This window comes from Pinus tabuliformis, chromosome 5_1, assembly GCF_031772625.1.
Source record: "Pinus tabuliformis cultivar Carrire ecotype Pingquan chromosome 5_1, CPIR1, whole genome shotgun sequence".
In the NCBI taxonomy this organism is placed as follows: Eukaryota; Viridiplantae; Streptophyta; class Pinopsida; order Pinales; family Pinaceae; genus Pinus; species Pinus tabuliformis.
Genome location: NC_142305.1, coordinates 585,783,653 through 585,855,741, shown reverse-complemented (window position 1 = coordinate 585,855,741; position 72,089 = coordinate 585,783,653). Strand labels below are relative to the sequence as shown.

At 38.4% G+C, this 72,089-nt stretch overlaps 2 protein-coding genes and 1 long non-coding RNA gene across 5 annotated transcripts; 2 read left to right on the top strand and 1 right to left on the bottom strand.

Moving 5' to 3' along the window:
• Nucleotides 1–47,674: 47,674 nt before the first annotated feature.
• LOC149166198 (uncharacterized) lies at nt 47,675–54,173 on the top strand. Its single transcript, XM_089432489.1, has 2 exons — nt 47,675–49,427; nt 52,289–54,173. Exons 1-2 carry the CDS (start codon nt 47,926–47,928, stop codon nt 53,658–53,660), a joined length of 2,874 nt encoding a protein of 957 aa, XP_089288615.1. The 5' UTR covers nt 47,675–47,925; the 3' UTR covers nt 53,661–54,173.
• On the top strand, nt 49,451–52,235 carry LOC149166199 (uncharacterized). Of its 3 annotated transcripts, XM_089432488.1 has the most exons (3): nt 49,451–50,579; nt 50,935–51,018; nt 51,706–52,235. In XM_089432488.1, exons 2-3 carry the CDS (start codon nt 50,994–50,996, stop codon nt 52,017–52,019), a joined length of 339 nt encoding a protein of 112 aa, XP_089288614.1. In that variant the 5' UTR covers nt 49,451–50,579; nt 50,935–50,993; the 3' UTR covers nt 52,020–52,235. The 3 variants fall into 3 exon arrangements, with proteins under 3 accessions (XP_089288614.1, XP_089288611.1, XP_089288612.1); XM_089432485.1 differs by having other exon boundaries at nt 50,935–52,235; XM_089432486.1 differs by having other exon boundaries at nt 49,451–51,018.
• A 4,120-nt stretch (nt 54,174–58,293) lies between the features above and the next one.
• On the bottom strand, nt 58,294–59,135 carry LOC149166197 (uncharacterized). Its single transcript, XR_016260404.1, has 3 exons — nt 58,949–59,135; nt 58,782–58,859; nt 58,294–58,657 (listed from the first exon to the last, which is right to left on the bottom strand). It is a non-coding gene; the product is annotated as an uncharacterized LOC149166197 (long non-coding RNA).
• Nucleotides 59,136–72,089: the final 12,954 nt, after the last annotated feature.

Genomic DNA, 72,089 nt, shown 5'->3' with positions numbered 1-72,089 from the left:
ATTTGTGGGCTGAGGCATGCAACACAATAGTTTATTTGCATAACCAGGGTCCTCATCGTATTTTGGGCTTGCTTACACCGACAGAGGCTTTCTTAGGGATAAAGCCATATGTGTCACACTTCAGGATTTTTGGAGCCTCTATTTACTGCCATGTCTCCAAAGAATCAAGGAAGAAGCTAGAGCTCACAACAAAATTGGGGGTATTTGTGGGTTACACAAAAATTCCCCACAACTACCGTGTGTACTTGTCATCCCTCAAGATGACAGTTGTGCAAAGGATTGTAAAATTTGATAAAGACAAAACCATTTAGTTCTCTCTTGAGAGGGAGCTTAAGATCCCACCAAAAGAGGTCCAACTTTTAGCTCCAAAGGAGTGTAACACCCTCCTCCCACATCTACCCAAGTAATAGGCCAACCGGCGTTAACATGCAATGAGAGGCCACTATGATATGATTCGACCTCCTAATTTACATTAAGGAAGTGGAATCGATGGAAACACACCATATAGACCTTCAACATAAGCATTAGGACCCTCAAGAACCATCCCAAACTTTCTGCCAACCAGCCCCCGGGTCCCATTGAGATTTTGGACCACTTGAGCCCCGGACGCTCCTATGCTATAGGCCTTCTAGCGTCCAGGAGGTTATGGATGCTCTCATGACAAGGCATGCCAGTGTCCAGTGACTATTTTACTTAGTTTTGTGCCAACTTCCTTGAGATTTGAACCACTTTTTCAGACCCAGGGCCCAAGTCACTGCCCAAAATTGAATGACACCTTAAAAACGGTAAGATAACTAGAAAATGATAGTACAAATACAATTACTTGAACAAGACCTTGACTAGACCCCTACTAGCCATGATAGGAATTTTGTCAAACATATCACAAATATGTAATCTACAGGAGTAAGTAAAAAATATAATTATAGGGGTCTCATACTTAGCTGAGAAGCATTGATGCGTCAACATATTAACTTCCATTTCATCCATTAGGTCATAGATACATTATTCATTCATTTACAAGTAGAAACATGATGAGATCCATACATAGCTACTGTCATAAAACATATACATAACCATCATGATAGCAACAGAAATACCAAGGAAATCATAGCCATATAATCAACACATAAACTAGTATAATACTCATATAAATACAAGGAGAAATAACCTCATATTGATGATGAAAAATCCAAAACTGGGATGGGACTTCCACGTTCTACCCAACCATAGAATGGCTGAGCAAAATCTCTCTTCAGCCATTCACCCTTGTGCCATATTCCAAGCATGAATGTGGGATCTCATAGAAAACATCAGTCCAAAACCATCTAGGGCTTCCAAAGGCCATCCACCTCAACCCATCAAACAGTGATTCCACCTCATGGTCAGACATCAAAAAACCATCATCATATTGGTCTCTATCCAAGCCCTCTAGGGCTCTAGAGCGTTTGTCCAACAAAGGCTTCCAGGACTAGTAACTCAACCCACAGCTTATTCCGGGCTTCCAGAGCGTTTGTCCAACAAGGGATTCCAAGACTAGTAAATCAACCCACCAAGGGCTTCCAGAGTGTTTGTCCAACCAAGGATTCCAAGACTAGTATCTCAACCCAAGTTGTTACAGGGCTTCCAGAGCGTTTGTCCAACCAGGGATTCCAGGACTAGTAACTCAACCCAAGCTAAGGAAACATGAGAACCAACAAAAACAAAATAAGGAAATAAATCCACAATCACCATGGTTATCCAAGAAATGACAAGGCTAGGAAAATACACTATCAATCCAGGCCATCCTCCATGCCAATGACAGATCATGACCAATAAACCACAGGCATATGCCATGCATGCCAAAACTAGTGAGGAAAACATACATGCAACTCAATACCTGCAAGAAAAAAAAGATGTAGTTTCTAATCCTGATGTCCTCTTGCACTTTCCTACTCTTCCTTTGCCTTTTTGCTCCAAAAATAAAAGTGTGGCACACCCTCCAAGAGGGCTCCAAGAAAACTCTAAGTATCCAAGAGTATGAGAGAGAGAGAAAATAATGAGAGATCTCTAAAACTAAATTGACAAAACTTCGTGTACTGATCCTCATAAGCCTTTTTATGAATGAGGCCTCTATTTTCTTTCATTTTCCTCCTCACATGCAACCTGTGACCTTTCACCTCCCTTTTCTCCTAATTTCCATTATTTTCATAAATAAATGTGCCAAGATGCCATTTTTCCTTTCCAAAGCCTTAGCCATTGCCTTTTCCAATTTTCTTAGCCATTAATAACCAAATGAACACCCAAACTAGGATGTCTTTCTCGACATTCAACTTGGAATAAGTGTCCCATCAACCGTAGTTATTATTTTCATTTATTAACTTTTATTACATGGAAATTTCACTAGGGTTTTTACGAGGAGGAAGCTCAAGAAGTTGTGGAGCAACTGAAAATTGAGGAGTAGAGAGTGGAGACAACCACTAAACCAGGACCATCCAAACAAGGTAGGAAAAGGACTAGGGAAGCTGAGATACTTGTGTAGGATGCGAGGGAGAATGTGTGTGCTCCTTCAAATCAGCGCAGGCAGAGAAGGCCACTAGATCAGTACATTGGCTACATGGCTCTAATGATTGAGCTTGTAGAGACTGAGCCATCCTCTTTCAAGGAAGAAATAGAGAAACCTATGTGGGTTGATGCAATGGTGGAGGACTACGAATCCATTGTAAACAAAATTGTTTGGGAAGTGGTCCTAAGACCAACAGATAACTCGGTAGTGGGTTCGAGATGGATCTTCAAGGTAAAGCATGAAGCAGACGAAAGCATAGAAAAGTACAAGGCTAGATTGTGGCTAAGGGGTACTCTCGAGTTGAGGGGATTGACTATTAGGAGACCTCTTCTCCTGTAGCAAGGTACTCATCCATCAGATCAATCCTTGCTATGACAACACATATGGGGTGGAAGATCCACCAGATGGATGTGAAAACAACATTCCTCAATGGATTTATTAAGGAGGAGGTGTTTATTGAGCAACCAAAAGGCTTCGAGACGTTTGATCAGGAGTCTCATGTGTGCAAACTCAAGCGAGAGTTGTAGAGTCTCAAGCAAGCACCCTGTGCTTGGTACATCAGGATCGATAGCTATCTCATCGGTTTGGGCTCCACCAAAAGTTAAGCGGATGCAAACCTCCATCATATTTTGGTAGAAGGTAAATTGTTGATTATTGTCTTATATGTTGATGACTTGGTTTTAACTGGCGATGAGCAATTGATCAGATCTTTCAAGAAATACCTTGCAAGAGAGTTTGAAATGAAGGACATGGGTCTCATGCACTACTTCCTCAAGTTGTAAGTATGGAAAGGTTATGGGGAACTATTTGTCTCTCAGAGTAAGTATGCCAACGCGATACTTCATAGGTTATGCATGGACAGGTGCAAACCCATGGAGACACCTATAGCGACCAACTGGAGGAAAAAGGATGCCACGTTGTATGAGGAAGTGGATGCTATTATTTACTGAAAGTTGGTAGCTTCACTAATGTATCTTGTGAACACAAGACAAGATATGTGCTATGTAGTCAACCAGCTAAGCCAAGCTATAGTTAGGCCAACCAAACTATTTTGGAGGGAAACTAAGCATGTTCTACGGTACCTCAAAGGCACTTCCCAGTTTGGACTTTGGTAAATATGGATAAAGGGAGTGAAGTTGTGTGGCTTCACATATGCAGATTGGGCAGGAAGTCCATCAAAACGAAAGAGTACATTAAGTTGAATTTTCATTGTTAGTTATGCAGTGGTTTCTCCGTACAATAGGAAGCAAATATCTGTGGCACCCAACTCAACAAAAGCATAGTACATGGCTACTAGTCAAGAAACATGTGAGGCAATCTAGATGAGAAAGATACTTGTTGGATTGTTTGGTCAGATGATGGATCCAATTGTGATCTACTCTAATAATCAGATTTGCATCAAGCTCTCTGAAAATCATATTTTTCACGATCAATCCAAGCATATAGATATCTAGTATCACCATTTATGGGACTGTGTGCAGAGGCAGATAATGTTGTTGTAGTACATTCCAATAGAGGAACAAGATTCTGACATTTTGACAAAGGCCTTGCTAAGAGGGAAGTTCTAGTTCCACAGGTGCATGATAGGGGTGGTTGATAATCCCTTTCTTGCTGAGACAGAGTGTTGAAAATGAAACAAGAAAATCTCAAATTGACTTTTCCTTGGTCAAACTAGAGAAAAATCAAATTTCTATTTCAGCAGAAATCTTGGAGGTAGTTAACTAAGGTGACATGGAACTTGTCACTCAATTAACTCAGTTAATTCGAATTGGGGAAGCTTGAGTTCAGTTCAATATGATTGATTGCTAATTTGTAGCAATTTGTTTTAGTTAAATTTAGTTATGGTCAGTTAAACTAGTCCTAACTATTAGAGGAACTAGTGGACGTCAAGTTGTGGAAGTAGAAATTCAACAACACTCAATGATCAACTAGTTAACTAATCAATCAACCCAAAATAACTGATACATGAAGAGAATTTGACTTACCCAGTTGAGATGGAGATTCCAAGGCATTGTGCTATTAATTGTAGACTATTCCAATGTGTATAGGTGGTACATGTAGTCAGAGGAAGAACCTAGAGGAATTGCACAATCCAAATGAGGGAATTTCCTAAATAAGGGGGGTTAATTTCCTCAAGGAGCAATGCAAGGAAAGATGAGTTCGAAGGGATTGAAAATTGGCTAAGTGTTGGCCAGAGTCTATCAGTCAAGCAAATGGATAGACTATACATTTGCAGGTTGTGCTCAAGCTTGAGAAATCATATGTATTTCATCTGTATTCTTTGATTAAGGCAATATAGATAGGAAGGGGTTTTGAGCAGTTTCTTTCCCCTAGATAAATATATGTGCATGTGTGGTATTTCCTTTTGCATGTCTATGATTTGTGTTTTAGATTGTGAATTTATTTCCGCACATAAGTAGAGTAGCTTCGAGTCTTGTGATTTAGAAAATTTCATGAGCAGTTTCAAATCTACACATTAATTTCTACACTCATAAGCATTAGTCTGTAACTATGCACACTATGTATTATTAGTAAAAATTTCCTTTTTATTTCCCAACAAAAGTAAGAAAAAAAATTAATTGTCTATTTATTGTGCTTCAAATTGTCTCGAAATTACTGGGAAGAATGTAGTTAAAGTTGGAGTACACAACAACAAAACAAGCCATTAGTTCCTAAAATAGCACCATAAATTAGTGTATTTGATCATGCGAATTAGGTTCAATTGGCAGTGCAAAACCCAACGCTACAATGCATTTTCATTGGAGTAAGTGCCATTTGTTTTTAAGACATATAAAATGCCCATCATTAAGTTTAACTCATAGGTTTTCCTTTTCAATGCTTAACTTAGGATAGTTTCTTGTACTTCCAATACCTAACAATGACATAGGATAATCTAATGTCACAATTCCAATGAAACTGATAATTTGTCCAATTGGGCCTTAGTTTCCCAGTTATGGCGAGTTTCAACTCGCTTCCCAACTTCATTCAAGGACACATGGAAAATTTAAAGAGGGGCATAAAAATAAAACCAAGCAATGGAATTGAGTTCCATCATCTCTCGCAGGCATGTTTAGTCAAGGGCAAGCTGGCTACAGTGCCTAGACCATCGTTTGGCACAATTACAAAGATCTAAGCATATAATGTAGAAATTACATTGCATGCTAATGAGTGAAACCCTAGTTGCGAAAACCATCTATGTAGACAACGATCGATCCATGAAGTCACTAGAGAGTGGTGTCCCTAGTGATAATATGATGTCATGATTCCAATAGAACTAACAATTTTTCCAACTAGGACTTGGATTTCCAGTTATGGTGAGTTTTAACTCGCTTCCCAATGCCATTCAAGGACACAAGACAAATTTCAACCAAGGGCATAAAAACCAAACCAAGCAATGGAATTGAGATTCCATCAGACATTGTAAGCATGTTTGGTCAAGGGCGAGCTAGTCATGGTGCCTAGACCCTTGTTCAACACAATTCTGACGACACAAGTGAATTATGGAATATTGTAAATTGAATTAAGGCATATTGTATAATTCTATTTGATTGTAGATTTATATGCAAAGTTAATTTTGACATACAAAATACTTTATATATTGACAGGAGAGGGTTGGCACTTAAGGTTATGTAATATAATTTACAGTTGATAGTTAATTTGCATATAAAAAAATTTATGATCTTATTAATGTTTATTAGAATTGTTGCATGTTTTACATCATTGGAATGACATATTAGTTGTAACTTAATTGGAATTTTATTATGGTATATATGTGCACTTTGATATGATGTAATATGATTATGGTTCCATTTCATATGTTGTAATATTAGAAATATATCAGAAATATTAAATATTACATGAAATAAATAATAACTTTTCATTTGAATTGTTTTTTTTGCAGAACATAGGTCTTCCAAATGATCCAGTTGATCCTTAGATCGATCTAGATTATGTTGGGTCTAGTTTAGACATTTGAGACAATCATGATGAGGTAGATGGAGAGGACACTGAGGAAGATGTCTACGATGATAAAATTGATGATGATCATGATAGAATATAGGTTTTAACCCCGTACAGAAATTACCTGCATACGAATTATAAAACACATAAAATAAACAATGCGAGATCATAACACATAAAACACATATATACAAAGATTTTCCCCTAGATCCCAAAACCGGGACTACCAGCTTGATTTTTCATTATGTTCCTTTCAATGTTATAATACATATTTATACATTCTGAAGCATCCAATACCATGGATTGAAAACCATCGCATCCAATACCATGGACTAAAAACCATCTCGTCCAAGAACATGTGCGAAAATCATGCACAAAACCATAGGTTGGTCCACCCAACCTAACATAGGTTCCAAAACCAAAATTTTCTGGGGAACTGCCCCAAACCCCATAGAATGGGGTTACCTGCACCCCTCAAACCCCCAGTGACCCCCCCGCTATGCAATCAGCGCAACGAAGGGGGGGGCTCTGCCCCCCCTCTAGCCCCCTTATTAACTACGTGGGCTAGTCGTGGAAAGAATATAACACAACCCAACATTCTCCCACTTGTTGTTTTCTTTCCACAGGGGGCCAAAATAGATCTTAGTCATTTATCTAGCCCTACAACACCCATTGTTTCTCTACACCAAGAGAACTTCTCAGAGCTCACAGATTTTGTCAATGCATCTGCAATATTCTTCAAAGTGTCCACCTTTACCAGCAACACATTTTTGTCTTCTATCATATCCCTCACAAAGTGATATTGAACATCGATGTGCTTTGTCTTTGAATGATATGAGGGGTTTTTTGCTAAGAAAATTGCACTTTGGTTGTCACAATCTATCCTTATAGCTCCCTATACTAACCCCATACTTGAACACAATCTCTGCAACTAAACTTCTTCCTTGATTGCATGAGTGGCTGCCATGTATCCTGCCTCTGTAGTTGATAGTGCCACTACAGATTGTTTCTTACTCATCCAACTGACTGCACCTCAAAATAGGTTAAACACATACCCACTTGTAGATCTTCTCTGATCTAGATCTCCAGCCCAGTCTGCATCAACAAAGCCATGAATATCCAACACTCAGTCCAATCCTGGTCTTCTTTGGTAGCACAAACCATAATCACTAGTGCCACACAAATACCTGAAAACCTGCTTCATTGTTGTCCAATGCTCCTTTCCTGGTTTTGACATAAACCTACTCAATAATCCCACTGCATGTGCAATGTCAGGTCTAGTACAGACCATTGCATACATCAGGCTACCGACTGCACTTGCATATGGAACACGAGACATGTCCTCTTCCTCTTCTTGTGTCTTGGGACATTGTTCAGCAGATAACTTTACACCTACAAGAATAGGAACCTTCACCGATTTACTATCTTGCATATTAAATCTCTGCAATATTGTCTTGACATACTTCCTCTGGTTTAACCAAAGCTTCCTTTTTGCTCGATCTCTTTTAATTTCCATGCCCAAAATATAGTTTGCAGCACCAAGATCTTTCATGTCGAATTTGGAGGACAATTGGGTCTTCAAATCCTAGATAATTTGTTTCTCATTTCCAACTAGCAACATATCATCCACATACAAGACCAAATAAATAGAACAATCACCAATTAATTTAAAATACACACAGTGATCTGCTTTGCTTCTGGTGAAGCCAAGTCCCCGTATAAATGTATCAAATTTCTGATAGCACATCCTTGGTGACTGTTTTAACCCATACAAAGACTTATTTAACTTGCATACCAGTTCTTTCTTACCCTTCACCGCAAAGCCTTCAAGTTGCTTCATGTAGATTTCCTCTTCCTGATCCCCATGAAGAAATGTTGTCTTCACAACCATCTATTCTACCTCAAAATCAAAAGCAGTAGCAATAGATAAAAGTAATCTAATAGAAGTTACCTTGGCAATAAGAGAAAAAATATCACCAAAATCAATTCCCAACACCTAGGAATAACCTTTTTCTACCGACCAAGCTTTGTATTTCTCCATCTTTCCTTCTGCATTTTTCTTCTTCTTGGACACCCATTTGCTGCCAATGGGTTTCCTTCCAGTTGGTAACTCCACCAGATCCCAAGCCTCATTTTTGTGCAAAGATGCCATTTCATCAACCATGGAATCTTTCCAGAGCTTTCCATCCTCTGAATTTACTTCCTCCTTCACAGTTCTGGGATCATCATCAGTAATAGATAAAGAAAAATTTGAATAGAAAGCAAATGGACTATACCTTTCTCGTTGCCTTCTTTCTCGAACTGATCTTCTCACACCCGGATTTTGTGGCTCTTCATCTTCTGATTCCTCCTCCACTGTAGAGTCTGATTCTTCCTCCTTTAGCTCAAACTCTATCTTCTCAAGTTCCTTTGGTTGGACTTCATGTTTGATAACATCTTTCACCTCTCTAAACACCACATCTCGGTTGTACAAAACCTTCCTTGTTACTGGGTTCCAAAACATATAACCCTTTAAACCATCCTTATACCCAATAAATATGCACTTTTTAGATTTACTATCCAACTTGGTTAATTTCTCATTTGGAACATGTACATATGCATCACATCAAAATACCCTCAGATGTGAAAGAGAGGGTTTCTTACTAGTCCATACCTCTTGTGGAGTTTTATCCTCCAACGCTGATGAAGGTGATATGTTGACCAGGTAACATGCTGTCTCCACCACCTCTGCCCAGAATTCCTGTCCTAACCCAGCACCACTGAGCATGCTTCTTGCCCTTTCCATCAATGTCTTGTTCATTCTTTTTGCAACTCCATTTTGCTAAGGTGTATATGGATTATTCTTCTGCCGTGCTCTACCACACTTCTTACAGAATTCTTCAAATTCCTTACTGCAAAACTCTCCATCGTTATCTATCCTCAGCACCTTTATCTTCTTCTATGTCTAGTTTTCCACCAGAGCCTTGAATTCTTTAAACCTATCAAAGACTTCAAATTTATTCTTAAGGAAATATATCCATGTATTCCTTGAGAAGTCATCTATAAATGATACATAGTACACAGACTTACCCAGTGATGGAGCCTTCACAGGTCCAAACACATCACTATGCACAAGCTCTAATATATGTTTCGCCCTCTTACCACCAGAGGGGACACTCACCAGATTCTGCTTCCCATATACAAAATTTTCACAAAAATCAAAATCCAGAGAGCTATTACTCGTACCTTCTACCATACCTTTACCATGAAGTATTCGAAGGCCCTTCTCTCCAATATGTCCAATCCTTTGATGCCACAGCATGGACTTCTCTCCAGAGACCACTAGATTTTCTGCTCCACTTTCAGGAACCATAGAACCATTTCACCCATCAACAACCGTGCTACCTTGCAGCTTGTACAGAGTTCCAATCCGAACTCCCCACATCAATACTAATGCTTCCCAAACCATCTTGCAGGTATCCTTCTTGAACACTGTTTTTACACCTGCATCATCCAACTTGCTTACAAGAATCAGATTTATGGCCAATACAGGAATATGCAGAACAACTAGAAGTGTTCTAACCCTTCCACCTTGCAACTTCAACTTTACTTTTCCGCAACCAACGATTCTAGCCTTCCTATCATCCCCTAAGAAGACATCACCACCATTGTATTTCTCATACTCGCAGAACCACTCTCTATGGGGAATGAAGTGAAAGGATGCACTTGAGTCAATCAACCATGCCTCATGATCTACATGTGTACTTGAAGAAGCCAAGTACACATCCCCACCTTCATTTGAGGTGGTTTTCAACTCTATAGAAGGAACATCATCAGATCCCTTTCTTTTATCAGAAGCTTTAGATTTACAGTTCCTTTTGTAGTGCCCTTCCTTTCTGCATTTCCATCACACCACTTTTATAGGTTTTCTTTGAGATTTAGATCTCCCACTCGATGACTTATTTTTGTTTATGTTCTGTGAACGTCCTTGTACAGACAAGGCATCACCATTTTGGCTCTCCATATTTTTCCTCCTCATCTCCTCCGTCAGCAAGGATGAGACTATTTCATCAAACTGCAAGGCAGTTGCATTACTACCTATTGCAATAACCAGACTATCCCACGAATCTGGTAGAGAACACAACAAACTGATGCACTTATCTTCATCTGAAATTTTAATATCAACAGATTCTAACTGACTTACCACAATATTAAATGCATTCAAATGTTGTGTCACCAAGTCTCCATCTTTCATCCTTAGGTTATACAGCTTTTTCCGTAGGAACAGTTTATTCACCAGAGACATAGATTTGTACAAAGTCCCTAACTTGTCCCACAAATCCTTCACTGTAGCTTCCCTGATACATTCAGCAATATTGAATCTGAGACACCCTAACTTGTCCCACAAATCCTTCTCCGTAGCTTCCCCTAATACATTCAACAATACTGAATCTAAGACACACAATCGTATTGTGATCTTTGCCTTCTAATCTAACTTCTTCCATTCTTCATCGGACACTCTCATTGGTTTAGTACTCGGATCTACCACGATCCACTGATCTTTATCCACCAACATATCCTCCATCTTGAGTTTCCACAACTCAAAACTCTGACCATTAAATTTCTCGATCTCTATCTTTCGACTGCTCGCCATCTTCTTTCACCACCAGAATCGATCTCGCAAATCTCCCATTGAACAGGGTCTACCACAGGCCCAAGCGAAACCCCTCAGCAACAAAGGCATCCCCTTGAAGCCAAAACAACTCTAATACCAAATGTAGGTTTTAACCCTGTACAAAAATTACCTGCATACGAATTCTAAAACACATAAAATAAACAATGTGAGAGCATAACACATAAAACACATATACACAAATATTTTCCCCTAGATCCCAAAACCGAGACTACTAGCTTGATTTTTCATTATGTTCCTTTCAATGGTATAATACATATTTATACATGTTGAAGCATCCAATACCATGGATCGAAAACCATCACACCCAATACCATGGACCGAAAACCATCGCGTCCAAGAACATGTGCGAAAATCATGCACAAAACCATAGGTGGGTCCGCCCAACCTAATATAGGTTCCAAAACCAAAAATTTTCAGGGTGCTGCCCCAAACCCCATAGAGTGGGGTTACCTGCACCCCTCAAACCCCCTATGACCCCCTTGCTACGCAATCGACGTAACGAAAGGGGGGGCTCCGCCCCCCCTCTAACCCCCCGGTTAACTACGTGGGCTAGTCGTGGAAAGAATATAACACAACCCAACATAGACATGATGATGATGATGAGAAATTTGCTGGTAGTAGCCAATGACATTGATAATATAGAATCCATCATGGATCATTGTTGATAAATCATTATAATGCCTCTTTTCATGTTTATTATCATATATATCATTTTCACTTGCAGTACCATATTGAGTTGTATCATTTTGACTTATATCATTTGGACATGTATTTGTTGGAAATAATACTGAGGGGGGGGGTGTGAATCAGTATTATCAATTTAACAATCTTTCATTTCCATAAACAGATTTATATACACTACTTATGTTCATGAAACTTGTGTGTATACGCAACTATGTTTAGAGCAACCAGCGTATACCTTGAAAACTTATAATTTAGTTAATTGATCTTTAATTTGTGTATCAGAACCATATAACCAGTAATCACGTGCAGTAAATAGAACAGGCGATCACACACATGAACACAAGATATAAGGTGGAAACCAAATGTGGGTGAAAACCACCTGCTGCAATCGTCTCTATATTTCTTTAATAGGAAACTTCTTTTTACAAATTTTGTATTGGTGCATCCTTATACCAGTACGCAGGCTTCTACCTGTAGAAGGCTACAACCTTCTCTTGTTCTCCATATTTTCCTGGAAGGGAGCTACAACCCCCTTAGCTCTTGTACTAGCTGATGTGTTTAATAGTACATAGGTGCTGACCTATAGAAGGCTACAACCCTCTCTTTTCTTCCAGGGACCACGTTTCATGAATTTTCAGACTGGATCCATCATCAATCAAACATTAAATATATCTACATCAACCAATCTCCTTTGTACCAACCAAAATTGAATCAAACAATCACTTTTCTGAATGTTTTAACCAAAATATAGTAATAGTAACCAGAACCCAATCCAAAACCCAAAACACTGCAACAACAAACAGAAGTAGTTAAAACATATTTTATGAGACGTACACTACTTCAATGTGTTGAGCCTGTAGTCATATGTTGTTATTTGAAGGCAGATCTACGTATACGCTTCTTTGAAATGTCGAACCAGCGTGTATATGCACCTTTGCTATACTGAACCTGCGTACAGATCTGTAAAATATGATTTAACCTTTACAACTATTCAGACATCAATTATGCCCAAATCATCAAATTTACAGATTACTACATGCGCCAATTATAAAAGATCAAAACCACACAAAGATACTTCTATTCAAGCCTTAAGATCTTGACCCATCAATAGAACTTATCCTTCTTCAAGCGCTCAAGTTCCTCCTTGATTTAGATACAACTATGCACTAGTATTCTAGATCTTGCTCTTCATTACATATTCAATGCTTGAGTGCATTTGCCTAATGATCTCCTCCTCCTTTTATAGTCTTAGGCCTTACTCATAACCATGGTCCAAAACCACTTAGAACCAATACCTTGGACCAAATACCTGGGGTCAACGCGTCGGACACGATACCTTGGACCAATACCATGGATCACAAATACCATGGACCAAAACCAAGTTCTCCAACATGTACACCCCTTTCCTTGCGTGAAAGTGCGTGTATACACATACGCACCTTTTGGTCGGCTAACCCATGTGTATACGCGGCTTGGTCAAGGGGAACCTGCGTATATCTCTTTTTCCTTCATTCTGAGAGCCTAAACAGTGATCTGTCATCTAATTGAGTTGCCATCAAGGACAACACTTGTGTCATAGTGCCAAACCTATGTCATAATTCCAACAATCTCCCCCTTTGGACTTGATGGCAATTCCAAGTCACTCTCCCCCTTTGTCATCAAGGGTAAAGGCTTATGCTCCCCCTGAGTACATGCTGAATTCTCTGATATGCTGAAGTCTGTTGTTCATGATCCCCCTGACTGTAAGCAAGGTCTGCAAAAATATGTTCTACAAGAAGAACATGACTCTATACATCATAAATGACCTTCCTATCACCAAAGACTCATATATACATCCATCTCCCAACTAAGTGGGGATATACCAAGATTTACTCGTCCACCCAACCAAGTGGGGATACACCAAAAGTTTATACATGCTAAAACAAGAACATTACATCATCCATCCCAGGCATAGTGGGGAAACAAAATAGGTCGTTACATGACCTTGATAGTAAAAGATATCCATAACATAGAGACAAAATATCTAAAACAAGACTATGATAGTCATCAACAACTATCATCAGTAGCATCTGTCAATCACCATCCATAACAGCAACCATGATCTCCCTATGCACCTGTTCCACCTAAATCAAAAACAACTGTGAAATTGTACCAAGATCTTCTAAGATAATGCCAAAAATTAGAAGTATATGCTCCCCCTGAACCTGTGCCAAATGATCACTGTCAGACCCATTTTAGACTCTTTTCATCCTGAGTCTGGCCCACTAATGTTCTTCAAACCAACATATACATGACTGTATCCACAGAAACCTGCATACGTACGCGGATACGCTTCATGAAACTCGCGTACAACCATTATTCTCTGAAACAAATAAATGTAAACGGCAAGATGATGCATAAACTACTTCCAGCTTCTATCTGAGGTATTCAAATGTCTCTCTGGGCAGTGGTTTGGTGAATATATCAGCAACCTGTTCCTTGGAGGGAACATACTCCAATTTTACCTTTTTTTCAAGCACTTGTTCCCAAAGAAAATGATATTTGATAGGCATGTGCTTGGTCTTGGAATGCATGACTGGATTTTTTGAAATACTAATTGCACTTGTATTATCACATAGAATAGAGATGGGTGGGGTACATGTGATTTGAATGTCTTGCAATGTTTGCATCATCCAAAAGAGTTGTGTGCAGAAAGATGTAGCAACCACATATTCTGCTTCATCTGTAGATAATGCAATTGAACTTTGTTTCTTGTTGAACCAAGACACTAATATGGAACCCATATAGAATGCACCACCACTGGTTCTTTTTATGTCATCCACGCTTCCTACCCAATCTGCATCTATATATGCATGAAGTGTAAGATCTGTATCTCCAGGATACCATAAACCAAAGTTTTGTGTTCCTTGAAGATATTTGAAAATCCTTTTGACTGCCTGAAGGTGTGTTTCCTTTGGATTGGCTTGGAATCTTCCAACTATTCCCACTGCATGCAGGATGTGTGGTCAGGTACCTGTTAGATAGAGCAGACTACCAATCATGGATCTATAGGTTGGTTGATGTACTGTTGTTGATTCATCATATGCACTGAGGCTGCATCCTGTTACCATAGGGGTGCATACTGGTTTAGAATCTTCCATGCCGTATTTCTTCAAGATCTGCTTGAGGTACTTGGTTTGTGATAGAAAAATACCATCTTTATTTTTTTGAACTTGTAAACCAAGAAAATATGTGAGCTCACCAAGCGAGGACATTTCAAATTCTTTCTGCATTACCAAAGCAAATTTTTGACTCATGGCTTCTTCATTGCTACCAAAAATGATATCATCAACATACACAACAAGTATTAGCAATTTATCATTGTCAATTTTTATATATAGATTGCTATCAGCGGATCCTTTTGAAAAACCTTGTTGATGAAGGTATTTGTCAAGACAATAATACGAGACCCTTGGAGCTTGTTTTACACCATAGAGAGCCTTTCTCAGTCTGCATACAAGTTTTGGATCAATTCCAAGGATGAATCCGTCTGGTTTCTCAATATATACTTCTTCTTCTAGGTCTCCATTAATAAAGGAATATTTCACATCCATTTGATATACTTTGAACTTCTGAAAGCTAGACAGAGCAAGGAACATTCTTATGGTTTCAAGTCTAGCAACAGGTGCAAAATTTTCTTCAAAGTCTATACCTTCTTGTTGAGAATACCCTTTACAAACAAGTCTGGCCTTGTTTATAATTACTTCTCCATTTTCATTTAGCTTGTTTTTGAATATCCATTTGGTTCCTATGACATTCTTATCATTAGTTCTAGGAACCAATTCCCATGTATTTTTCTTTTCAATCAGCTCAAGTTCTTCATTCATGGCCTTGACCCAACATTCATCTTTAGATGCTTCATTTACATTTTGTGGTTCAACGGAGGAAAGCAATGCTAGATAGCTTGAAGCTTCTGTAATAGTTCTTCTTGTCTGCACACCTACCTCTTTCTGCCCCAAAATTTGAGTCTCTGGATGATTCTTCTAAACATACCTGGATGGAGTTTCTTCTTCTACCCTTATCTGTTCTTCTGGTGCCTCATTGGTTTCTTCTTCAGAATTAGTCTGATTTGATGTGGAAGGATAGTCCTCATCTTCTTCATAATCTTCAGTTTTTACCTGCTTTGGATTTTTTCCTTCTTCATCAACCAGAAAATCAATACTTTCAACAATTTTCCTAATTCTTTTATTATAACACTTATATCCTTTACTTCGGGAAGAGTAACCAAGGAGAATGCCTTCATCTGCTCTAGGTTCAAACTTGCCAAGTTTTTCATCAGCCCTTTTGATGTAACGTTTGCTTCCAAAAACTTTGAAGTATTTTGTAGTAGGAGTCTTACCATACCAAAGTTCATGTGGAGTTTCAGTGCTGTTTACCCGGATGTTTGTTTTGTTGAGAATAGTGACAGCAGCAAATGTAGCTTCACCCTAGAAGGTTGCAGGAGTTCCAGACTCATCTAGCATAGAACGATCCATTTGTTGAACAATTATTTTCATCCTTTCTACCACACCATTTTGCTGGGGAGTTCTTATGGTAGAGAATTCCCTTCTTATTCCATGTTCTTCACAGAAGTCGAAGAATTCATCCGAGGTAAATTCCCCTCCTCAATATGATTTGAGACATTTGATTTTGCGATCTGATTCATTTTCAACTAAAGCTTTGAAGGCTTTGAACTTTTCAAATGATTCATCTTTATGCTTTAGAAATCTTATCCAACACATTCTTGAAAAATCATCAATGAACAATATAAAATATTCTTCTCCACGAGGTGACTTTTTCCTTGATGGTCCACATAAGTCAGTATGAACAAGTTCAAGAGGCTTACTAGCTGATCCTTCCTTTTCAGGGAAATGTGTTCTAGTTTGCTTACCAAATTGACATGATTTGCATATTGTATTTTTTGGAATGCGGATATCCGGAAGATCACAAACTGCTTGGTATCTTCATGCTTTTCTTATTTGAGGGAAGCTTAGATGCCCCAGTCTTCTATGCCATAGCTATTGTTAATCATTTTTGCTTAGATAGCACCATTGTTGTCTTCCCTTGAGTATGTACAAGTTGTTTGGAGTTCTTACACCTTTGATCATTGTTTCTCCTGTATCAAGCTCACGAACAACACATCCATTTGATCGAAATACTACTTCATTTCCTTGATCACACATTTGACTGACACTTAATAGGTTATGCTTTAGACCATCAACATACATAACATTCCCAGCTTTAACCTTTTCTTTTAAGAGAACAAAGCCTTTACCTTTTATGACTGCAGGAGTGTCATTACCAAATGAGACCTTCTTTTCCTTTTCTAAGGCATTATATGACTGAAGTTTTTCTTTATCACCTGTCATGTGTTTCGAGCATCCACTGTCGATATACCACTGATTTTCTTGTCCTTCTACATACAAGGCTATTCCACATCTTTCTAGTTGTGGTTCTTTCTTTCTCCATGTTTTGGGACCCAAAGAAGCTTGCTCCTTTTGAGATGTTTGCCGAAATTTACTCCTGCATTCAAAATCTTCATGACCAAAATTGTTACAGATAGAGCATTCTATTTCATTTTTAAGAGCAGAAAATTTATTGTAGGTCCTTTTCATGATCCCAATCACATTCCTTTGATTTTGTGCTTCTCTAGTCATGATGGTCTTGTAAGCAACACATTGAGTAACTTTGTGTCCAAAGTTATGACATGAAAAACGTTGGCCATTAAAGAAATTCCTGCGATTATCAAATCTATTGACCTAATGATTGTAGTTTCCATTGACATTCATTCTTGAAGCAAATTGAGACTGATTTACCTGTGGTTGGTTATAGCTTCTGTTCATCTTTGAAGTAGATTGAACTCGATTTGCCTGGTGATCTGCTTTATGCCTTTGCTGACGATTGTCAACCTGTTCACTTCTCCTTGCTGCATCAAGATATATTTTCAAGGTTGATGGCTTCTGTGCTTGAGATGCTTCTTCAGTATATCCGAGACTTGTCTTTATCAAAGGAGAACACTACACTTTGATAATTTCATCTAAAGTTTCTGATCGTTTCGCAAATCTAAGGTTGAGAGCTTTTGTTTTCTCAATATCTTTTCTTATACCCACAATTTCACATTCTAATTTTTCCTTGTGTTTTTCCCTTTTAGCAAGTTGGAATGTCAGAGTATCTATAATCATACTCTTTTCTTCTAAACATATTTTAAGTTTAGAAATTTCTTCATAGAGACCATCTTCATTTAAGGCATCCAAGAAATCATCATCTTCAAAAACCATCAAAATTCTATAATCATTACCATATTCATCTTCATCACTATTTGATAAACCATCGCTATCTTCATGCGTATAGTAGCTCTTCTTACTTACATTCTGTTTTCTATTCCATTTTTCCGGTTCCTTACCTTTATCAAGCTTATCTTTATGAGGACATTTGGTTGCATAATGACCGACTCTTCCACAAGCAAAGCATTTGAAAGGTAGTTTACCTCTGAATCTTCCAGAACCTCGTTGAAGGTTTTTGACAAAGTTTGCTTCTTCCTCTCCTTCTGAAATGTGTCCCGATTCATTGAGCTCTTCTCTTCCTGAAGCCTTGAATGCAGCTTCTCTCATATTTGATGGACCTCCTTTTCTCATTTCAACAACAGTTAGGATTCTGTGCAGCTGTGTCATAGTTAAACTCTGAAGATCTTGCTTTTCTTCTATGGCAGAACTTTTGATTAAAACTTAGAAGACAAGGATCTTAAAACCTTTTCAACTAAAGTAACTTATTTTATCTCTTCACCCAAGTTTTTCATGCGATTAACAATCTCATCTATACGTAGGAAGTAATGAGCTATACTTTCATCATTGTGCATTTTGAGAGTTTCATATTGAATTCTGAGAGATTGTAGTTTTGCACGTTTTACCTAATTGTCTCCTTCATAGATTAGAACGATCTTGTCCCATATTTCTTTGGTGAGTTTTGAGCTGCATAACCTTGACAAACTCTAATTTTGACAGACTCCCCAATAGTGTATTGACAACCTTGGCATTTGTTTCATACTGCTTTTTACCTGCCATATCTGTAGGAATTGTTGATGGAAATGTATATCCTCCTTCCATGATTTCCCAAACATCTGTTCCAAGAGACTGAATATAGGTTGTGGTTATTACCTTCTAATAGATGAAGTTTCTCCCATCAAAGATTGGTGGTCTAATGGATCCCACTCTTTCGTAGATGCCCATGATGATAGATCTTCCTTCAAGCGATCAAGTTTCTTCTGAAGGACCGGCTCTAATACCAATTGTTGGAAATAATACTGAGAGGGGGGGGGGGGTGAATCAATATTAGCAATTTAACAATATTTCATTTCCATAAACATTTTTATATACTCTACTTATGTTAATGAAACTTGTGTGTATATGCAACTGTGTTTAGAGCAACCAGTGTATACCTTGCAAACTTATAATCTACTTAGCTGATCTTTAATCTATGTATTAGAACCATATAACCAATAATCAGGTGTAGTAAACAGAACATGCAATCACACACATGAACACAAGATATAAGGTGGAAACCCAATGTGGGTGAAAACCACCTGCTGTAATCGTCTCTATCTTTCTTTAATAAGAAACTTTTTTTTACAATTTTTGTACTGGTGTAGCCTTATACCAGTACGCAGGCTTCTACCTACAGAAAGCTACAACCTTCTCTCATTCTCCAGCTTTCCCTGGAAGGGAGCTACAACCCCCTTAGCTCTTGTACTAGCTGATGTGTTTACTAGTACGTAGGTGCTGACCTACATAAGGCTACAACCTTCTCTTTTCTTCCAGGGACCACGTTTCATGAATTTTCAAACTAGATCCATCATTAATCAAACATCAAATATATCTGCATCAACTAATCTCCTTTGTACCAACCAAAATTGAATCAAACAATCACTTTTCTAAATTTTGTAACCAGAATACAGTAACAGTAACCAGAACCCAATCAAGAACTTAGAACACTACAACAGCAAACAGAAGTAGCTAAAACATATTTTATGAGATGTATGCTACTTCAATGTGTAAAACCTACGGTCATACGTTGTTATTTGAAGGCAGAGCTGTGTATACGCTTCTTTGAAATTCCAAACCAGTGTGTATACGTGCCTTTGCTATATTGAACCTGTGTACAGATCTGTAAAAGATGATTTAACCTTTACAACTATTCAGACATCATTTATACCCAGATCATCAGATTTACAGATTATGACATGTGCCAATTATAAAAGATCAAAACCACACAAAGATACTTCTCTTCAAGCCTTAAGATCTTGACCCATCAATAGAACTTATCCTTCTTCAAGCGCTCAAGTTCCTCCTTGATTCAGATCCAGCTATGCACCATAACCCAATGACCAGTATTCTAGATCTTGCTCTTCATTAGATATTCAATGCTTGAGTGCATTTGCCTAATGATCTCCTCCTCCTTTTATAGTCTTAGGCCTTACTCAATACCATGGTCCAAAACCACTTAGAACCAATACCTTGGACCAAATACCTAGGGTCAACACGTTGGACAAGATACCTTGGACCAATACCATGGATCACAATACCATGGATCACAAATACCACGGACCAAAACCAAGTTCTCCAACATGTACGCGCCTTTCCTTGCGTGAAAGTGCGTGTATACGCATACGCACCTTTTGGTCGGCGAACCCACATGTATACGCGGCTTGGTCAAGGGGAACCTGCGTATATCTCTTTTTCCTTCATTCTGAGAGCCTGAACTGTGATCTGTCATCTGAGTGAGTTTCCATCAAGGACAACACCTGTGTCATAGCGCCAAACCTGTGTCATAATGCCAACAGTATTATGTGGGCCTGCATTATGTGTAGCTAGTCACAGACCAACAATTTTGTTTAATAATAATATAAAAATATCAGTTGTAGTTTAAAAATGTATTTGTAGTTTGTATGGATCTCCATTTCCCTTAAAATTATTTATAAATGGTATGCTATAAAATATTTCAAATGCAATATGACTTACTCTATAATCATTTAAGTTATTTAAGAGGCATGATATACTTAACTAATTTAATTGAGATAAAAAATAAATAAATAAAATAAAACTATATATATATATATAGATATAGATATATAATAAATAAAAGAAGCATGATGAGTTGTTAAAATGGAAGCAAAATGTGGCTCTAAAATTGAAGTAAAATTCGACATTAAATTGGAAGCCATAATTGAAGCTAAATTGGTTGTTTAAGAGGAAGAAAAATTGGAGGCTAATTAAGAAGAAAATCCCAACACTAAAAGGAAGAAAACCCTGGACCTAAAAAAGAAGCAAACCTGGGTGCTAAACAAGAAGAAAACCTTGCAACTAAAAGGAAGCAAACTATGATGCTAACAAGGAAGGAATTTTGGAAGCAAAAATGGAAGCCAAAATAGAAGCACACCAAAAGCAATATTGGAAGCAAAACTCGACATTACGTAAGAAGCAAAAAAAGAAGCAATTTAGACCGTAGAAAACAAAGAAGTATTAATGGAAGCAATACAAGTAGCCAAAATTGGCGTTACCTGAGAAACAAAAATAGAATTAATTTAGGTAGCAAACACAGAAGTAATAATGGAATCACTATTAGAAGCCAAACTTGTTGTTCCCTAAGAAGCAAACAAAGAATTCATTCAGGCATCAAACGAAGAAGTAATAATGGAAGCAATATTAGAAGCAACAAAAGACACTATAATGGAAGACATATTAGAAGCTAAAAATATGCCATAATGGAAGCAAAGCTAGATGCAACAAGTGATTCCATATTGGAAACAAAACTCAAACCAACAAATTATAACGGAAGCATAACTTGGTGTAAATTAGGAAGCCAAAAATGAAGCTATTTTCAATGCCATAACAAAAGAAAAATAGGAAGCATAATTGGGAGAAAAAGTAGAAGTAAAAATAGATGCAACAATGGAAGAAATAATGGAAGAAACAATTCTTCGTACTAAGTCAGACACTATTTCCAGTGATATTTCTGGCGCCCAAGTGAAGATGTAGTTTAGCACCGAGTTTTGCACCGCCAGTTCACAAGCTCAAATACACTGATTTATAGTGCTATTTCTAGTGCTAATGGCATGTTTTGTTGTAGTGTTCCATTTAAATTTAATCACACATGGCTTGAAGATCCAAATTTATGTGTGTTGATCAGTAAGACATGGTTTGGTTTTTCTAAGACACACAATAGAACTAGAATGGAGTTGTTGACTTTTAAGCTAAATTGTTTAAAAAGGGGTGGTCTGCAATTAGATTGCTCAGAAGAAAGCTTCTCTTAGGAAGGAATTGTGAGAGATAGATGATGAAATGGCATAGTTTGGAAATCCTCTAGATCTTGATTTCTTATCAACAGATAAACATCAAAGGCTACTAAAGGTGGAACAATGTAAGAGGAAAATTATACTTATACAAGAGAAAGAATGGAGGCTGAAAAGTTGGGCGATATGGATTGCATGTAGTGATAAAACACAAAGTTCTTCCAAAGATTTGCAACAAACAGAAGACAACAAAATACAATTTGGGAGCTAGATGATAGGATGGGAGGCAAAGTATCTGAGGCTATGGAGATTCAGAAGCATGTGGTGGAGTATTTTGAAATTTTCTATAGGGCCAAAGATGACGTCGATATAGAGAACCAATTGACATATTTGAGATATCACCCAAGCATGTTCTCAAAACATGAAGATATATTGGTTGGGGATCCCGTCACAATAGATTAATTTACAAGGCCTTGAATTCTTTCTCAAAGGCTAAATGTTCAGGTCCGGATAGTTGGCCCTTCGAGATATTCATCCATATCAGAGACATAATGGGTCCTATCTTCTTAATATGGTGGAGGAAACCAAGAAATTGAGGAGAGTTTCTAGCACCATCAATGGGACTTTCATCGCGTTGATTCCCAAATCTTCCAACCCCGAGAAGTTTTGGGACATTAGGCCAATTTCCTTTTGTAACATTGTTACAAACTGATCTCCAAGATTATTGCGAACAAAATGAAGATGTGCCCCTCAGCCCATATATCTCCGAAACAATTTGGATTCCTAAAACACAAACAAATACAAGATGTGATCACCATCGCTTAGGAAGTTCCACACTCTATCAAAAGTCACAATAAGGACACTATCATCTTGAAGTTGGATCTTCATCATGCATATGATTGCATGGACTCGTCATTTCTAAGGTTGATTTTGCATAAAATTGGTCCATTAGTAGGAGTGTTTGAGTGGATTATGGCATGTATCTCCTCTTTGTCATTTGATGTGATTATAAATGGAATTCCTACTAAAATTTTCAAATCCTTCAGAGGCCTTAGGAAATGGTGTTCATTATCTCCATTTTTGTTCTTATTGGTTATTGAAGGTCTTAGTAGGAGGATCAAGACATACAAATCTTGTGGATTTTTCCTAGGATTACATATTTGTTATAGACATTTTTGTGCCTAACAGCATGAAGCATGAAATGTCAATAATCTGAGGGATCCAAAGTCCCTAAACATGTTGTTCCTACCCCTAGAGGAACAAGGTCAGCAAACCACAGCACTGAAAATCAGTTCTCCACCTGAAAACACTCAAAAACAAGCTGTTTCTGGATCATGTCAGCTGCTCCACTGAGCATCTGCGCTGAATGTCAACTGCTCCACTCTGTACCTGTGCTGAATGTCAAAAGCAATGAAGGATACCTGCGCTGGGCGAGATTGGCCAAGTGGCACAGTCATTCTGCAAGGTGTCAAATGCCCAGGAAGCTTCCAAAATGACACTTGGATCAGGGAATTCGCCTTGTGATGAGTAAGAGGATCTAGATCTCCAAGTGGAAGCAAGAAACTCCAAGTGGACTCAAGAACTGAAGTGGGAGAGGACACTAGTCAGCTTCATGCCAACCTCAAGCTGACTCATCCTTTCTCCAAAACTCCTATATATAGAGCTCTCTCATGAGGTCTAAGGAGGCTGGAATTTTGTGCAAGTAAGGAAGTGTTGTTGGTTTGAGTATAGAACTATTGGGTGATTTGTTTGAAGGAGGTGAAGAGGAGATTTCTTTCTGTTGGGAGGTGTTGCTGGATTGGGCCTCTTATGGTTGTAACACTCTCAGAACTTTACTTCTTCCATTAATAAATCATTTGAGGTTCTTCTATATGCATGTGTCTTAATGGTGTATTGATGCTTGTATATTTGATTTATTCTAATCCTTGAATCAATTATGGATGTATGCTTCTTGTAGTTTCCCTTTCTTGTGCTTTTGCAGGATCTTTGTGTAGCTGGGCCAGTGAAAGAGCAAGGAGCTGGGAGCAAGCAGCAAAGAGGGAAGATTGGATCAATCATTAGCGGAAGATAACGGTTAGTGGATTCCTTTTCTCTTCTCTCTCTCATCTCATAAAGAAGTAATCTTAAATATCTTTGCATTCAGTTGTTGCTGAGGTACTGTCACCCTTAGAGTGGGATAGGGTCATTCCGTATTGGATACTTTTCCCAACAACAAATTGGCGACTCCGCTGGGGAGCGTATCTTGTTGGTTGTTTGTGTTTTTTGCTATTCATTTCATAAACAAAGGGAGTACCAAATCGAACTGTATTTGGATCCTTCAAATACAAAGTAGAGGGCAGCTACTCTAGCTCAGTTTCTGGGCAAGTTTATGATTTGAAGAGCTGGTCCACAAGGACTCTAATAAGCTCTTAGTGGTAGCTTTTCATCCTCCTTGTCATCCCTTAGTGTGTCCTTGACTGATAGCTTTTGATTTGAGCAAAAATTGTGAATTTTTGAGCAATCTGTGACCTGGAAACCAAGAGAAACGAAAGTTTCGTTCTTCAGTGTAGGTTGTACAAAGGTTGTCTGCATTTCAGCGCAGTTCCCGAAGGGGCTACCTGTGCTGAAGGTCAAACATACAGTGTCCCACCTGCGCTGGACCAGTCTTGCCTTGTGCTACTGGGGTTTCCTGCTGTTTCTTGCCCTATTTTCACTCTTGTTTTTGTTGTTTGTTACCAGTCAATGTGCCTATCTGAAACCAACTTTCCTTGACACTATTCCGCCTCGGTTGTATAAAGAAACTGTGTTTGTTCTTTGTGTATTTCTTGTACATTTACAGTTTCCCATAACGAAAGTGAACTAGTCTTGCTGTGGCCTCTTAGATCTAGACCTGTGATAAAGTGTCGTTTTGATCTTAAGAGTTAGTTTGTTTGTTGTTCATAGCTGATTGAGCTTTTGCTTTCGTCATTTGGTTTGAATATTATATATTTCTAGTGTCGAAAAAAGTAAATCTTAAGGTGTCTTTTGATTTTGGACAAGCTTGTTTGCTTTCACTTGAAATTGAATTCAAAATTATACAACAGCTTTCTTTTTGCATTGCGCCAACATTAAGAAAGAGAAAAGAAATAATTGCATTGTGCATGTGCATTATGACAGCTTGCATGTTGATTTAGGAAAAATTGCATTAGTGTGTGCTCTATGATCTGTGTGAAAAGATGTTATCTTTCTTTTCCCTCAGTAGTTAAGATTTTCAAAGTTGAAAGATTGAAAAGCCTGCTTATCATCTTAGACTGCATTTAGGAGTGTTATCATACATCTCGTGGTGATCCATAAAGGCAAACTGCTAAACAAGATCAACCTTAAAATAAATTGAATTTACATAACAACGCATTGAAACATAACGCAAACACATAGAGGTCTAAGCTAGAGACGTGTTCCGGCGTCATTAAACGTGATATCTTAGCGTTGAGTGGTTGGGTGATTCCTCCACGGTGAAGCGATAAGTATCAATACGGACTTGTGATCCCACGTACCGTCGCGTATATATTGGGAGACCCCTATAGGATCAAAGCCTTTATCCATAGGAAACCGTGTCGGCCGCCCTACTGATCGCAATGCAGTGAACACAACATTCACGAAGATCGACCACTCGTACTGTAAAACGTATTCTGTGGTTTTGCGAAAAGTTTGGCACACCCTCTGCCTAGAACTCCATAGCAGTTTCTTTTGGCCCTTTTCAAACTCTATAACTGAAAAAGTCCATCCGAGCATTTGTCACTTCGGGCTCGTTAAAACATCGAAGGAGACTAGAGTCATCTTTAGCTTTTTCTCGACTCTTAAAAAGTGAAAAAGCAAGTTGTGTCTAAGCGTCGTTATAAAATTTATTTTAAACAGAACATAATCACCTTCTATTCCCGCGTTGATCTGTAGGTTGAGAACATGGAACGCCCCAACCAAGGAATTCCACATGATGGAAATCCTAGTCCATTCTCCTCTTGGGGAGAAGTTGGTGCACCCCACATGGCCACATTGTCGCTTCCAGGACTGACGATTGGCCTGCCAATTTGGCTATTCTCAACTAATGTAGTTCAGACCACCATGGTTCCTGAACAATCAAGTCAACAGTTAGATGAGTCTAGAGCTGCTCACCAACCTTCAACTTCTTATAACTCTTCCTCCAATCCTTCATCTTCGCAAGGTAGAGCCGGCAAAAGCCAAGCTCCCATGAAGAAGAAGGAGGAGAAGGAGAGAGAAAAGAAGAAGAAGGATCCTAAGGCGACTGGGGGCAAGCAAAAGACATCTGACAGAAATCCACACACAGCACAGATCGGGCCTAAATCGCCATGTGTCATATGTAGAGGAGACCACTTCCACAGAGATTGTCCCTGTATTCCCCGGATACTAAGGGACTGGTCCCCTTGTCTGCACAATTCGGGAGCATCAACCTCTGATAACCATGTTGATTTCTTACCGTCAACCAGCGAAAGTGAAGGTTCAAGACAAAGAGGGGGAGCAAGATCCCCCTGCAAACTGTGTAAATGCGATCACGCCATCCACCATTGTCCCTTCTTAGACGAAGCGAAGAGAGTTTTGGAAGATCGTCCGGTTTCACCGGTAATGCTTCCTCCTAGATACAAAAAACTCGTGCCAAGTCCTTCGTTGGTTGAAAATACAGCTAACCCGCTCAGGTGGTCAGCTGAAGCGTCAGTCATTGAAAATGAACCTACTGAATCCAGACCAGACGAAAGTCTAAAGGTCGATACGGCAGTTGACCTGGTTCTTCCTTCAGAGGTTTCATCCTCAAATGACACCGTCACTGAAGATTCATCTTCAAATGACACCCTCACTGAAGAGAATAAGGATGACACCATCCAGATTCTTTTCATCAACACAGACTCTGATGAGCATCAGGGCAATGCGCCCATTCCTTTATCACAGGAAGGAACATCGTCAGGGTCGTATCCGGCCGTGTATTCGGTCCCACCACCAAGCAACCTGGTTGTGTCCTTTGATTGGAACCAACTAGGCAGACCCCGGTTACCAGCCAGTATACCATTCAGAATCATAGTCCAAATCTACAGAATGGTAATGGCTGGAACTATCATTGATGAAGGGGCATCTGTGAGTATCCTTTCCTCTATTGCTTGGAAAGCACTGGGTTCCCCGGCGCTTTTGCCTGAGATAAGAAATCTCTCGGGTTTTGATAAAGGAACCAGTCGACCATTAGGGATCCTCCCCAATGTACCTGTTACATTGAAAGGGAAGATCGTTCAGATGAACGTGATGGTTGTTCAAGGACCCTTGGATTATAACCTACTCCTTGGACGAGACTATATATATTGCATGGGAGCTATAGTCTCATCACTCTTTAGAGTAATGTGTTTTCCACACGAAGGAAGAATGGTCAAGCTCGTAGACCAACTTTCATTTCCGGGATCACGCATCGCAAATAGTCAAATACCAACCCTGAATGGTCTATTCACCCAAGAAATGTCTCCACCCCCAGTCCTCCTTCCCGATGAGTGCGAGTGATTCGGAAAGATGGGACTGGAACCCAGGGGGCATGCATCCTGGTCTGCTTCGGGCAGAGGAAACCTTGGGTGTAAAGTAGAATTTCCGCGAAGGAATATGACTAGTCCGTACCCCGTCCGTGGAAGGAAGAGGGGTTGTTCTAGAACAGGATTCTTTTGATAAGGTTACTTGTCTGACAAAGGTCATTCACCATTGTCTACTTCGGTAGACAGTGCCGAGGAAGTGTTTTCGTTTGATGGTGTTAACAAAACAATCTTTGGGTAACCAGGAAGAGGCAAGCCTCACCCTTTAAAACAAATGTTTTATCGGATAAGTAGGGGCAGCCTTGAAATTGTACTTTATACCTGGGGGCATGCAAACCTTTTGGAGTGCAAGCTAGGAGCGGTTATTTATCTATTTTTGGGATTAACCGTTTCCGAACTTGCATAAAGAAAGGATGAGAAGGAGCATAGCTTATGTGAGGTGCAAGCTCTATAAAAATTGGAATCTTGCAGGAGACATTTCTTATCTTATGACTGGTATATCGAGCAGTTTTACCGCGGAATTTATGCTCGTTAAAAAATAGAAAAGCGAGATCCGAGCAGTTTTAGCGTCATAGTTCATGCTCGTTAAAAAATAAACATAATCTTTTGAGCAAGTTTAAGCTCGTTAAAAAATGAACTTCCCGGTAAATAACCATTAAGAATGTACCCTGATCAACCGTAAAAAGACCTTGGTCGTGTTTTGCTGCAGCCATCACCTCCACCGTTCATTTGACTGATCGTTTACCTCCATATGATTATTTACCCATTTTGAGGAACAGCTGCGAAGAGTGATTTCACCTAGCCATCCTTGTGACACTGCCATGATTGGAAAATTCCAACCTGTACCTGGAATCTGCTGCTATCCCTGTTTATCACTCGTTCCTCAAAAGACGAGTCTTCTTTGAGCTCTTTTCTCCTGACTCGTAAAATATGAAAAGTTTGCCGAGTTTTGGCCTTCCAGCTCGTTAAAGTGACCGGAAGAGCTATCCCTCCTCTAGATTTTAAACTTTTTGGACCTGAGGGATTATTGCACAAAAAGGTCGAGCGCTTGTTTTATTCGGCTCGTTAAAGTTATCGAAAACTCATCCCTTCTGTATTGTTTTATACTTTTTCGGACTTAAGGGATTAGATGACGAAAAAGGAATTTTGGAGTTAACTTTCTGTACCTTTCCAGACTCTCTAAAAATGAAAAGGACCGAGTTTTCCTTGTCGTTAGACTCGTTAAAATAATTAAATAGCGAAAAACTTGTCTTTAGACGAGAACGAGTTTCCCTATCGCTAGGCTCGTTAAAACATAGCGATGGGCTTGCCCGAAGGGCAGGTTATAGAACAAGCATATGTTATCCTCCTCAAGCTTGACAAAAATAAAGAGGTACTGGTCAGAAATGACTGGGGAAAAATTGGGAGAACCTCAAAGCTTTAATGGTAGCAAGTCGCTCTTGAACATGACACTTTGTCCTCCGTATCACATCGGGTTGGTTTTTTTCATTCACCGGTCTCATCACCATGGTCCTCGCCAAACCATCCGTATTTGGGGTAATGTTACTGATCCATCACATCAGTGTCGTTATATGTTCAAGAGATGTTGTTCAGAAAGAGTCAACCGTGTCCCATCCACTACCATACATTATCCTTCATCCACCCATGATCGCCACCCTGAATCATATTTCACAGATTGTTTTCACCTCCACTAAAATCATTAGCTCTGTTCCGTGTCACTGATGTGGGATTCATTAAGGCCCTCCTTTGACGGATCTCTTCTTGTCGACTTCAGCTCATTATCCAAGAAGTTGATCTAGGAACACCCCCCCCAGTACTTTGAAGCTTGCATGCCTCAATGGCAAGTTTCTCACTTCCGGCGATAGGTATACATCAATGACCTTCGACCAGAAGATTTTGCGTGGTGTTCGACGTCAAGTCCTTTATTCACACCACGTGAATTGTACTGCAGTACCTTGAGGGTCATTGTCATTATTGGTGATTCCTCTCGCGCTTGCTAACGGTTTACATTATTGACCGGTAATCAAGCGATGTCTTTCCATGTTCGACTTCAACGCAATTCTCACATGGATCGACTTGTACTTAGAGTGAAGATCGAACGAGTTTGAAGACCCCGGATCTAGTTTCATCCATCCGGGCTGCGATATATATTCAGGAAATATAAAGACATTTGATATGTACATTATTGCAGCAGATGATCTTCCTACTCAAAGGATGATAATTTCAGCAGAGAATTATCAGTCTATCATCAGACGGTCGTCTGTTATATGTACCAAAATGAATTTATAAAGTTGAGCATGGGAATGCCCGCCTCAGCTAGATCATGAAAGCAGAATGAAAAATAATGTATTGTATTGTATTTTATTACAGGGAACCTCTCAGCGATTGAATGAACTTCGGATCCTCCTGATAAAGCATTTCACCCGATAAACGACCTCATACTTTAGGGGGCAACTGTTATAGACATTTTTGTGCCTAACAGCATGAAGCATGAAATGTCAATAATCTGAGGGATCCAAAGTCCCTAAACATGTTGTTCCTACCCCTAGAGGAACAAGGTCAGCAAACCACAGCACTGAAAATCAGTTCTCCACCTGAAAACACTCAAAAACAAGCTGTTTCTGGATCATGTCAGCTTCTCCACTGAGCATCTGCGCTGAATGTCAACTGCTCCACTCTGTACCTGCACTGAATGTCAAAAGCAATGAAGGCTACCTACGCTGGGCGAGATTGGCCAAGTGGCACAGTCATTCTGCAAGTTGTCAAATGCCCAAGAAGCTTCCAAAATGACACTTGGATCAGGGAATTCGCCTTGCGATGAGTAAGAGGATCTAGATCTCCAAGTGGAAGCAAGAAACTCCAAGTGGACTCAAGAACTGAAGTATAACTGAAGAGGGAGAGGACACTAGTCAGCTTCATGCCAACCTCAAGCTGACTCATCCTTTCTCCAAAACTCCTATATATAGAGCTCTCTCATGAGGTCTAAGGAGGCTGGAATTTTGTGCAAGTAAGGAAGTGTTGTTGGTTTGAGTATAGAACTATTGGGTGATTTGTTTGAAGGAGGTGAAGAGGAGATTTCTTTCTGCTGGGAGGTGTTGCTGGATTGGGCCTCTTATGGTTGTAACACTCTCAGAACTTTACTTCTTCCTTTAATAAAGCATTTGAGGTTCTTCTATATGCATGTGTCTTAATGGTGTATTGATGCTTGTATATTTGATTTATTCTAATCCTTGAATCAATTATGGATGTATGCTTCTTGTAGTTTCCCTTTCTTATGCTTTTGCATGATCTTCGTGTAGCTGGGCCAGTGAAAGAGCAAGGAGCTGGGAGCAAGCAGCAAAGAGGGAAGATTGGATCAATCATTAGCGGAAGATAACGGTTAGTGGATCCCTTTTCTCTTCTCTCTCTCATCTCATAAAGAAGTAATTTTAAATAGCTTTGCATTCAATTGTTGCTAAGGTACTGTCACCCTTAGAGTGGGATAGGGTCATTCCGTATTGGATACTTTTCCCAACAACAATATTATGAAATAGGTAGTCGTTACCTAGTTTATGTTTGTGGATGATGTTTTGGCCTTTGGACAGGTATCGATAAGTCAGTGGGCTCACTTTAAACACATAATTTTAATTTTTGAAAATGTTTATGGCCTAATTTTGAACCCTAGTAAATATGATGTGATATATGCTTCATCTAAGATGGAAAAAGTCGAGGAGATCGCCAGATGTTTTGGGGTCAACATTCATAACTTGGAATTAGAGTTTAAGTATCTAGGGTTCAAGATCAAACCAAAAAAATATATTGATCTATATTGGATCATTATATTATTTTTCATCCATAGTGATGCATTCAAAAGAGAAAAATTGGAGGAATCATCTCATGGGACCATTTTTACCGACGAGACCCAGTTTGCCAAAACATGGTCCGAAACCTTCCGGGAGAGTTTTGAGGCATAAAATGATGTTTTTTGTAGGTAAAACTTTGTTGTTTTAGCGTATCACCATTTCATGTTGTTCTACACACAAAAAAAAAAAAATCCAACGATGCAAGAAGTGCATCAATCGGAGTCCGTATGCAAAAGTTATGCCACCCAAAAGTTGACCTTCATGTTTTCACACATATAATCTGGGAGGATGCCGCGTCAGCCCCCATTATTGATGGAAAAGGGTCTATCCATGTGTTTGTGATGTAAAAATATCTAGAAGAGTCTATATTGTAACTCTAGTTAAGAGTTGATGTAGTCAAAATTAACCACTAGTAGGCTATGGTTGATTGACAAATTAAGAAGAAAACTAAACAAGTGGATACATAGATTGTTGTCTCTCAGTGGCAGAATGGTTCTTGTCTAATCAGTGCTGCAAAATATTTTAGTGTACTAGATGCATATGTACTATGAGGAAGAGGCATTCCATTCTTTCGAGAGAATTTTTTTCCATAGCTGAGAAAAGATAGCCAATAGGGATAGAAGGTAGAGCACACAGGGAAGATTTGTGCATTGTAGCAACACACAAGCCACAAACTTTACTTCTTTGTACATGCAACCATATTTCCAGGTAGAGAAAGAGAGCGAAGCAGCCTTACCTTCCAACTGGGTTTTCTCCTGAAAGGGTTTTCCAAAGCATATTTTGTGTCATATGTGTGTGTGTGATCTTATTTTTTCATTCTCTATTTTTTTGCTTGATTTACATTCACATGCATGCACTAATTACAATTAAATCTATAGATATTAAAGTTTAATAAAACTGTAATAGTGTAGAATCTCATATTTTTAATATAATATTATCAGATCTATTGTGACGAACTATCTAAGGGAATATCCACATCAGTGTGCAGATCATATGTTTTGGAGGATTGGAAATGGTTGATTGACAAATTAAGAAGAAAACTAAACAAGTGGATACATAGATTGTTGTCTCTCAGTGGCAGAATGGTTCTTGTCTAATCAGTGCTGCAAAATATTTTAGTGTACTAGATGCATATGTACTGCCTCCCCAAAAATATCATCAAGCGCATAGATGTAATAATTTCAAACTTCATTTGGTCTGGATCAAAGGGTGGTAGGAAATTCCACCTGGTAAGTTTGGATTCTATCACCCAAGAGAAAAAACTTGGCGGCCATCGTATTAAGAAAATGAAAATTTTGGATGGGCGCTTTTGTCAAAAAGATTTTAGAGGGTAATTTTTTGTAATGGTATATTGTCAAAGATTATTAAAGCAAATATTCAAGGGATATTTGTCCACAATATTGGATAAGACAGGGTGCTACATGTGATAGGATGAGATCTTACATTTGCAAAAGTTTAATGTAGACTAGGAGATGGACCATATCAAATATTAGAGGGTATATTGGATTGAGCGGCATATTTTTATCAGAATAGGCCCAATCTGTTGGGTCCCCATAATACTAGTGATTACCCCATTACTAATGTAGTTATACCCCTTATTAATATTGTTGTGCCCCTATTGCCCCCATATTGTTATTACTGTGCCCCATAGAATCCCTCTATTGTTATTTTTGTGGCTTTATATTATTATTGTTAGGTCGGTTGGATTATATTGTGACTCCTTAGACTCCTATATATAGAAAGGAGGTTTTGTCATTTGAATCATCCAAGAATTGTTCATTTATGTAATGTAAAGGAGTTTTCCCCCTCGAAGAGGCTAAATTCTAAGGCGTTGATCTATCTGTTCTATCTTTTCTTGAGCTGGTTTCATAACATTTGGTATCAGAGCTTTGGATTCTAGGGTTTCACTGCTCCAAACAGGTCATCGTGGCATTTTTGCTATAAATGTTTTCTGCAACATTTAAAAAGTTGCAAAAAAAACCCACTTGAGAAGAAATCGCGCTGAACCTCGAGTCCAAATTTCATATCTTTTCGCGCTATATTTGCAGAGATATGATCGGAGGAAGTTGGTCTTTTTGCAGACTCCTGAATTACATTCCAAACAGGTGACCTGGGGAAAATTATCATAACTTTCTTTCTGAGCATCGGATTGAAATTTCACAAGAAGGTACAGAAAAAGGACGAACTATAGTTTTCTTGTATATATTTTTCAGACTCAAAGGTCGAAACAATGACACGTGGCACTTCATACAAGTTTGCTCTACTGAACTGGTCTACAATCAGGTCACTGCGGGAGATTGTGCATAACTCTTTCTTGGAGAATCAAATTTGGATCAGACTAGTGGAATTGGAAAGAGGACACAGAAGGCTACTACAGGTCACAATTTCATAACTGGATGATTCGAAATTACAGAGATACATCATATTCAATATCAGGCTTCTACAAAGTGAAAAAAGGTGTGTAGTTTTTTTTAAATTTTTGCGTAAGCTTGGTTTGAAGGAATTCAAAGGGCATAGTAAAGCATTATTATCGGTAATTGATGCCCCGAGGAAAGAAAATGCAAACACCTAGTAAGCAACCTGAAAGCTCTAGCATGACTTATGAAGAAGAGGAAGAAATGTAACATGATATAGCAAAATTACAAGACCAAGTACAACAAGTGTCACTTGCACAAAAAGGAACAGATTCTAAAATGGATGGTTTAAAGAAAGATGTAGAAGCTAAGATGGATGGTTTAAAGAAAGGCGTAGAAGCTAAGATGGACGATTTGAAGACAGACATGGAAGAATTGAAGAAGTTGCTACAAGAAAGGGTCACTAATGGTGAAAGGGTAGTAAAGGAAACTCATGATGAGAACAAAAGAAATGTTAATCATGATTCCATAGACTCTAATGTTGGATCGAAGACCCACCATATTCCAAAAATCGATATGAGGAAGTTTGATGGCAAGGATCCCTCAACATGGATATTACAGATGGAGCAATTCTTCGATCTCAATAATGTGCAAAACACACAAAAGGTACGTATGACAACTTTATATTTGGAACCAAATCAGTTTGTATGGTATCAATGGCTTTGCTCTCGTAAACAATTTATCACTTGGGAAATTTTTACGGAAGAATTGATAGCACATTATGAGGATACAAAAAGCAACACTTTTTTTAGCCAATTGATAAGTCTCAAACAAAAGGGTTCAATAATGGAGCACATTGAGGAGTTCCAAAAATTGAACATAAGGGTAAAAGATATTCTAGAGGAGCATAGGATTGATGTGTTCATAGGGTCTTTAAAGGATAATATCCAACATGATGTTCGCCTTTGGGAACCTGATTCATTAGAGAAGGCATTCAGGTTAGCAAGAAAAATGGAAAGCAAAATTATGGCAACCAGGAAGCATACCACTCACAACTATAAAGACGGAAGTGTTGTTGCCCCTAGTCTTCCACAACCTATAAGGTTGACACCACAACAATTGAAAGAAAAAAGAGCAAAAGGGCTTTGTTACAGTTGTGATAGCAAATACACTAAAGGTCATAAGTGTGCTGAGAAGAAATTATTCTACATAGATTGTGAAGAGGAAGAAGAAAAGGAGCAAGAAAGGTCAAAAGAAGAGGATATACTCCAGGAACAAAGCCTAGATGAAGAACAAATAAATCCGACCATATCTTGTAATGCATTGGCGGGAATTACCACTCCTCAAACCATCAAGATAGAAGGACAAATCAAGAAGAAAAAGGTAATAGTGTTGATTGATTCAGGAAGCACCCACAATTTTATTCATTGTAAGGTAGCAAAAGAATTGAATTGCTTCCTATATCCAGCACCAGAGTGTCAAGTGATGATTGCAAATGGAGGAACAATAAATTGCTCTGGAAAGTGCCATAATATCAAGCTATCCATGGGAGAATATGTATTGACTAGCCCAATGCTTTCCATTCCAATGGGAGGTGCTGATGTTGTACTAGGAGTCCAATGGCTACAATCCTTGGGTACAATAGCTTTTAATTTTCAAGAACTTTTCATCAAATTTTCTACGGAAGGAAAGGAAGTTGAATTAAGGGGTATTGCAGGGAAACCAGGAAAGATAATCAGCTCTAATGGTATGACAAAGCTTCTAAAAAAGGAGCAAAGAGGTGTAATTGCACAATTATGTTCGCTAGATGTTTCCACATCGGAATCATCTATTTCTCCAGATCTCCAAAAAGTCTTGGACAATCATTCCAAGGTATTTGAGACTCCCAAAGGTCTCCCACCTATGCGTGATCATGATCATGCTATTCATCTGATTCCAGGAAGTGTTCCTCCAAACATCAGGCCGTACAGATATCCCTATGTCCAAAAGAGTGAAATTGAACGTATGGTTGCAGAAATGCTAGAGGCTGGTATAATTCAACCGAGTCAAAGTTCTTTCTGCTCCAGTAGTATTGGTGCACAAGAAGGATGGATCATGGCGCATGTGTCCGGATTATAGGGAGCTCAACAAGCTCACTATTAAAGATAAGTTCCCCATTCCTGTCATTGATGAATTGCATGGATCAATTTACTTCACCAAGTTGGATCTTCGTTCAGGATATCATCAAATCAGAATGAAGATTGAAGACATTCTGAAAACAGCATTTAGAACTCATGAGGGTCATTATGAATTTTTGGTCATGCCTTTTGGCCTTACCAATGCACCTTCAACATTTCAAGGTTTGATGAATTCAATTTTCAAACCATTCCTTAGAAAATTTGTGTTAGTATTTTTTGATGATATACTAATCTACAGCAAGTCTTGGAAGGATCATGTTGAACATGTTGACAGGGTGCTACAACTATTGGAGGAGAAACAATTATATGCAAAAAGATCCAAATGTTTCTTTGGAGTCCAGGAGGTGGAATATTTGGGTCATATTGTATCTCATGAAGGAGTTAAGGTAGACCCTAGCAAAATTAAAGCCATTAAGGAATGGAAAATCCCCACATCCATAAAGCATCTGCGAGGATTTCTCGGGTTGACAGGGTATTATCGCAAGTTTGTTAAGAATTATGGGAGAATAGCAGCACCTCTAACAACATTATTGAAGAAAGATGCATTTTCATGGACTCCGGAAGCAACAAAGGCCTTTGAACATCTTAAAGAGGCAATGTGCCAAGCACCGGTCTTAGCTACACCAGACTTCACAAAAACCTTTATTGTGGAATGTGATGCTTCAGGAAATGGAATTGGTGTTGTTCTAATGCAAGATGAAAGACCCATTGCTTTTGAAAGTCGTCCAATCAAGGGAAAGTTTTTAAGCAAAGCTATTTATGAGAAGGAAATGTTGGCAATACTCCATGCACTTAAGAAATGGCGACCCTACCTAATGGGAAGACACTTCAAGGTAAAAACGGATCATGATAGCCTTAAATACTTTTTAGAACAAAGATTATCCTCTGAAGAGCAACAAAAGTGGGTCACAAAGATGTTGGGTTATGACTTTGAAATCATCTACAAAAAAGGGAAGCAAAATGTGGTGGCAGATGCACTCTCAAGAAAGGATGAGGATGTGGAAGCATTGTTGTGCGCCATTTCTATTATCCAACCAGATTGGATAAATGAAGCAAGGGAGGAATGGAAGAATGACGAAGAAGTGTGGGCACTTATTCGAAAGTTACAACAAGATTCCAGTACGTCTGATACATTTAGCTGGCAAAATGATTCGTTATGGTACAAAGATCGCTTATACCTCTGTAAGAATTCCCAGCTAAAACAAAAGATTCTTATGGAATTGCACACTTCTCCCTTAGGAGGGCACTCAGGATTTTTAAAAACTTACCACAGGGTTAAGAAGGAATTTTTTTGGGATGGCCTTAAATCAGATATTCAAAAGTTTGTGGCGGAATGTTTGGTTTGCCAACAAAATAAAGTTGAAACAATTAAGACACCAGGTCTATTACAACCTTTATCCATTCCAAGCCAACGTTGGGAGGAGGTTTCAATGGATTTTATCACAGGTTTACCCAAGTCTGAGGGAAAGAGTGTCATCATGGTGGTAGTTGACAGACTTACCAAGTATGCACACTTTTGTGCATTATCACATCCATTTAAAGCCAGTACAGTTTCTACTGCATTTATGGAAACAATTCAAAAGCTACATGGAAACCCAAAGATTATTGTAAGTGACAGAGATCCCATTTTCACTGGAAATTTTTGGACAGAATTATTTTCTTGTCTTGGTACTCAGTTAGCTCATAGCTCATCTTATCATCCTCAATCTGATGGGAAAACTGAGATAGTAAACAAATGTTTGGAAGGATATCTTCGTTGCTTTGTATCTGATAAATAGACACAATGGGTCAAATGGTTGCCTCTAGCTGAATGGTGGTATAACACTTCCTTCCATACAGCAACAAAAATGACCCCATTTATGGCACTTTATGGGTATCAACCACCATCCATCACATCATATTTAAGAGAAAATTCTAAGGTTCAGGCAGTGGAACATCACATCGAACATCAACAACAAGTCCTCCAACTCTTAAAGGATAACCTCGTGTTGGCACAGAATAGAATGAAACAACAGGCAGATCAACATCGCAGTGAAAGAAGTTTTGATGTAGGTGATTGGGTATTCCTACGGCTACAACCATATAAGCAAATGTCCCTCAAGCAAGCTAAGAAGGATAATAAATTATCACCAAAGTATTATGGTCCATACAAGGTGTTGCAAAAGATTGGTACTATGGCATACAAATTGGAGCTTCCTGCAGCTTCTCGATTGCACCCAGTTTTCCATGTTTCATGTTTAAAGAAGGTTATAGGAGACAAGCTCCCAGTTCAAACAATATTGCCAGAACTTGACGAGGAAGGAAAAATTATATTGGAACCGGAAGCAATCACAGAAACAAGAACTCGACAGCTATGAAATCGATCAATTTCAGAGTATCTTATCAAGTGGAAGAACTTATCCGCTGAAGATTCCACATGGGAGGATGAGAATTTTATGCAGAAGTATCCAGAACTACTCAAGCGTTGAGGACAAAACTTTTTTGAAGAAGAGGGGCATGTTGGGTCCCTATAATACTAGTGATTACCCCATTACTATTGTAGTTATACCCCTTATTAATATTGTTGTGCCCCTATTGCCCCCATATTGTTATTACGGTGCCCCATAGAATCCCTCTATTGTTATTTTTGTGGCTTTATATTATTATTGTTAGGTCGGCTAGATTATATTGTGACTCCTTAGACTCTTATATATAGAAAGGAGGTTTTATCATTTGAATCATCCAAGAATTGTTCATTTATGTAATGTAAAGGAGTTTGCCCTCTCGAAGAGGTTGAATTCTAAGGCGTTGATCTATCTTTTCTATCTTTTCTTGAGCTGGTTTCATAACACAATCTATGGGGTGGAGGCTATGGATAGGCTACCTGATGAGATCATAATTTTTTTACATGAAAATGGACTATATTACATTTCAAAAATTCAAAAGGGGACTAATATTTTAAATATATATCCCATATGGATGGAAGCGACAAATATGGGTCTTGACTATACCTCCTTTGAAATCTAGAATAGGTATATACAACATCTATCCTTGGCCGACATTTCTTTAAGCAATGGAGAGGAATGTATATGCTAACAGGCTGACATGTCATCAGGAAAAGTCTCAGTCAAAGGTATATACAATCATATTTCATCTACATTTGACAGAGGGAAGGATATGTGTTGGTTTTACAGGGCATGGAAGTGGAATTTTCCCAAGAAATTACTACTTTTCAGTTGGTTAGTCTCTATGAATACAATTTTCACGTGGGATAATTTATGTAAACGAGGTTTCCAAGGACCTAGAAGATGTAGCTTATGTCATGGTGAGTCTGAAAATGCTATTGATGTATTTATCAAATGTCTATTTGTAGTAGGAGCATGGATATATGTACTACATGAAATCAAAATCAATGTGCATTGGTGCTTTACATCAATTGCAGAATGTTTCAAATATTGGTTTGACTTGGGATTGGAGGTTTGTAAACTTATTTTTTTGTAATTTGGGGAATCTGGAAGGGGCGTAATACAATTATTTTTTATGAAGGTATTTTCAACATCAGGCATACAAGTACGAGTATATGTGCTCATTTCTTGGATTATAAAAGGGGGCATGGAATCAAGACCCAAAAAGTTTTAAGGAATATGGACACATCGATTCCATTCCCTATAGGAAATTTTGATGGAGCGGGTCATAATCGAAAATGTGGTTGTGGAGCTAAGATCGCCATTGATGAGGGGCTCACTTATCTTTTTAGCTGGTATGGTGGACAAGGATCAAATAGTAGAACAAAAATGTTATAGCTCTGACCCGAAATATATGATAATATAAATAAACCCAAGAATAACAAGATCTAAATATAGACAGAAATGATTCACTTTATTGATCAAACCCTTAAGGTAGGGCAACATCATACATTCACTCCTTAAGGAAGGAGAACAATCCACAAGCCATATGCCTGTTTATACAATAATTCCTTGACACCTCTCAATGTGGAGTCTCTAGCCTCTATATAGGCCTCATACATACAATACCATGGGTCATTACCATGGTTCACTCAATACCATCTATCTAATACCATGGGCCCATTACATTATTACTAACTACTTGTGGTCCCTTACATGATACGGGTTAACCACCTTATTTATTACTATGGCCCATCTCATTATTACATTATTCCCTTGGTACCTCCCTTTGTACCCCATATTATCCCCCCTAGGTATATAAGATTCCACCCCCCTTAACATGTTTCGTCCCCGAAACTTGGGAAGAACACAAATAATAAGATCTACTCAAAAGAGTAGTCCACTGGTACCATACACGTGCATCTAGCCATCCAAGAGAAAGGTGAAACCTCGATCTCGCTGGTGCCTCGCTCGCTTGAGATGGAAGTTGACCTTGGCAGCTCTTTTGTGTTGGTGTGTAGTAGGTGGATCTTTGCTCCTCTCTATATGTCATTCGAGGGTTGTTGTCCTTGTGGCTAATTGGTTTCCATCTTGTTGGTTGTTTTCTTGCGAGGTGATGTGGGTGATGATATGTTGAAGTTTTAACCCACGGTGTCCTTTTCTTTAATTCACCCCTTACTGGAGCCTGATTTTTATCCTGTGCATGTTGTGGTGCCTTATCTTCCAATATTACTTCAACCACTGAGCCCTCATCTGATGTATCAACACTTGTATCATTTTTTGCTTCAGCCTCTGTTTGTGTTTGATTGTCGACCATCAATCGCTCATCATCTGATGTGCAAGTGTCCTTAGAGATTTGTGCTTCTGCCTCCATAGTCTCTGCTTGGGTCTTAATAGAAATATCCTGCAATGAAATTTTCTTCTTTTTATACTAGAGCTTCAGGAATTTCTTCTGCACATTAATATTGATAGTAGCCACGGATTCCATCCAAGGATATCCCAAAACAATATCCATGTTATCCATCTCTGAAGTATAAAAATCACCATGCAACACATACTTATCCTTAGAAAGCTTCAAATCCTTATAAACTTGAACTTCCTCACCATCAACTTCTGTCTTATCAATGTGTTTTGCTAGCACTTGCAATTTTTTTGCCAAGTTGACATTTATGAGATTTTGCTTGCAACTCGGATTTATAGACACAATTATTGTCTCCTTTTGAATCAATCCATGAACCTGCAATAAGGATATACTAATAGGAAATAACCCCATATGTTCCCCTTATCTTGTTTTCTAGCCTGAGACCATTTTTCCAAAAGGAGTTTTTCAAATTCTTTATCCGAAAATTTGGGCAACTGCTTGTGGTCAAGTGATAACCACCATTTGGCAGCCTCATCTAATATTAAGCCCCACTAGAATCTTATAAAGTGCCCCATGTGTGGATTTGTATCTTTGTATGAATTCTTCAATAGTAGGACCATCATCTTTTCCTGTAAAATATAGAATCGCCATGAAGAAGGTTTTGAAAAAAAATTCACTTACTTGGCGAAAATTTGAAATTGTCACAGTTTAGTCAATATTGCTTAGAATCCCTATTATGACCTATTTTCGGAAATGGAACAATGATTTTGCATCTACCCATGTGATAGAAATCCCGATCCAGGCATTGGAATTTTAGATCTACGATACAACTATCCCGCTGTCACCAAAAATTCTAAAAAAAAAAAGAGTGCTAATTTTAAATCAGCGATATCTCCCTCATCCGGACTCCGATTCGACTGATTTTTTTTTTTAAATTGGGTATTTTTTCACAAAGAATCCAGATCTACAATTAGATTTTGTAGATCTTTCACCGGGATGTCTAGATCTATGCCGCAAACTCGCTGCTCCAAAAAATTGTCTGCAACACCACTGGTTTTTAGATTAGCGATATCTCCTTCATCCGGACTCCGATTCGGCCGATTTTTTTTATTTTTAAATTAGGTATTTTTTCACAAAGAATTCAAATCTGCAATTAGATTTTGCATATTTTGCTCCAAAACATACAAATCTGATATGCAAACTCGTCGACCCAAAAAATGCCTACAAAACATTAAAAAATAAAAATAAAAATAAAATTCTCCACTTTTGTCCAAGAAAGTGCAAATTCTCCACTTTTTCCCAAGAAAGTGCTATGATACCACTTGTTATAGATCTAACCCAAAAATATATGATAAGAGAAATAAACCCAAGAATAACAAGATCTGAATATAGATAGAAATGATTCACTTTATTGATCAAACCCTTAAGGTAGGGCAACACCATACATTCACTCCTTAAGGAATGAGAACACTCCACAAGCCATATGTCTGTTCATACAATAATTCTTTGACACCTCTTAATGTGGAGTCTCTAGCCTCTATATAGGCTCATACATACAATACCATGGGTCATTACCATGGTTCCCTCAATACCATCTATCTAATACCATGGGCCCATTACATTATTACTAACTACTTGTGGTCCCTTACATGATATGGGTTAACCACCTTATTTATTACTATGGTCCATCCCATTATTACATTATTCCCTTGGGTACCTCCCTTTGTACCCCATATTATCCTCCCTAGGTATATAACAAAAAATCGTTGCTTTATGGGGTTTTCTTTATTGTGCAAAGATTTTAAGGTTAGATAGGATTCATATTTTTGGGGATTCTCAGTCGACCATTGATTGGATTAACAAAGGAACTACCTTTACCCCTCCTCTAATGTACAATTGGATGCATTGAATCCTTTAGTTAAAGGAATCTCTCCATTTGGTCTCTTTCAATCATCTTCACGGGGAGTTCAATATGGTAGCTGACGCTTTAACAAAGGAGGGGTTGGTCATGCACTTGGGGCACATCAAATACTCAATAATTAAGCAGGGCTCACACTTAAGATCCAACATCATCAATTGGAGCTGAATATTTTTTTTCACATAGTCTTTTTTTCCTATGTTTTAGACATATGTTATTGGATTGTTATCCGAAGGATTTTTTCAGACTTTCCATTTTGGAATCTCATATATTGTGATATTTTGGTTCTTGGCAATAGCTAGTATATGTTATTATGGTGTTTCGGTCATATGAAAAATTCTTGGATTGTGATAATATTGTTTTCTTATAATTTTTTGATGTGAGATTGTCCTCACAATGCTTGGTTTTCAGGGGATTATTAGACAATTTTGCTTATTTGTGTATCAAACTGGATGTAAACATGTCTTTTTATAATGGAACATGTTCAAATTTTTCTTTTCTAGAATTTTTTTTAAATTAAAATAAATTTATTTATATATGCAAAAAAAACGATTATTTATGTATGCATTCATCTCTTTCTCACACTTATCACATTTAATTTTGTAAAATATAGCTATTATATAATATAGTCCCATATAATTTGCAGAACATTGCATCATATTAACATCTTCGATTAATTATAATGGAGGGAAAACAATAATGCTCAAAGATGTTAGTAAAATTCACATCGAACTTTCACTTTCATATTGTGCAACTTATTTTATACTATTTAGACAATATGGTGTTTCTTCATACGACCCACTTGGGAAAAGATAACGTGATAACTAATGCTTCAATATTTCACTACTCACTAAAAATATTAGGAGAGCCTTTAATGGTACAGGCATTTGAAATCAGATAATTAGAGAGAAATACCTAAAAAATCCTTGTCTAGAGGAGTGGGTCAGACGTGTTGTGCCAGGAAAGCGGAAAGCCTCATATATCTTGTGAATTTTTTTATGAAAACCAAACCTTTACATGTATGAATTTAAGGTGGCAAGTTAGCCGGGGCGATAAAATATAGATTGGACTGGATGCCATTCTGATGCCATCCAAGGTATGGGTGGGGATCATCTACTTTTATTGCATATCATCTAATTTCTCTAGGCCTTGAATATTCGTTCATTGCCACATATAAGAATCCGTAATGAATCAGTCTTCCCCACTAACTGTTAGCCTCATTCGAGAGAAATTGGACTCTCGGTTCCCTTTGAAGCAGAGTGGGAGTGATACCACCACCAACTTGGTTTTGCGGGGTTAGCATTGACTGGTAAGGACAACAACTTAGCTTGGAGTGGGCGCATATTAGAAGGAAATACCTCAGTGAGAGAGATTTATTCTTATATCAATCAAGGCACCAGGTCAGATTGCAATGTCACATGGCTGACAAAGATGTGGAAGTGGAACACCCCTCTTAGAGTAAAATACTTCACATGGCTCATCTATCACAATAAGTGTTTGACATGGCAAAATCTCATGAAAAGGGTCCTTCATGGGGTGGGGATTTGCACACTATGTGGAAAAGTGAGCGAATATGTGATACACATCTTTCTTGAATGCTCCTTCATTGTCACAACATGGAATGGTGTGTTCAAGTCTCTCAATCTTAATCCAATGGTCGATAGATCCTCTATCGGTTCATGTCTCTCCCATTGGATAAAGAACCATATAGCTTGTAGGATGATCCAGTTATATATATTTTGGGGAATCTGGAGGACCAAGAATGCCTCTATTTTCGAATATACCTTTCCATAGGTTCGACTAACTTGCATGAAGACCGTGGCATACTTTTAGGAGTCTGGCCCATGGCTGCCTAAGCCACCAAGGAGGTCTAGTGCCTACAAGGAAATCGACTTGAGATGCTTTTTGATGTAGGCTCCTCGGAGGGAGTTTGCGGATGCGGGGCTATTATTGTGGTGCACAATGACCAACATTACCATTTATATTAGAGTGTGGGAGATGGTTCAAACAACAGAGCTAAGATGATTTCCCTGTGGGGAGTTCTCAGGCGTGTCCTAGTTGGAAATTGAAGAGGTTGAGATTGCCGAAGATTCCAAATATGTTATCGAATGGGCGCAGGGTCACTCCTCTTTTGAGACTCTCTCTTTGTTCCTATGGATGCAACAAATCCCATCATTGATGGGGTCCTTCAAGAACATCTCCTTCACCCATGTTTATCGTGAGCAAAATTTGCTAGCTAGCACGCTTTTCAAAAGAGGTAGAACAACTCTTCCTGGGGTAATCACCTACTCTTTCATTTTTGTTGGCTCTGTAAGTGGTCTAGTGCCATTGCTTTAAGGGGCGATGCTTTTCTTTTTGGTTTCACTAATCTCAGCTGATGCAGGTTATGGAAGCTATTTTGATATGTTTCCATCCTATTTTTTCCCACGAGAATGGCCTTCGTGCTCCATGTGCTCGTTGCTACTTTTGCACCCTTTTTTTTCATCTTAGATACTCTTTTTGTTTATAAGAGAATTTTGAGCATGCTACAAATTGCTTTAAGTATATAATAAGAATGATATTTGTTGACAGAACTAGTCATTACATAGAAATGTCTTAATATAGATTTTTGGAAATTATGGATCTAACTGTATGAAAAAAAATGTTATAACTATTTCAAAGATCATTAGCAAAATTAAAAATATGTAAAATAAATTATTTGGTGTGGCTAAACTCTTTTTTCAAGGTTTTGAATATTTTCCATTTTTCCTAATTTTATATGTTTGTTCTTACCTTTTGAAATTTATACATTTTTCATGCAAATTTAATGAAATTGAATTTGATACACGAAAAAAGGGAAGGGGGGTGGGGGTGGGAGTGGGGGTGTGGGGGAGAATTTGTTTTTTTTTAAACAGTGTAGCGTGCTTTTGCTTATTTTAATTATTGAACATCCTATATAAATCTCCAACATATGTATAAGAAAAAAAAAAACCTGTAATTTAATACTATATTATAATTGCGTGCTGATGTTTAAAGAATCAATAAATTAAAACCACGTCTTTGATACCACTCACTCATTTTTGATACTGTATATAATATATACTATATTATAATTGCATGCTTATGTTTTACGCAATTGGAATACGTAAAGGGACGAATAAATTAAATCCACTTCCTTGAAATGTCGGTGAAAGTTGTGTATTGTGATTGGACGTTAAAGTTGAATGACGGTAACTTTCATATCAGTCTCTGTTTTTTATACTGTAAACTTGAATTACCACAACTTGATATCAGTCACTATTTTTAATACTGTAGGTTTTTGGGTGCAATCGGAGATATATATGGGGTTATTTCTGAAAATGTAATTTATCTATTTAATGTTTTGGATAAATATGTTTTTTTAATTTTATTTTTTTATTATTTAAAATTGATTAAAATAATAAAATGATAAATTTGATTTGAATTTAATATTCATAAATTTTTTAGACAAAATTATATCATCAGATTCATGTTGAAAAAAGAAAGATTTGAAGAAAGTTTTTTTGAATTTAGATAACAATGCAATTAAGTTAAAGTCATAAATTATTTTCTCAACTATTTTACTGTTAAAGTTTGAAGGCATACATATCCTATATCTCTAGTTTTGAATCTGTGATTTTTTAGGAGGAAACACATGCTCTTAACCAGTCCACTCAAAGTATATCAATCAACTAAATCACAACAAAACAACAGAGAATTAGTTTTTATGTTCTATTAATTTGATTTGAAGTTTTGTGGTGCTACGATATGTACAATGTCACCTACCTTTATGGAATTCATAATTGGCTAGTTTGGAAAGTTTATTAAGCCTTAGTTTAATCAGATTGTTTTTTTCATTTGAAAATCATGAAAATTCAGGTAGGGATTTTTGTAAATCTAGATTACAGCTGTGAAACTTCAGGATTTTGGGTGTCCCACAGGTTTTTGATGGTGCTGAATCCATTTCCACCGTCAAAAACATGGTTCAAACACTGCTATTACAAGATTTCTTGATTTTTTCCTGTCCACCACTTTTCACTGTCCTTACAATTCCTTCACTTGTTAAATAACACCATTTATTAGTATATATAATTTTTAATATAACCATAAATTTCTTCACAATATCAAAACCTAGACCCATATTCAATTCCCAAACTACACCCACCATTTATTAGTATATATAATTGTTAGTATACCCATAAATTTCTTCATAGTATCAGAACCTCAACCCATATTCAATTCCCAAAGTACGCCTCTGCTAAAACAATCAAACCTGCAGATTTTGGTGTAAGGGTAAACATCTTCATAATTCTCTGCCTTAAGAGAATAAATAAATAAGACGACAGGTGAAGAAAAAGGGAAACTCCTATTTCATAGACCATAGAAAAGTAAATGCTCCCTCACATGCCAGGTATTTACCTTTCGCCCTCTCTCTCGAGGCTGCTATCTCGATGGGCGTGCTGTCACTCAGAGGGCGAAAAGTAAATGCCTGATATAACATGTCAGACAGCATTTACTTTTCTATGTTCTATGAAATAGGAGTTTCCCAAAAAAACGAATACAGTAAGTCGGGCGGCCACCGAGCAATCATCCATCAGTGATCATTGACTCTGCACAGCGACACGCAGGCATAGAAGGCAAACAAGTTGAAAATGGGATCTAATCATAATGTCAATAGAAAAATCGATAAGCCTTCTTCGTCTCGTTTGATATGTCGGGTCAAAATGTCTAACATATCGTATCACCAACGAATCATCTGCTTCAGTAGAACGAAGCGACTGCATTAAGAAATCAAATCAATTAGGGCTCTCATCGCAATTTTAATGCATTTCATTTGACTATTATTTGCAGGATCAAACGCCGGAATCTGCAATCAAGATAAAAATAAGAGTAGGTCTTCATACTATGGACGCAATACAGTGTGCCTCATCTTTTTAGTTTTGACTCACCTTCGATGTCTATGCGATGATATTTTAACTCGTTTCGATGTCCAACCTATAATATTTTTTAATGTCGTTAAACTGTTACCAAGATCCAGTCGCTTCATCTGGTCTTGAATACTGTGGACACGAATACTGTACATGTCTTCTTTTCAGTTTTGACTCACCTTCGATTTCCATTTAAAAACATCGGTGTCCGATTAACAAACAGTTCAGACATGTAAGAGAGCTCCATGGAATTGCAGAATTGACCATGGAATACAGATGCTTGATGCAGCAAGGACAGGTGACTGGTATCATGGGAAAAAGTTTTCAGCGTTTCGTCAATCAGATATTCACTTGTTGCATACTGGTTTCCTGCTTTTTCACGTCTATTTCTTGCGTAGCGGGTTGTTCGAATAGAGAAATGCAATCTTTGTTAGCTTTCAAGAGCGGCTTGCATGATCCTGCGGGGCGTTTGGCTTCTTGGAATATTTCATTTAATTGTTGCAACTGGGATGGTGTCTTCTGCGACAACCAGACCCGCAGTGTCGTAGCTGTGGATTTGCATAATTGCAGTTTGAGTGGTGTCTTGCGCCCTGCAGCACTGTTAAACTTGACGGCTTTGGAGCGTTTGGATGTTAGTTTCAACAATTTTACTGGCCTGCCTATTCCTACAGAGATGGGTCTTTTGAAAAACTTGAAATTCCTCAACTTATCCACAGCTGGATTTGCAGGTACCGTTCCATGGCAGCTCGGAAATCTGAAGAACTTGACAGGACTCGATCTCTCTTCCCCTGTTTCTGAGTTGACAAGTCCTGACCTCTCATGGCTTAGAAATCTCACGGCCCTGAAGAATCTTTCTCTTGACGGAATCGATCTCTCAGCAGCTTCTTCCTCATGGGGTCAAGCAGTAAGTCCTCTTTCTCAGCTCATAAATCTTACAATGTCAAACTGCCGACTGAATGGTTCCATTCCCCCTTCCCTGAAGAAACTTACATCCCTACAAATTCTCCATCTCGATCGAAACAATTTTCAGTCTGAATTTCCTGTTTGGTTAGCGAATATGACTAGCTTGGTCTCGCTACAGATGACCAATGCAAATCTCAATGGATCTCTTCCTTTTGAACTCTCTCAGATACCTAACCTACAAAAGATTTACTTGGGAAATAACAAAATATTTGCCAATGTTTCTCAGATTTTTCAGGGCCAATGGAAGAGTCTGACCCTTTTCCAGATGCCAAACAATAGTTTGCGGGGCTCAATACCATTTTCTATAGGAAATATATCAACCCTGGCTGTGTTGAATCTGAAGCTGAACCGTTTGAAGGGAACGATTCCGGAGTCAATAGGCTTGCTCCGCTCGCTTACTTTACTAGACCTGGGTTACAACCAGTTGACAGGACCTATCCCATATTCCATAGGGTTGTTGTCTAAGATGACCAATATCAGTCTTACTCACAACACTTTGAGCGGAGCAATCTCAGAGTCACATTTCCGAAATCTGAACAATCTGAAATATCTTGACATCTCTAACAACATATTTGCGTTCAATATAACCTCCAACTGGACTCCGCCATTCCAGTTAGATGTATTGAGGCTATCTCATTGTAAAATAGAGGGGATGTTTCCTCCTTTTCTAGCATCTCAACATTATATGACAACACTGGATCTGTCCAATAACAGCCTCACGGGACAAATCCCTCCATGGCTATGGAACCTTACCAAGCTTGCGACCTTACTGTTATCGCACAATCAGTTAGAAGGGCCAATACCATCTTGTTGGAAACCATAAACGAGACAGCGATATTCAACAATCATTTAATGTTGTATCTAGAAATCAACAGTTGTATTTAATAAAGTTCTAGAAGTCGGCGGATAGGTTGACAATGGAGGAAGCTTCTCCAGGAAGCCACCGACTGAACCCATCTCCAGAAACCTCTACAGCTTGTATATATACTTGTTTAATCTGTGAATGAAGCAAGTTGTTCAGTTCTAATTCTTGTGTTTCTGTGTTGTGTTAATAAGTTGTGCGCCTCTGAACTCTAATATGGTATCAGAGCCGATGGTTTCGGCAGAGTGGTGAGCGCTCAGTGAGTATTGTTGAGCCGAGAGCTTATGAGCGAGGGCGACTAAGCTCTGAACTTGTAGTGAGGGTTTCCGCTATGTCTAGTGTGTGCAAGTTGAGCGATCAGACTAAGTGAAATATTTCTGTGTGGAGCGCAAGGCGAAGCGCTGTTGTTAACAGTAGTGTGTTGTTTGAAGCTAAGTTCTGGTGTGAAGCCGAGTGCTGCTAAAGGACTGTGAGAAGTCGCTGTGCAGGTAGTGCAGCAGCCGCTGTGGAGGAGAGTGCGATCATGAAAGAGTGTGTGAGAGAAAGGCACTGTGAGGAGAAACAGAGTGTGATACAAAGAATCGCTGGTAAAAGAGCTGCCGAGATAGAAGGGCCGTGAAAGGAATTGGTGGCTGCATCTAAGGTCGAGAGAGAAGGGCCGTGATAGAGGCGGCAGCGACAGAGGACCCGGACACTTAAGACGGAATTTTTTGAATAAGAAACTGAATTTGCTGGGCGAGTTCTTGAACCCCGCGGAAGTTTTTCTCCAGGTTGAGTCAGTTAAACCACGTGCCAAGTCTGAGACAAATTTGGGGTGTGCCGGTACCTGATTCAACTTTGCGCATATATGGTCATAAGAGGAATGCAATTTAAGGATCATATGCACAAGGGATTGGCTTTGCAGTGATATGTATGTAGGGAGGCCTCCAGCCAGCGAGCGGGACCTCTGAATCTGCCCGTGCGATGCGCACTATGGAGAGCCCAGAGTCACCACAGAGATGGCGAAGATGAAGATTGAGAGGTTTCTTCAAGCCACATGGTGTGAAAGGAGTATGTAGCTGAGGAGCCTCCCAGACCAAATTAATTGGATTAAGGTAAAAATATTGCTTTTGGTCATTATAAAAACTTCTTTGTCATATGTGAAAGTTTGAATGCTAGAAATGAGATAAAGCTTTTAAATATATATTTTTAAGTGGTGAAGAGAGTTTATTAAAAAAATAAAAAAAAACGTGGTGGTTTGGTGCATCGAGGGAGATCGGTTGCATTGCCGCTACAACTTTGTCAACAGAGTGTGTTGAAGTATGTGTTGAATGTAAAAATTGAAAGGAGTCTTGTGTTGACTATTGTGTGGACCTAGTTGGTGCTGACTGGCGAGTAAAAAAAACTTGTGGCTTGGTATAGTCTCGCAGTTGAATTTTCTCAAATTTTCTCAAATGGCAATATTTGCAGAAGAAAATTTAAATGAGATAGAAGAATTGGAAGACAATGACGCAATACTAAAACGATTAATGCCAGTTCTGCCAATTTTCTCAGGTAAAAATTTTAAGCTTTGGGCAATTAAAATTGAAGGATTGCTTAGTTCAGTAGATTTATGGAAATTTGTCCAAGAAGATTTTATAAATTTTAATGATAAGCGTAGAAATGCAATAGCATTGTTTCTCATCATATCAGCTTTAGATGAAAACATTTTGTCTAATATTTTGTATGAATTTGGTGAAATACGTGATGCAAAAATATTTTGGGACATTCTTGAAATGAAATACAGTATGGAGGGTAGTGAGAAAGCTGAAGTTGATGAAGGTGTTGTAGCTAAAAGTGATTGTGTTGAAAGTATCATAGCTGGGATTAAGGTTGAAAATATGTCTTTAACTGACAATAGCGTAGCATGTGATAGTAAAGAAATTACCTATGATGCAGAAACATATGAAGTCAAATTTGATGACAATTATGTATCCCATGATGAGTGGTTAAACATGATGCATGAAAAGCATCTTATTGATGAGTTGTTGTTTGGTGAGAAGAGTTGCCTACCTCCATACACCAATCAAATGCAGGACAACATGTTTGCAGTAACAGAATTGACGAAAGAGGTTGAAGACATGAATCAACCAACTATGTCAGCAAAGAAAAATGAAGGAAGCAAAGCTCTTTCCAAAGAGCACGATGACAAAAATCAATATGGTTTTGTTTATGAATCTAACATTGTTTTTGAGTATGCAGATATTCACAATCAGGAAGAAGCAACAAAACTGGAAGAAATTGCAAGCATTAAGGACAAGTATGGGTCCCAAGAACGTGAAGCAATGTTGAAGAATGTTAACCTGCAATCAAGAAAGGAGAAGCTCCATCACTATTTTATGGCAAGAAAAGTGAAGATGAAGTTGCATCAACAAATGAACAAGAATGGACCTTTTAGCAAGAAAACAAAAATGAAATGTTTTGTTGTAAGCCTAGCTGCAGGAATGACAATTAAGAGTATAGTGTCTTGTTTATTGTATGTAGTTGGAATTAAGGGGGAGTGTTGGAAACCATAAGTAATTCCAACAACCAGACAGCGATATTCAACAATCATTTAATGTTGTATCTAGAAATCAACAGTTGTATTTAATAAAGTTCTAGAAGTCGGCGGATAGGTTGACAATGGAGGAAGCTTCTCCAGGAAGCCACCGACTGAACCCATCTCCAGAAACCTCTACAGCTTGTATATATACTTGTTTAATCTGTGAATGAAGCAAGTTGTTCAGTTCTAATTCTTGTGTTTCTGTGTTGTGTTAATAAGTTGTGCGCCTCTGAACTCTAATACATCTCAGTTGTATAACTCTACCTCTTTGAAGCAGGTGGAACTACGGGACAATCTGCTTCACGGCAATCTCCCTAATCCTGGAGGAAGTTCTGTTGCAGGGTTCCCTTGGGAACTTGATTTGTCAATTAATAACATTACAGGTCCAGTCATCTCAGATATTTGTACTCTGTTGCATACTTCGAATTTCTTATCTTTAGCATCGAATAAACTCGAGGGGCAGATTCCTTCTTGCATTTGTGAGAAAGCAAAATATCTGGAGGCTCTGGATCTTTCAGGCAATAAGCTCTATGGGCAGTTACCTTCCAATATCAGTCAATGTTCTTCTTTGAAGGTATTGAATGTAGGGAACAATAATTTGAAAGGACAGATACCAGTGGAACTGGGAAAATTGAAGACACTTGAGGTATTGCACATGAATGACAACAAGTTAAGTGGAGATGTTCCCTCGTCCCTGCAAAATTGCAAGATGTTGGCAATTCTGGATTTGAGTGAAAACAGCATAACAGGCAAAGTGCCTGAATGGATTGCGGATCTTGCGAATCTCCGCATACTCGTTCTGAGATCGAATAATTTGGAAGGCGAGATACCGATCCAGATTCGCTATCTTCAGAAACTCCAAATCCTTGACCTGGCAATGAACCGTTTATCAGGTTCCATTCCGCGATACCTCTCGAACATATCAACATTAAGCAATGAAGATTTCACAAACTCTGTGTCCACCGTGCTTAGATATGGAAATTACTACAAAGAAGAAGTTTACCTGATGATCAAGGGTCGGGAGATGGCTTATAAATACATCCTCTCAGCTGTCACTTCTCTGGATCTCTCGGCAAACAACCTCAATGGTCAAATCCCAGAGGACATTGGATATCTTAGAGGCTTACAGTCTTTGAATCTCTCACACAATGACATCACCGGACAAATGCCCCACGAATTTGCCGAAATGGCGAATTTAGAAGCTTTAGATCTCTCAAACAACGAATTATCGGGAAGAATACCTGAAGCATTTGCGGATCTGAGCTTCTTGGGCTATTTAAACCTATCCAATAACAATCTTTCGGGGAGAATTCCAGATCTACCGCATCTGGACACATTTGGGGCATCTTCTTTTTCGGGTAATCCAGGGCTCTGTGGAACTCAACTTCAGAGAAACTGCCGCGATCATACTTCTAATTTCGGCCAAGGGGAGGATGCCAACGAGACTGTGCATTGGTGGGAATCGTGGAAAGTTGGAATGGGAATGGGATGTGCAATTGGGTTTGGAATTGTGATCGGCGCCTTAACTCTCAGCAGACGGTTAAGGACGAAATACTACGAGTCTGTGGATGGCATTGTAAATTTGTTCTGGTTACAAAGGTTGTGTGATCTGTGATTTGTTCTGGTTATAAAAGAAAAGATCTCCGTTACTCTGCCGAATCCAAAGATAACATTTTAGTAGATTTGCATAGATGGAGGTTGCCTGAATAACCAAAGGTAGGTCCATCAAGGACCCGTACATCTACTGCCATCATCGGGGGCATCTCCCTTCCTCCTCACAGATAACCAGAGCCCCCTTCCATCGCTGGGACTGTGATTGACCTGTGACTGCCACTTGTTTTCTGACCAACTTCAGCAGAGGCATGACGACAAAGACATGGAAGAAGAACTATATTGTCTGTAATTAATTAATCAATTCTGTATACGTGGATGACATTTTGTAAAATATAAAAATATGGCGGTACTCATGGATGCCATTTTTTAGAATGTAATAGGCTAGAGCGTAGTATTGCGTCATAGAGTTAGATTCTGGTGCTAACAGGAGAGATGTAAATACCATTCGAGCCATCATTGCTTTGGTCATTTGTCCCATTATGGACAGTGTAATGGATTAATGAAGTTTACAAACCCACGCAAAAGGAGTTGAAATAGAGTAAGTTTAACACAAATTGAGGAAGTAGTCTCCAAAATAAAAAACACTTGTAGGAAGGACTCAACATACAATCATATTCTAGGGAGATTACTTGTCCTTATGAACGACAATCATGAGAATTCCCCTTGGAAGGGTTAACTCACTTCTTAATATGAAAAATACCTATGATTATTCTCCTAGAAGGGTTGAAATTCAGGTTAAAGTAAAATTGAATAATTTGAAAAAAAAAATTAAAATTGATTAATTAAGATAAGTTGTAATTAAAGTATTTTTAACTGAGTGTTGCAGAGTAGTGTAGCTTTTACTATTTGTGCAAATTATGTTTTTAGAAAATTGTAAGTTGATATATGAAGTTTAAAAATATTTGCTAACTAAAAGACAAGGATTTGCATAAATTTTGGTGGGTAGTAACTAGTCTACAAATTTATTTCACCATAACTTAAAAATAAGTAAATGTCTACATATTTACATTTTAACTTATTATCCTGGTAAGCATATTTATTCACATCTTGTCTATATCCATTTTTTTATGTAAATAATTTCTTAAATTACTATGAGAGTATGAGTTATTTTTAAGGATTTTAATTTTTAAGTGATTTTATGAATCTTAACAATGAGAAATCATTACACAAATATATAAAAATCATGGCATAAATTATCTATATGATATTGCTAAAATAATATGGGTAAATACTAAAATGGATTGCTAAAGTCCTCCTTTCCAGGGTCTAGTAAAATGATTTATAATATATAATTATTACTAACGTAGTTATATAAATTAAATAGGTGGTAAATATCCACAAGTATCAATTCATAATAAACACCAAAACACTTATTTCATGATATATCTTATATTGCTAAAATTTAAAAAATCATAAAAACTAATTAGATTATATTTTTATTTTACATTATTATATTACTAACTATAAAAATAATTAATATATAAGTTAAACATATATACATTTAAAAAGCATGGAATTATATTTTTAACTCTGGAAATTTGCCTCTACTTTACCATAAAGATTCTTAATATGTAAATAGGATTTGTTCCAATACTATGGCTTATCAATACTACATGCCCATTGTAACTCACTTAATATGATATGACACTTTTTCAAATGACTTTTTTTAGGTAATCCATTTAATTAAAATGGAAAAAAGGCATAACCACTTTCGAGATAAATCTCAACCCTTGATTTGTGTATATTACTAAGAATATTTTAAAATATTATATGCAGGTTAATGTCATTTACCTAATAATTATGAATAATTAAATTAAAATTCCGTAAGCCCTATTCCACAAGAATAGACTACCGACATACTTATAAATTATAAAAAAAGAATTAATATAAGTTAAATATATATACATTAAAAAAAACATATAAAAAGAATTTCTAATTAGGCTTTTATGATCCGTAATATTTGAATAGTCTCTCCATTTCAAACCACCCACTATGGTTTATCATCTTGACATTGACGGAGGATCTAATCTAGCCAAAGCAATAAATAATGTGAGATTCTCCAAAATCTCAATAGAAAATGTATGGATATTCACTTTCAGTATATTATAGGGTTAACACTATGGTTTATGAATATCACATGTCCAAAAAATCATGGTCCATAATGAAAAATTATTTTATATGTTATATTTTATTTTAATTGTATAACATTTTTTAATTAAATTGAAAAGCATAAGGGGCATAATTAACTTTCAAATAATTTTCAACCCTTTGTTCTAACTATTATTGAAAATAATGTGTGGGTATTCGGTTGAGATTAAATAAAAAAATTAAAATCTCTATTCTAAAATAAACACGCTTATTAGCTTAATTATTAGGGTTTGTGTAATTTGGGAGAACCTTGATAAAAATGAGAATTAATAGTGAAAAAAGAAAGCTATGAAAATGTATTTTAATGAAAATTTAAGATTTTTAGGGAAATAGTGATGATAAATGTTGATTATCTAATTCATAGTTTTAATCATATATACCTATTAATATAAACATATTTATTTATATACTTATTTTGTGTTTTCTTTTTGGTCCTGCACACAATGAGTAAAAATGTGGTAATGAGAAACTCAATAATGTACATGTGTTCCATTCAATTTAATCTTAGCCTAAGTTCCAAACTACCACATGAACTTACCAAATACTCCCTATATTTGAATTTAAAGGAACTTTTATTCACATTCTAATGTATATGAATACAAATAGGTCATAAGATCTCAACTTTTCAAAGACATGTTATGCAAGTGGAAGGAGAAGAAACTAGGATGAGGATAAGGGAGGTTGACATCACTACCATTCATTGTTTCTAGTAGTGGTAGATACATTTTTGTGATGACCCCGTAAATGTAATTATTTAAAAGTTTACTGTGGTAAAACTGAATGACATTGAGAACTTATTTTCTTTTAAAGAAGTAATCTGTTAATTTGAATTATGCATTAAGTAATGTTTAAAGAATTACTCAAAAGAGCATTGAGTTTCCCAAAAGGGAAAGCAGTTAATGGAACTGAAAATAACCACCTCCCTTAACTGGAAGGATTTCCAGGAAAAAGGAAATGGGGGAAGAGTCTTTCTTTTCTGTGCTGTAGGGACAGACAGAAGAGAGAAAGAAGAGAAAAAAACACACCTGGTTTTGGACTAAGTCTGGTAGAGACCAGATAGTCAAGACACTGGGTGCTGTCTTACTGAGGATTGGGATCCGGTAAGAATAAGCTCGGGGGGAGACTCAGGTCCCGAAGGACAAGTCTCAAGGATGGGTGGTTAATGAGCTTAACACAGGAATTTGCAGGAGGCTTGCTACAAGAAAAACAGTACGCGCAGTGACCAGGTAAGTAACGGGAACCTAATAAGCCTGTGGTGGTTTTATTAAAAACAGTAGAGTAAATAATTACTGTTGCAGACATTAGAATATTAGATCGGAATATCTTCAAACCTCTGTTACTCTTATCAGGTTAAAGATTGAACAAATATTAGAATCTGTACCTTAGCTATAAGACCTAATATTTGTGGAGTTAAGGTAATGTTAGAAACTAGTGCCTTATACCAAATGGTGTACCATTCGTGGAGCAGCAAAGTTATAATGCCACCGATGGGGTTTCTGGGAAATGCAACCTGTCCCTGTGGAAGTTAGGGCCGGGTAAGGGAACTAAATCACACTGAAACAGTGGAAGTTCTGCTATAGTGTCATTACCCTAACCTGTATTCTTAAAAAAAGGGGGTAAACCACTACTTCCTGAGTAACTGATAACCTCAAGACAAAGTATGTTGACTTAGTACTGTAAAGACAGGTAGAAGATAGAGAGCCGTGACATCAAACTTTAAGGCGGGGTTTTCAAGCAGAATCTTGAACGAATAACCGAGCCGGTATTGAATGGTTTCGTGCTCAGTAGAAAAGAGAAAAAACGTAAACCAATAAACATAGAGTTAAGTGCTTCAGCGCCGTAACCGGCATAACCATTAGTGACCTGTATTCTCTTCAAAACCCTCATGAAGAGGCTCGAAGACTATCACAGAATTATAATACATACTCCTTGCATCGTAACCTTGAACCAAAGGGTTCGGGTTCGAATTCAAAGAGCGCACTGCATGCGAGAGCATCTAGCTCTGTTTCTTTAAAGAAATAGATAAGAATAAAAAGGAACAGAACTTATGCATACATATGGACTTTAAATGATAAGCATTGAACAGAACAGTAAACGATGTAAATGATAGCCCTCGTGGTGCTGAGTTGAAATCATTTCATAATAAAACAATAGTTCTGATCTAAGAGCCGTAAGGGCGTAAGATAGGTCCTGCTGTAGCAAACAAATGATATATATATATATATAAAACCCTGATATTCATGCAATAGTAGAACCCGCCATACATATTTCAGATAGAACAATTTTCGATTGGTATATAGAAACAACCATAACTTATGCTTTAAAAGTAGATGGTCCGGGCAGCTGTATATCCGCATAGATTCAAGCCGAAGATTGACCATGCAACCATCGAATCGGATGCAGGTGCGACCTCTCATGGCGTTCCAAGACCGAATGGAAAAATAAGCAAATGTAAACAGAGCATTGAACCGAGTAAGTCATGGACAAAATAAATATATATTATGACGAGAAAATCGTATTACATAATCAAGAAATGTATGAGATCTTGTTCTTCAAGGCACTGTACAAAAACATGGTAGTCATTAACTGTAAATATAACCAATGTCCGTATTTTAACAAAGGGCCGCAACCCATAATAGGTCCAGAGCCAGGAATATATGCGGAGAAATTATGAAGTGTGCTAACCTAAACTTTAAGCACAATAATATAAGAAACTAGGCTCAGGTAGCCATTTCACATAGCGGCCGAGTAGTACAGTCTCATGATCCAGAGACTGACCTTCCTCTGGTCCGCGGTAACTAGACAAAGGGACTTAACCCAGCAGTCATAAAGAAATTGGTTCTCTGTCATCTGCACCAACCATGAAGAGGTAGGGTTGGGAACTCAGAATCGCTCGGAGAATAACCCTACGACAGAAGACAAATACTGTTTAACCATAAGATACACCGGGTGTAGGAGAAGATTCATTATGCACCTGTGAAGAGTTCCGACCGGTTAACATCTGATTGAATGTGCATACCGCCGATAAGCTCCTATGGCCGCCATTCATAATCTGTCAAAGAGGAAAGCTCAGTAATTATCGTTCCTTAAGAGTAAATATAGGAAACCCCGCAATCTTTATTAAACAGTTAGAAATCTTACCGAACCAGCTAGGTAGCTTGTATCCCTGGAGCGGGGGCGCCACGGCAGTGTTGCATGTTGAAGGAAATTGTAACAGAGCCGAGGGTTTGACTTGCAGCGGTGACAGAATGGCGCGGAGGCAATGGGATGCCGAGAAAAACCAAAGAAATCGCGAAGTATCCGGAGGAATTCACTTTATAAACACAACGAGCCAACCTAGGAGACGTGGAGCTGTTTCCTCCATCGATCTCGGCCAGCGTTTGCCCACCGTTGATTGAAGCGGGAATACCAAAGAGGAGAAGCGGGAAAGTTCCCAATACGGGAGCCATACCCAGATCACGTGAACGGATCAGTCGACTTAAATGCCAAGTCCAAGTGTTCTGAGATGGTATTGCCACCTCACACATTCGGTATAGAATCGGACAACACGTAGCTGCGTAGTATTAAAATATTCATAGCATGATATTAAGACGCAGATACTTCATATCAATGTTAATTTACATCCTTTATTAGATCAACCCATTGACATACGTTGTGATAAAGTATACAGCAAGCTCATATCGTCTATGCATACGTTTATATGTATATAGTTGGTGTTATTACCGTGACCCAAGAATTTTTTTTTTTATATTACCTAAAGTTAAAATGGGTAGAGATGTGACAATTTTCTTCATGATACATTTAAAATTGATGTAGTTTTATTTATGTGATTATTATATTTACACTCCTTAAATTCTATGAATTAAGATTTAAAAGAATAAAATTGTCGTATTTTTATTCAACTATACTTTACAAATTATATTGACTAAATCTTTCATATGGACAAAAGCTAAACCCACAATCATAAATGAAGGCCCTAACTCCCAACCACTAGCTAGAGATGTAGACACCAACATTGGAAATTGCATTGAAAGATTGAGAAACCTAATTGGATCTTTCATTTGATTTAGGGTTCGTCGTTTCTAAGTTAGGTATTAAATAAAATAAATCTACCTTGTATCATTTTTTCTTGGAAAACAATAGAAATTTTAACATGATTTTGATTTTGGGCATCCTAGAAGAGTTTGATGGCGTTGAATCCATTTACACCATAAAAAAACTCCCATGATAGGTTTTAAATTAAAAAAAAAAAAAATCAAATTCTCACGAGAAAATAAATAACTATATATATATATTATTTTTAAAAATATAATTTAAATATTTTATGAGGTTTCTTTATAAATATGGTTTTTAATATTTTTGTTTAAAATGGGATTAAAATAATATGGTTTTTAATATTTTTGTCGATTAAAATAATAAATTTGATTGGAATTCAATACTTCATCATTTTTTAAGATTTTGGATTTAAAAATAATTATGAGACCCAAAATTACATCAGTTCAATTAGGTTAAAGTCATAAATGAAAATCTATTTACTTGCGAGATGACATAACAAAATTATGTGCAACCCTTTTTAAAAATATTTTATTTAAATTTTGTCTTTATAAATTTTAAGAGTCCTTTAGTTAATTTTTATCATTTAGGCTCAAATTATCCTCGCGCGCTGTCAATAATATTTTAACCTAAAAGTTTAGTAAAATCTAAACCTTACGGATCTCAATCAACTAAATCACGACAAAACCTAAAAAAATGAGAAATCTACTAAGTTCCTTTGACTTTGAAGCTTTCTGGCGGCTGCTGTATTTTTATCATTTAGGCTCAAATTATCCTCGCGGGCTATCAATAATATTTTAACCTAAAAGTTTAGTAAAATCTAAACCTTAGGGATATCAATCAACTAAATCACGACAAAACCTAAAAAAATGAGAAATCTACCAAGTTCCTTTGACTTTGAAGTTTTCTGGCGGCTGCCGTGTAGAATAGATAGATTCGTGCGGGATGAGGATAAATAAATAAGGCGGCGGGTCAAAATTGAAGAGAACATTAGGTCGGGCGGCGACGGAACACTCATCCATTACTGATCATTGGCTCTGCACAGCAGACACGAAGGCGTAGAAGGCAACAAGTTGAAAATGGAACCTAATCACAATGTGAAATGAAAAATCGAGAAGCCCTATTCGTCTTCTGCGGCCACTCGTTTGATATGTCGGGTCAAAATGTCTAGCATCAGCAGAACGATGCGACTGCATTAAGAATTCAATTAAATTAGAGCTCTCATCGTAAATTCAATGGGTTTCAATTGACTATTATCTGCAGGATCGAACGTCCCCATCGGCCGAGCTTATCTCGATTGCAGGTTGCTCAAGGTCCTCGTCGGGAAATTCCTATTTCCACCACTATAGGAAAGTTAATGCACCCTGACATGCAAGGGGAATAGTGGGTGCCTTGTTGCTAACCTGCCAAAGTCAACTTTGGCAGAAATATAAATGCAAGGCACCCACTATTCCCCTTGCATGTCAGGGTACATTAACTTTCCTATAGTGGTGGAAATAGGAATTGCCTCCTCGTCGTGGCCAGTGGGCCCCTTACGCTTCCGTTCCGATCGATAGCAAGACTCGCTTTTAAAGTCGGAAAAACCTAAGGAATACCATCATTGACATGTCTTTTCACTGTAGGTACACGGTTTAATGTAGGCCAATGCTATTTCCAACTTTATAGTATTATAAATGCTGCTAACAAGTGAGGGAAATAGCGCTCGTTTTCTTTCTCCACGCTCCATCCATTTGTTCACGTGCTGTAGAGAGAGGGCTTGTCAACATGCATTTATAATGCTATAGAATGGGAAATAAGAATGTAGTTTAATGTATAAGATGTGATTGATGATTTTGTACCCACCAATTACACATGACAAGAGCTAACCAACCTGCTATCAAGCCTTTAATACACCGGATAGCAGCCAGTTACCATACATATGCCCATACATTTAGAAGCATACATACATCGTGGTGGATTTGACGTGAACTGAAATGGAGTGAATGCTACCTTCGAACCATGGCGCCTAGAATTTCAAATTTGCGCGCGGAATTTCTGCAACAAGTTTTTGAATAGGGATGCAATGGATTTTTATTTCATTTTCCCTCTGGATTAGCTCTTGCCCATTAAGACTACTCCTTTCGAATACATAGTCCCTCCCATTTAAATTTTGAATACCCGCGCACTGTGCTCCCTGAATACCCTGGAGGCTGGTTTTCTGGCAAAGTATTTATTTTTTCTTTTAAAAGATAGCCCTTACCTCCCAGTCAGGGTCGAAAGGAATGGGACCTTCTGCAATTGCTGGTGTTTTCGAGCACGAAGTAACGAGCTCCGAGAGGGGTGCTGGGTCTGTGAAGGAATGTAGAGAATATTGTAATTGTGGCCATATCCCACCCGGCCGTGCCTCTCTTGGCTCCAGTTATGAGAGCGCTTCTACATCGCGGAGGAGGAGCGCGCGTGTGGCCCATGGTGTAAGGCCTTCGTGACTCGGGCAGGGACGCGACGGGCGGGCGCCCCTTGCACGACGAGCGGGCGCTCCGTGCACGACGAGCGGGCAGACGGTGCGAAGGGCGGGCACGGTTATGCGACGATCATCCGACACTTGTGCGACGATATGCGACAAAGAATGCGACGATATGTGGGAGCACGAACACTTAGTGCGAAAATGAAATGGAGCGAAAGGCTTTATACCACGACTTGGAGAGGCTTGCATATTGGCAAAGCCGACTTGCAAAATGGTTATGTTATGGGCATTATAACACAATTATGGGGTTGGCCTTAAGGCTGGACACCCCTTCACATGTGAGCAGGCTAGCGTATATATTGAATGGCGCAGAGCCTCATTTGGGCGTCGAACTCAAGCACTTTGCATCTCTATCTCTTCTACATCGAGCAGGGGTAAAAGGGCGCAAAAAAAGTGCGCATAACTCAAGTGCGCAATTTTATCGGGAGCTGATTGTAGGTTGTCAGAGCACGGTTGTGAGGTGGTTTTGTGCAGAACCGAAAGGAGGAGTTCTTGGTGTCTCGGGTGAGCACCCTCCTACCGTATGAGGTTGGCACATGGTTGTAAAAGGCTGTCTTTGCCTTGATTGTAAATTATTCTAAGTGTTGGCTTGAAGTTTGTCAAGCACACTTGTATGATGTATTATTGAAGAACTGTTATAATATATTATTGTTGGGCAGACTTGTTCGGGAGTTGCCCCTCCCTTTATACTTGTGTGCAATTGTTGTTCTTGGTTAATTGCATTTGGATAATGAATGAGTATGGACTTCATTAAGTATAAAGGATAAATGCATTTTACTTGGTTGCGAAACACAAACTAAGTAAGGACAAGTGAATTAGGCGTAGTCCATGTGTACGACTATTGGTGAAAAGAAAGTGCACGGTGGTGCCGCACCTCGCCGGCACGGTTGAAAGACCACCGTAGGCTTGGGGGTTGTGACAGGTGGTATCAGAGCAGATATCCTGGTTGAGACTTGAACAAGGTTCAGGTGTTGAGGCATTTGAAGGTGGTTTCAGGACTCGGTTTGAGCAGGGTTGCTTGTGACAGGTACTTGCAGGTGAAGGAAATCGTTTCACACAAGTGGAACAAGGATTGGTTCTAATTGCAGGTGACTTGGTAAATATGGAGAAGGCTAAAAAGGCAATGATGGTGGATGATGGTGAATCTGGCCATAATGTGTTTAAAGCTCTCCGGTACGAAGTATTGGAACACATGACTCGATGGAGTTCTAACTGGGTTGCGATGCAAGCTGAGAACATGAAGATTCGAGAGAGCTGTTCGGAACTAAGGAGAGAACTTGAAGAACTTAGGAGCCAATGCGGAAGTACGACAGATGTTGAACTCAATGAACTTGATGAGGAGATCCAACGAAGTGGACTTGGTCTTCAAGAGCTCTTTGATGAGAGAGCCCGGTTAAGGAAGGAAAGTGCCAAGGTGGAAGCCGAAATCAAGCAGATTGAGGAAGAGACAAAGAAGAAGCTTCTTGGTAAGAAGGTTGTTGTGATTGAGCAGGAAGAGCTCGACTACATTGACAAGTTGGGGACTCACTACAGAGAACATCCAGAGGACATTCGGAAGTTTAGTTCCATGAACTTAGTCGATGGACACTTGGTTGGTGCACTTGAGCAGAATACGGTGGAAGGAAAGCTTGAAGTAAGTCAAGCTAGACCAGGGCCGAGTTCCCTAGAAGGGCCAAGCAAGGAAGTAAGGTATCTTAAGAGGAATGTCAAGAAGGAACATAATCCTATTGACACTTCTGAGGACGAATTCTTAAAGAAGGTTGCTGAGATAAGGCGCAAGACAAAACTGATAGAGGAAGATGGTTCCTTGAAGTTAAGTTTTGTGCAGGTAACCGTGAAAGGCAAGAGATTTGCAGCTTTGATTGATACAGGGGCTACTCATAGCTTCATAAGCAGGAAGGCAGCAAAGTCTTTTGGGAAGAAAGCAAAGATGGAGAGGGAATGTAGTGCTTTCAAAGCAGTTAACTCTTCCATTAGAGCTGTTGATGGTGTGTTGAAGGACACTCAGGTGAAAGTAGGATTATGGTTCGGGAAGTTGGACTTGAGAGTTGTGGACATGGATGATCATTCTATGGTGTTGGGGCTGGACTTTATGGAGCTTGCACAAGCCATACCAATGGTGACCCGAGACATTCTCTTGATCACAGCTGGTGGGAAAAACATGATGGTACCGATGAATAGAAGGAGTTGCTTGGGGTATAGACCAAGGATGGCTTCTATGACTTTGTATCCCAAAGATCCGAATGTAAAACATGAGGATGTGGAGCAAAGAGGACTTGGGAGTGTGGTTCAAACAACGAAGGAAAGGAAGCTTGTTGACTTCGTTGCAAGGGCTGGAAAGAAGAATGAAGGAAGTGAGAAGGGAACCTCACGAACATGGAGACACTTAGTGGGAGCATCTTCTACTAATGATCTTCACAATGGAGCTACAAATGAAGGGAGCCCGAGTGCTACTTCAGAAGCAGTGGTTGATGAGGGTTATGAGGGTAGAGATCCTGCTGGGATAGTGGACTTTTGCAGGTATGCTATGGGCATATATGATTTTCAGTTGACAAGGAAGAAGCTAGGTGAGCTTGGATGTACATGTGAAGAGATTGAAGCTGTGCATAGATACTTGAGGACACAACATCAATCTGACACATGGGTGGATGAGAGTCAGGGAGGAAACTTCCTGGCCCTCCTTTCTCTATAGATAACCTTGGAGGGAGGTTGGTGTGGAGGCCTTGGTAGGGAGGAACCACATCAACTTTACAAGGGGCCTTGGAGGAGGCTTCTTTATGACAAGTGAGAACTTGGATGCAGATGACCAGAGGTTGAGATGGAGTCTACATGGGTTGGGCATTATGGATAACTAGAGTCATGGACATCAGGTTGGAGACATGGAGCATGGCAGTCTTATGCAGGGACATTATGTGGAGCACTTGTAGAGGTGTCACTTATAGGCATCCAATGAGGAGTGCCAAGGCAAAGATGTTGTGCAGATGGAGTTGCTGATGTGACATGGAAAGTTGGAGTTTGAGGAGATGGTCTCTACATATGGAAGAGACACACGTATGACATGTTGCAGATGAGATGAGGACTACTTCATGGACCTGAGCATGGGTTTAATTACATGGATGGATTCTTGGTCGAGTTCAGGATGTGGCAGTATGTTTGAGAACTGACTGATGGTGACATGAGGATGTGCATTCTCATAGTTTGAGCGTGACAGTTGGACTGATCACCCGACTAGTTCAAACATGGGGACTAGTAGTGTACAGAAGTATGTTGGCATTGTGTTGGAGTATCATGGTAGCAGTTCACATGGGGACGACACATGATGATTAATCATCATGGATTGAGATGACTTCTTGTTGACATATTATGGGCAGTTTTGCACATGGTGATGCTGGAGTTTGACACATTGTTGCAATGGACATGTAGCTTGAGTTGGAGGGATCAACCTTCCATGGTAGAAAGCAGCATGGGGAGATTGTGACAAGGTGGTCATGGACATCTGATATATGACATACATTAGTATGGAGTATCTTGGTGACAATTGGTTACTAAGGTGGAGCATGATGGAAATGAGATTCTACATATGTTGCAGGGATGTTCACCTTATGTGGAGGAGTTGACATCATGGTTGGTGATGATCTTGGTGGAAGCTACCGGGATGGTATGTTGTCGAGGACGACAATAATTTCAGGTGGAGGAGGATGTAAGGCCTTCGTGACTCGGGCGGGCGCCCCTTGCACGACGAGCGGGCGCTCCGTGCACGACGAGCGGGCGGACGGTGTGAAGGGCGGGCGCGGTTATGCAATGATCATCCGACACTTGTGTGACGATATGCGACAAAGAATGCGACGATATGTGGGAGCACGAACACTTAGTGCGAAAATGAAATGGAGCGAAAAGCTTTATACCACGATTTGGAGAGGCTTGCACATTGGCAAATCCGACTTGCAAAATGGTTATGTTATGGGCATTATAACACAGTTATGGGGTCGGCCTTAAGGCTGGACACCCCTTCACATGTGAGCAGGCTGGCGTATATATTGAATGGCGCAGAGCCTCATTTGGGCATCGAACTCAAGAACTTCGCATCTCTATCCCTTCTACATCGAGCAGGGGTAAAAGGGCGCAGAAAAAGTGCGCATAACTCATGCGCTCAAGGAAGGAAGTGCGCAGTTTTACCGGGAGCTGATTGTAGGTTGTCAGAGCACGGTTGTGAGGTGGTTTTGTGCAGAACCGAAAGGAGGAGTTCTTGGTGTCTCGGGTGAGCACCCTCTTACCGTATGAGGTTGGCACATGGTTGTAAAAGGCTGTCTTTGCCTTGATTGTAAATTATTCTAAGTGTTGGCTTGAAGTCTGTCAAGCACACTTGTATGATGTATTATTGAAGAACTGTTATAATATATTATTGTTGGGCAGACTTGTTTGGGAGTTGCCCCTCCCTTTATACTTGTGTGCAATTGTTGTTCTTGGTTAATTGCATTTGGATAATGAATGAGTATGGGCTTCATTAAGTATAAAGGATAAATGCATTTTACTTGGTTGCGAAAGACAAACTAAGTAAGGACAAGTGAATTAGGTGTAGTCCATGTGTATGAGTATTGGTGAAAAGAAAGTGCACGGTGGTGCCGCACCTCGCCGGCACGGTTGAAAGACCACCGTAGGCTTAGGGGTTGTGACACATGGCGATGGATCCTGGAATGGCAAGAGCTAACCAGCCTACTCTCGGGCCTTTAATACACTGGATAACAGCCAGTTACCAATTTCAGTAAATTCAGAGTGTTGCGCTAAAAAATACACTGCATTCAATAGCATCAATAGAATTGAGCTCTCCTGAATTACATCGATTGATTTTGTGGTTTAATTCCTCATAATACATATACTCTATTTGAACCTTACCAGATGCCCCCCAATAAATTGATGGTTATGAATGGATAAAAGAACAATATCAATGGTCTAGATGTGATAGTGGCTTATAACGTATCCACCGAAGTACATGATCAGTGGTTTCATGGTCGGTATCTTTATTAGGTTTGCTTTTACCATATTCCCATAGATTTCATATGAACTAAAAAATAATATTTAGTATACCTTTGTTTGTGTTTAAATTCAACGTGTACTACATCACTGGCTCAATTCCGTTCTATTAGTTGGAAATTTAAACAGAAAATAAGAGTTGGATTTCAATAACCATTTATGGCCATGATCAATCCCATATTTTTTAACATGTATATCATAAATACCTCACACAACTCTCTCCTTATAGCAATGGGTCAATCTCCATACCAAGTGATGAGGCTGCTGATCTCATTTATGTTTATGCTAAGTGCCATGGAAAACAGATCTCAAATTTAATCAAATTTATGGAGCTTACATCCTTTCAATCCCAACAATATCCATATTTGCACTTACAAATCATTTACTCTTTGTAAATAGGGTTAAACCACACTACCATAATAGAATTCATACTCATTTTTATATTTCAATAAATTTCATTAAATGTAATCTTATCATGACTATTAGAGCAAATGGAGTGTGAAAGCTAATGTCTTTATATTAAATAAAGTTTGCATTAATTTAAACTAATCAAAATTCACAAATAAAGTGTGTTGATCCTATATATTACCATATTTAAATAATTGATGGTTAATTATTATAATTAAATATTTGATGATTAGCTCAACTATATAAAAATATGCATAAAATTTTTGGATTGATAATTATAATCTCTACTAATTATGGTATGAAATAATGAATGCTTTTATTTTTATTTTATAAAATTTATTTTAAGTTATTGTTTATTATATTTTTAAAATTAAAATATAAATTATAAATTATAAATTATTTTAAGTAATTTTATTAGTAGATAAAATGAATTTTTTATTAACATTTTTTCTCCTTAATTTTAATCAAAATTCAATAAAGATTTTTTAAACTTTGTAGTTTAATTAGTTTTACATGTAGAATTTGAGTTGCCCACCAGTTCTTTAGGTTACTGAATCTATTTATGTATTTAAAAAAACATTTTAAATAACAAAAATCATAATTTTGCTTAAAACCATTAAAAAAATCATTTTTTTTTTTTTTTAATATTTAAAAAATAACTTTTAATAAATTAATAAAAATTTTAATTTGATTTGATTAGATTATTATATTTTAAAATAGTATTTATAAGTAAATTAAATTTGATTAGATTATTAAATTTTAAATAGTATTTATAAGTAGTTTAATAATATGAAGTATATTATATTTCTATATAACACATAATCTTAATCTTAATTTTTTAATAAGAATGTAAACTTTTCTTGAAGATAAACGCGTCGACCAAATATTGGCAATGTGATTTTTCCAAAAATCTTCATAAATTGACTAAGAATGTAATCTTGTAACTTTTAATAAAACTTTGATCTTTTATTTAAAAAGATAAATCAACATTATTTATAATTTTAAAAATACACTTTTAATTACATTTATAATAATTATTACAACCATGTAGACTCCAATTTATTTTACTAGACCAACTTTGAGTCCACAAGAATGACTAGCTGAATGACTAGCTATACAGAGGGTACTGTGTCCAACTACACTTCTCACAACTGGGAATGGCCCAATAATAAAGACATGTAGTAAAAGCTAAACTAGAGACCACACTAACACAATGCCACTAGGGGCCTTTAAGACCTATTTGAGGATTTTGGTTTGCTTAATAATCCTTAAAAATATTAACAGAAATATACTAGAGGAAATTAAAAGAAAATTCATGTAGATTATGTGAAGCCCACAAATAGAAAGGGATTCCCCAATCTCATTTGGAGTGGTGAGTCACACCACTTTTCCTTCTCTACGCCCATGTCCTCTAGATAAATCATTCAAAAAAGCTCAACACTCCCTTATTTGTGCACACCCTCTGTAGTCTTCCACCACAATGTTTATAGCTCAATACACCATGCAACCCCCAAGACCGAGTCCCCTCTGCATTCTACCGAAATTATCATTAGGGCATGTTCCCTAGGCCTCATCAATTGTCTTTCCAAAATTCTCCCCTTCAAATTTCCTCCTTGGTTCCTCTCTTGCGGCAGGGAAATTGGAAAACAACCTGAGGTCACCCTGTGCAACTTTGTAAACTGCTAACACTACTCGCCAACTTTTCATTCCTTAAAAGCCTCTCCATTAAACAAGATAGAGTCATATGGTTATGCATGTGAGGGGGCAAAAACGACACCCTGCATTTACTCCCTAATCATGTCCAAGGTGGTGTGCATGACTCTCAATCCACCTGTTACCCTCTGATTCCACCCCCATCAGGGGAATTTTAGAACATATAATTAATAAAAGTATTAAAAATTAATAAATTTAATTAATAAAAGAATAATTAAATATATATATATATATATATATATATATATATATATATATATATTTCTAAATATAAAAATTTGAAATAAGTCAAAATTCTATTCATTCTTCAAAAAGGAGGTACATCAGTAGAAAAATGCAGATTGTCTCACCTCAACCATGTTTGTTGACTACTGTGATCAGCATATGGTAAAGAAACAAAAAAACAACTAAATACATAGTCCACAATTTAGGAGGCCAAAAGCACCAGTAAACACACAAAACAAGTAAAACAGTCATCTGATGTGATGTAGGTTGGGTTTTTTGAATTTCTTCCTGGAGGAGGAGGAGGGTGGAAGGAGCACTGGACTTTCTCTTCGAAGTGAGCCATCCATGTCTCCAACTTCTCCACCTTCTCGGATAACAGGTTATGGCCTCACCAGAGCACCACGATGCACTCTCGAACATGGCACTAGAAGTAGTGCATTTTGTTCAATGTAGCAAAAAGCTCTACATGCTTTTCCTGTCGCGCCTACTCCGAGGTTTCCAGGAATTCCACTACTGACTAAATCAAACCCCGACAGTTTTCCAAAAAAAATTCTTGTCTCTGTCTATGTCCTGAATTACACGCCATCCCCTCTCGCCCCTAGCTAGCACAATGTATCGCTCCACCCCGCTGTTGGCTCCGCAAGGTATGACTCCTACGGCTTGCCACTGATCCACCACGACCACGAACACTGCGAGCCCTAAAGATCGCCTGACCCGAACGACCAGCATTGCTACCACCCCAGGCAGAGCTAGCGTTCACCACTACCACCTGCAAGGGAGACTCCCAACCCTCCAAATCATCTAAGTTGAGCTTTAGCTATGAAGAAGAATGAGAAATATGTTGAGAATGCAACAAGATGATGGAGCTTAGTGGAAAGAAGTCGCCTTCATTGAGTGGGCCTGCAGGCTATTTTTGGCGCAAAGTCTATTTTTAGACATATGGATCATGGTCTATGAGTTGCAGGATGCTATTTGTGGATGATTGGTCATGTTGGTAAAAATAGATGGACTTCTATTGATCAGGAGCTCAGGACCAAGTGTCGTAAAATGGTCAAAAATGAAAGTGCTCAAAATTGGTTTGAACCTGAACGAATGGATAGAGCTCATCTTCCTGATTCCGGCGCTATGAATGATTCGGAAAACGGCCATCGTATGAGAAAGTTATGCCAAAAAGAAGAATTGCCCAATAACATTGAATTTTTGAATTTTTTTCAAAAAAAATTAAAATAAAATATTACATAGAATATTCTTTGGAATATTCTGTTTTGGGCAGCGAATGGAAAGATGCCATGTGGTAGGCCCGGAGGCCACCGGGTGGCCCAGGGTGACGTCAGCAAGTATGGGTCGTTGGATTAAAAGTTTGGTCGCGCACGAGGTTTGAACCCACGATCAGCCCGGAGCAAAGGCAACGTTTTACCGTTGCGCCAATGGCATGAGTCATGTGATATGGGCGGCAGAAACGGTTTAAGAACCTTGTGAGGGTGTTCGGTGGGGCCTCTTAGGGCCAGCCCCCATGATATATGACCATGGCCCGAAGACTAGGCCCCAACCACAAACTGCGCACCATATGAAACCGTTTAACGGTTGTGTTGGCATGGACATATGGTAACAACCGGCGGGCATTAATGTATTGTTCAATGAAACAGCGTAACACACGGATTAACTAACCATTCCTCCCCCACCTCCAGGCACATAATCCAATGCAGGAAGCCGACACTCCAACACGTTCACATGCACACTAACTGCAACCCGTAACAGGCGGTCAGATTGGCGGGAATTTTGGCAAACCGCCAAATTTGGGCAGTCCTGCCATAATTGGCGGAGCTAACTGAACTTCCACTACAGTTAACTGGAGTGATTCTAGGCCAAACTAGAGGAAATCTTCAATGAGCCATAACTTTGGCTAGGAAAGTCCTTTTTGGACGAATTTTTTATTTATTTTGGGGCTCTTCGACTTTCTGAAGCCATTGGCATAGGTTTCAAAGCCATTTGAGGTCGTTTGTAGGTGATTTTTCTTCATGGAAGTTCCAGGAGCCATCAGGGCCAAATCAGTTTGGCAGTTGCATTGGAAATTGTGCAGCCAGTGAATGTGGAACGAAGGTCATTCTTGAAGTTTTTTAGCATTATGAATCCATTTCTACTACTCGTTTTTCCTGTTGAGGCATTCTTCTCACTGTTTAGCTTCAGGGAAGCTTTCAGGGCCACTAGGGCCATTTCAGTGCTTGAGCTGTTTAGTGGCTATGTTCATCCATTTTTGGTGATTCAAAAGCCTATGTCTGCTATTTTCAACCTTCTGAGTCTAATGGCATAGGTTTCAGAACCAATTGAGGTCATCTTCACCTCGAAATT

Coding starts and splice junctions, on each gene's coding strand:
- LOC149166198 (XM_089432489.1), top strand. CDS start 47,926: ATGGAATACAGATGCTTGATGCAGCAAGGACAGGTGACTGGTATCATG. Junction 49,428..52,288: donor CAGTTAGAAGGGCCAATACC/ATCTTGTTGGAA, acceptor GAACTCTAATAC/ATCTCAGTTGTATAACTCTA.
- LOC149166199 (XM_089432485.1), top strand. CDS start 50,994: ATGCCAGTTCTGCCAATTTTCTCAGGTAAAAATTTTAAGCTTTGGGCA.